Below are 72,089 nucleotides of genomic sequence, written 5' to 3' on the forward strand. Positions count from 1 at the left end.
GCTCATGAAAACCATCCACTGTATGGTGTAACACCATTAAGAAAGAATTTCAGGGGCGGTGGTCAAGATTTTCATACACACCGGTCCCTCTAATACCCAGTAGCACGTTCTTTTGCTTTGATGCATGCCTGCATTCGTCGTGGCATACTATCTACAAGTTCATCAAGGGACTGTTGATCCACATTGTCCCACATCTCAACGGCGATTCGGCGTAGGTCAATCACTGTGGATGGTGGCTTACGCGGTCCATAAAAAGCCCTTTTCAATCTATCTGAGGCATATTCTATAGGATTCATGTCTGGAGAACATGCTGGCCACCATAGTCGAGCGATGTCGTTACTCTGAAGGAAGCCATTCACAAGATGTGCACGATAGCGGCGCGAAGTGTCATCCATGAAGACGAATGCCTCGCCGATATCCTGTCGATATGGTTACACTATCGGTCGGAGGATGGCATTCACATGTCGTACAGCCATTCAGGCGCATCCCATATCCACCAGCTCTGTACGTCGGACCCACATAATGCCACCTCAAAACTGCTGGGACCCTCCACCTTGCTGCACTCGCTCGACGCTGAGTGCAGCCTGACTGAGTTGCCCCCTAACACGTTACCGACGATTGTCTGGCTGAACGCATATGCGACACTCATCGCTGAAGAGAACGTCATGCCAATCCTGAACGGTCCATTCGGCATGTTGTTTGGCCCATCTGTACTGAGCTGCATGCTGTCATGTTTGCAAAGATGAACCTGACCATTGATGACGGGAGTGAAGTTACACATCATGCAAGCTATTGCGCACAGTTTGAGTCGTAACACGACGTCCTGTGGCTGCACGAAAGGCTTTATTCAACACGGTACCGTTGCTGTCAGTGTTCCTCCGAGCTATAATCCGTAGGTAGCGGTCATCCACTTCAGTAGTAGCCCTTGCGCGGCCTGAGCAAGGAAAGTCATCGACAGTTAGTGTCTCTCTATGTCTCCATGTCCGAACATGAACATTGGTTCACTCCGAGACGCCTGGACACTTTCATTGTTGAGATCCCTTCCTAGCACAACGTAACAATGTGGACGCCTTCGAACTGCGGTGTTGACCGACTATGCATGGTTCAACTACAGACAACACGACCCGTGTACCTCCTTCCTGGTGGAATGACGGGAACTAATCGGCTGTCGGACCCCTCCATTTAATAGGCGCTGCTGATGCATGGTTGTGTACATCTCTGGGCGGGTTTAGTGACATCTCTGAAGAGTCAAACGGACTTTGTCTGTGACACAATATTCACAATCAACCTCTATCTTCAGGAGTTCTGGGAATCGGGATGATGCAAAACTCTTTTTATTGTGTGTAATATAGACCTGATCTCTGACAGTGTCTTTCAGTGTCTCTTGCAGCTTAGCTTCACATTTACAGGATGCACCACAAATGAAAGTATTCTCTCTGGTGTTATCTAGAATCGAGAACGGTCTGAGATTCTTGCGTCTTCGGTATTGTTGAAGCTCGTGAAACTTCTCGAGCAATTTCTGTTGTAGTAAACGTGCCCTACCTTTAGTTTCTTATAACTATTTGTTCAGGGCACAGACTTCGCTCGCGTTGGTCTCCGGTTTTCTGTACTTTGTCCATCACTGTTGCAGTGACAGAATCACTGATGGTCTGGGCAACAAGCCCGAACATGTCTCGTTCTTGTAGAGCGGTCTTAACCTCAGTCCTGACGAGTTCGGCGACGTCAACGATGCTGGACAATATGACCACAACTCCCTGTGTCGTTTCGCTCACACCGTTTCTTATGGCATGTGTGGATAAAAATACTACCTCAAGGTCGCAAATAATCTTAACTGAGTACCGGTTTCGGCTCATTGACGAACCATCTTCATATCAATCTAAAATGTTGTTCATTGTGTGACAGTCATTAAATATCGTAGTGTTCTTAGAGCTAAATCACCCTGAAACGAAAATCTTAGCTGGTTACGTAAAAGAATAAATTTTTATGGTATTTATCGTAGAGTTACTGATTTCTTAATTTTGTGCTATATCCGGCATGTAGTAATAATACGAAAGATTTTGATTCTGTTATAAACGCGAGAATTATGTTATTTAATCTCACCAGTGAATTCGTCTAGCATTTGAAAAAAACGGTATTCGACAGGAAAAGGCGGAATAAGTCACTCAGTGTCTGTGAGGGGAGCACGCTAACTGAAAATGTGTTACGAAGCTTAGGGAATTCGCCAATTCTAGCACGAAGACAGTATTCGGTAGCCAGCATTGGATGAGGCAACAACTGGTGTTAGAGACGAGGCAAAATTGCATTTGAAGTGTTCCAGAAGAGCCTCGGATGCAATTGGCTAGCGTTTGATGTAACATGGGATGTATTTACATCCTCTAATTTATTAGTCTGTCGCTAACAAGAGGATTATAGAGCACATAACATGAAGAGCCACTGTTGCTCGTTCATGTCCAGAGGCGTCGCCACAGCTCCTCGGGTATCCGAATGTCTCCAGGCGATGAAAGGAAATAGAACTGTCTTACTAGTATGAACTAGAAATTAGGGACTTTTGTATAATACTGTATATGTGTGGATTTCAGCTCATTGCATATGAATCACGTCATTTGCCTGTATCATATTACATACGTCTGATTTCTATCCCTACTCCTTTTACAGTTCCGTAAAGTCATGAAAGCACAACATTAAACATTGAATTAATTTTCTTCAATTAAGTCTATTGATTATTCAGTGCCCTTTGTTTTCAAAATCGAGGAAGTTCGTTAGTTTCAAGTGCCCCAAGCATTCCAAAAGTAGGTTGCTTCATTCATTACACTAAGAGCTTTTCCTTAATCTTATTTGTAGAATCACTACTACATCATTTTATTTGGTACTTAAAATTGCACTAGAAAATAGATAAAACATAGTAACAGTTTAAGGGCCCAAACATATCCAAAAGTCAGTTAACTGTCCCGACAGTGAACTTTCATTGTGAGTATAGTGTGCATTTTCTCTGGTTTGTCTCAGATTTGAAGTGTTTGCAAATGAGTATATAACCTTCGTATATAAATAAAAATGTAAAAGTTCGATTGTACATAATTTTAAGTCTCTTAAAGTTCTTAACCGATTGCTTAGAAATTGTGACACAGCATTATGGCCGCGCGGAGTGCCCACGCGGTTTGAGGTGCCCTGTCACGGACTGCTCGGCCGCTCTCGCCAGAGGTTCGAGTCCTACCTCGGGCATGGCTGTGTGTGTTGTTATTAGCATAAGTTAGTCTATGTAGTGTGCAAATCTATAGACCAATGACATCAGCAATTTGAGCAGTTTGAAATTAACACACATTTGAACATTTGAACAACATTACATTCTACTACACACGTTATTTTACATTATATATATTTTATATATTGTTATATATTATTTTATTTTTTATTTATATCTATAATTATATTTAATATATATATATATATATATATATATATATATATATATATATATATATATATATACATATGTGTGTGTGTGTGTGTGTGTGTGTGTGTGTGTGTGTGTGTGTGTTTTCATAGTGGAAACACTGTTACAAAAAATTTAATTAACTTTTGTTCAGAATCTTAAATTGCTGTTGTTCCTTACCAACTGCTTTGAAACTATGACCCAATGTTGCATTCAAATATGCAGGTGGGATTATATTACAATTTTTAATATATGTAATATATACATAATATGTACTGTTAGCGGAAGTGCATAATGGCTGAGCAGGGATGACTAGAGGACACATTTAAGGTTGTAGAGGCGTATATCGCTAGGGGTAAGATAGATACTGACTACAGAATATTAAAGAGTCCTTCGGAGAAAAGAGAACCTCTTGCATGAATATCAAGAGCTCAGATGGAAATCTAGTTCTAAGGAAAGAAGGGAATGCAGAAAGGTGGAAGAAGTATATAGAGGGTCTACACAAGGGCGATGTTCTTGAGGACAATATTCTGGAAATGGAATAGGATGTAGATGAAGACGAAATTGGAGGTATAATACTGCGTGAAGAGTTTAACAGACCACTGAAAGACCTTAGTCGAAACAAGGACCTGGGAGTAGACAACATTCCATTAGGCAATAGTACTGACAAAGATCCTGGGTACAATACAGAGTGTGACCTGGCAAAGGTTGCATCAGCAACGAGACATACCAGTGTTGAGTTTGTGTCTGTGTCTGTTCTTAGTCGTCATGACCGACCTCATTTAAACTCTTCTGTCAGGAGAGTTAATTTCGAGTTGGAAAGGCTGCTTGAATCTCATTTAGAGTCACATATTGGTTTTGTTCCTGTTGAATCTTTCAGTAGCTACGATTATACTAGACATAGCCTACACCTCAACAGCAAAGGGAAGGATAAACTGGCTGGGCTAATAGCAGGAAATGTAAGGGGGTGGAGGGGGGGGGCACTGCCATGAGTGGTAATATACCAGTGACCACTGGTGTTGGAGCAGCACATTTCTTAGGGAAGGTAGTCAAGTTTTGAGAGGAGTAAAGATTGATAAAGAAATCAAACTGCTTAATGCTGGGACATTGGACAGGAAACACTGCTGTTGATTAAAAATTTACAGCAATCAACAGAAATTTTATTTCAACCTTTTTTCATCTCGGTAAATGTGGAATGCCAACTATCTTCAGTGCATTAAAATATTCGAGGGCTTAGAAGTAAAAGTAACAAACAACTCATGTGCATTGATGAATTAGAGTCATCAAACACAGTTGATATTATTTCCCTCTCTGAAAATCATGTGACCACTGGCATAGATATGATAAAACCTTACATAATTTAAGTTAGCCTCCTACTTCTGTAGACAAAAGATGGAGGAAAGAGGAGTTGCCACATTTGTTAACAACAGTTTTAAATTTAAGAATACTGACATCATTAATTTTGCTTACAGCAGCACTTAGAAGCATGTGCAACAGAGATAGAATTTTATAATAGATCCTTTATAATACTAGTCATATAAAGAGCACCTTCAGGAAATTTTCACCTGTTTACAAACAGTCTTGAAGATTAATTATCTCATCAAAAATTTAAAAAACAAAGAACTAGAGATTGCTGGTGATTTTAATATAGATGTCCTGAAGAACACTGCCAGTGAACAGTTACTGCAATCAGTTACATTGTCATTCAACTTAATTTCTACTGTAAATTTCCCAACTAGGGTATACAAATGTTCTAAGACAGCCATTGATAATATATTTATAGACAATTCTAGGCAACTAAGCCACATTACAAAACCGGTAGTAAATGGGCCATCTGACCATGACATGCAACACCTAACATTTAATTTTGTAAACTGTCAGGGTAAAACATCTATCAGAACTCAGTACAGAAGGCCAATAGAACAGTCAAAACCTGAGAAATTCAGGAGATTGCTCAAAGAAATTAATTGGATGGATGTTCACAGTATCCAAGACACGAATGGAAAATACGAAAAATTCATTAATAAAGTTAGCACCTTATTTGAAAATTGTTTTCCCCTGAAGGTAACTCAGATTAAGCAGAAGTCTAATAAGAAACCATGGATCACACAAGGGATAAACATATCACGTGAGACAAAGAGGAAACTCTACCTGATACGTAGGAACACCTTTGATACTAGCATTATACCTCATTACAAAAATTGCTGCGAAATATTGAAGAAGGTCATCCAGAAATATAAACACCCGCATTATGGGAAGAATATAAATACATCCAGCAATAAAATAAAAACAGTATGGGATATAATTAAATCAGAGACAGATAGGACCAGAGATGAGGAGGAAAAAAAATTCGAAAAATTAGTGAAACCCTGGTAAAAAATGCATGTTGTGTTGCAAACCATTTAAACAACTATTTTGTCTCTGTCACTGATAGCGTGGGGCTCTCAGGTTCAGTAAATATTGCAATGGAATATCTGAGACCAGTGCACATAAGCAATCTCAGTAAAATAGAATTGACACTTACTTCACACAAAGAAATAGGATCCATCACAAAGTGCTTGAAATCAACGGACTCTAGTGGTTCTGATAACATATCAACAAAGTCAATAAAAGAGTGTTGATGTGAGCTTAGTCTTATCTTATTTGTGTAACCAATCACTTGTCGCAGGAACATTCCCAGACTGGCTGAAATGAGCTGAAGTTATACCCCTCCACAAGAAAGGGGACAAAGAAATGCCGTCAAATTACCGACTGATCTCACTTTTGCTAACTTTTTCAAATATCTTTGAAAATGTTATGTTCAATCGTCTGCTTACGCACCTTAGTAAAAATAACACGCTGTCAAAGTCACAGTTTGGGTTTCTTAAGTGTTCTGATATTGAGGAAGTAATTCACACTTACAACAAAAATGTCGTTAATTCATTGGACAACAAATTAGAGGCTACTGGCATATTCTATGACCAGTACACTGAATGATGACAGCCATCCGATTTTAAAGACCACTACATTCAAGGTAATATTTCCTTTTCAAATTATCCACGAGGTGTAATTTTCGAATCCTTTTCTTCTCCAATAGGTGCTACCGCTACACTTCGCTTGCACAATGTCCAATATTTTTTCCACTTTTAAATAGGTGCAATGACTGAAGTATATTAGCACACTAACATAAAAGGGAGGGTGTATTTACGATTACTTAACGACACACTTTCCTCATACTTACGCAGTCCTAATAACACTTCTTCCTCGCTTTCTGTCATAAATTTCGTACCTCTACAAAGCTAATGCGCAGAAGGTGTTTACGATTAAATTGCATCTAGTAGCACTGGATAGCCGAAAAAAATGTACCTGAAGGAATTGTACATTTGAGGTAATGTTATTCATTGGGATTTTTTCTAGAGTTGTTACAAAAAGAAAGATATAAAATCTCAATTACGAGTATTTTATCGATATGCACACTACATTAGAGTGCTTCTTGCTAGTAATTAGAAGCAATTAAAGCAAATTAATCAAGCTTAGACTCTACATTGACTTTGATATAGATTTTGACGTCCTCTGTCCAGTAAAAGGACGTGTGAAGTACAGTCAATAATTCTTTCCTACTAACAGTCTGCTTATGGTAATCAACTAATGGCGAATAACTCTATCGATCGAGCGGTTAAATATAGTACCCATGCTGTAGAAAGCTGCCTGCGAACGGCAGTCCACGTTAGTAGCGAAAGAGTTCACGTTGAATATTGAAGTCGCTGAATGTAACTTGCAGCGTACTAGGCATTTCTTGGCAAAAGTAAGTAGTATTTGCTACTGCATTGTTTTTTAACACTTTTCTGAATGTAAAGTGAGCTGAGAAACTATCTGTTGTGACAGAATAACATCAATAAGAAAAATAAATTGCAATGATCTTAGATGAAATCACTCTTATACGTAAATATGAACTGCTTACTAAGAATCCAGCTAAAATACAGTAAAAAGATTTACCCTAGCCTACTTGTGAACTCAACGAGGAATTATTTCTGAAAATTTTTACTTGTGTAGAATTATTGCCCGAAACAATCTAATCATAGACGATATCGATGACAGAGTAACTCAGACGATGACACGTTTTACAGGTAAACAGAACATCCTCCAGCCAAGGGAATATACAATAAACCTGTGTCGTTAGATCATCCAATTGTGGCTCAAAAATGACTCTGTGTGTATCTGAACTGTGTATTTGTGGTATTTTATTGAAAATTAAATGTGGTGGTTTGGAATGTAAGAGTCATTTCATAGATGGAAGGACAGCATATTAAGGTTAAATGCAGACGGGAAAATTCTATGGTATGACGGGGATTTGATACCGTGAATACAAACAAGGTATAAAACCTACACATGCTGCTGACATGTACATTAAAAGAAGTATGTAAAACAGAAATATTGAAAATTTCTGCCCAGTATCGAGCTCCGTAGCATGTGACGAGGGATGCGCTGTACGTTTCACTTCACCGTAACGAAACACATTTCTGCAATCAGTTCAGTGGAACCACAATCCAATTAGTCTTCTGTAGCTCTACCCACTCTCGATGTGATAAGCCTCCACGTGTTTCATTTGTCCTTCAGTCACCTCTCATAGCTTTCCTTGTAACACAATCAGTGCCAGGAAGCCATCAAACTGAACAGTACGTTGCTTATTTCTGAAGCAACAAAGATTCACTTTCACAACTCTCAAAACACCTTCCGGATTAAACCGCTACTTTGTTGATTGTTTACTATAAAGCGACTGGTTTGTAATGTAGGAATGCTTGCGCTTATTTTAGATTCCCTGTGACATTCTTCGGCTATTTTACTTCATTTAATTTTTGAGCCATCAGTCTTATGACTGGTTTCATGCAGGCAGCCACGAATTCCACTGCAATGCCAAATTTAAAACTCAGAGTTGTCCTTGCAGCCTACGACCCTATTATTAGATGGATGTATTCCAATTTCTGTCATCACCTACAGTTTTACGCTCTCCAGAACCCTCTTGTACCATGGAAGTTATTCTCTAATGTCATAACAGATGTCCTATCGTCTTGTCCCTTCTTCTTCTTTTCAGTGTTTACCATACATTCATTTCGTGGCCGATATCGAGGAGAACCTCCTTATGTAACGCATTATCCGTCCACCTAATTTCAACATTCTTCTTTAGCACAAAGTGATTACATTTCCTGCCGTTTCAGTTTTCCCACAGTTCCAACTTTACTACCATAAGATGCCGTTCTTTCAACGTACCTTCTCAAAAATTTCTTCTTCAAATTAAGGCCTACATCTACGTGTGGCAATAGTACACTTGTTTTGGACAGGAAAGACTCTTTTTGCCAGTGTTATTCTCCTTTGTATGTTGTTCTTGCTCCGTCCGTCATTGTAGCCGAATTCTTTAACTTCATCTACTTCGTGATCACCAGTTCGTATGTATCGTTCCTCGCTATTCTCACTTGTGCTTCTTCTCATTACTTTCTTCTTTCTTCGATTTATTCTCAGTCCATATTATGTAATTCTTCATCAGTTTCATTTCGGATACCAATTTCATTAAAGACTCTTATCATTGAAATCCTTTCACATCAAAATTTAATTACACTCTTCAACATTTTTTTATATCCATCATTGTTTGTTCGATGTATCGAATGAACAGTAGGGGTGAAAGACTACAGCGCTGTTTTGCGTCCTTCTAAATCGGAGCACTTCGTTCTTGGTCTTCCGCTCTCATTGTTCCTTCTTGGTTCTTGCACATATTGTAGATTATCCGTCTTTCTACATAGCTTACGCCAGTTTTTCTCAAAATTTCAAACAAATAGCACCTTTTTACCTTCTCAAACTCATTTTCCAGGGCTACAAACTATATGCACGTTTCTTGATGTTTGTTCTGTTTTCTTTCAATTATCAACCACAACATCAGTACTTCATCCTTGCTAAAGCTAAATTGATTTCATCTAACAGACGTTAAGTTTTCTTTTTCTTTCTTCTGTATATTATTCTTGACAGTAGGTGTGATGCATGTACTGTTAACCTGATTGTGCGATATGTTACGCACTTGTGGGCACTTGCGAGCTTCGAATTGTGAGGATGATGTTTTTCCGAAAGTCTGATGGTATACCGCCAGTCTCATCCATTCAACACACCAAAGTGAATAGTCATTTTCTTGCCACTTCACCCCACGATTTCAGTCGTTCTGATGTAATGTTATCTATCCCTTCTGCCTTATACGATCATAAGTCTTCGAGAACTCTTTTTTAAAAATTTGATTCTAATGCTGGATTTCCTTTCTCTTCTACATCGACTCATGTTTCTTCTCCTGTCATGTCATCAAATAATTCCTTCCTCTCACACAGTTCTTGAATGTACTCTTGCCTCCCATTTGCATTTAAGAGTAGAATTACCAGTCAGCTCTTAATGTTACCGTTTCACCTAAGTCTGTACTGACTTCTCTATCTATGTAGAGTGTGTAATTCCGACAATCATTTATTTCTCTGTTTCTTCACATTCGTTATGCAGTAACTTCTCTGCAGCTTCCCCGCATGTTCCACTTATTTCATCCCTATGCGACATGCCTTTCTGTATTCCTCAGTGTCCCAGAACATTTTTATAGTGGCTCCTTTTGTCGATTAACTGAATTATTTCTTCTCTAACCCACGGTTTGTTCGCAGTTATCTCGATTCAACCTATTTTTTGCTTTCCAACTTCCATGATTGCCGTTTTTAGAGATGATCAATCCTTTTCAAGTGTTCAGGGTGCTGAGCTATTCATTTCGTAGTATCTATGGACTTAGAGAACTTCAGGCGTATCTCTTCATTCCTCAGTATTTCCGTACCCTACTTTGTTGCTCATTGATTACTCCTGACTAGATTTTTAAACTTCTTCCTACTCTCCATTATCACTAAATTGTGATCAGAGCTTAGATCAGCTCCTGGGTATGCCTACAGATCCTACATTTATATCTGAATTGGGAATCTCTGCTTCAACACAATGTAATCCAACTGAAACCTTTCCTTATCCCCCGACTTCTTCCAAGCAGAACTCCTCTTCCAGTGATTGTAGAACAGAGTATTTGCTATTAGTAGCTGAAATTTATTGTACAACTTAATTAACTTTCCTCCTATCTCATAACTACTATGAAGCCCATATCCTGCTCCTTCCTGTATAAACTCATCCAGCGGTGAACTTTGCTCCTTTGGATTGTGTTGGAAACTCATTTCCGCCGAGGCTGTGCGTCAGCGTACTAATCTGACGTTTTCGGCCAGTTGCGACACTGAAATACTGTGTCGAAATGACTACGTCATCCAGCTGTAGATCCGTGAGAAGTATCATTACAACAGATCACTGTTTCATTAAAATGAGGAGCCAGAGTGCAGAATGCCTTTATAAATTTATCCATCTTAATTTCTGCGCTGAGCTTCTCATAATCGTCAAAGTACACTATTATTTTGAAAACACTTGAGGTAGCGTTGCCGCTGCTCGTATCACATCTACCACTACCAGCTTCTTTTGTTACTTTCAAAAGCCGCTTTTAACGTCGTCTATACATTTTCAGTAAAAGCCTTTAGCTCCATGTGCACACTTCTTAAAGTTTATGTGTGATTAGTCGTTTTCCTCTAAAAGGATCAAAGAACAGATATTGCTTGCACCGTCAGCCGAAAAGTAGGCATTTATCTGAAAACTCAGTTGCAGTTAAAAACATGGAAGGTCGAAACAAATACATTACTGTCAGCAAAGTAAAAAAATGACGGGAAGCTACAGGTTCCTAGAGCAAATAGTTTTAAAAGTAAGGGGTGATCTAATGATTAAATGTAATGTCTAAGGGGGGTAAACAGACGCAGCAGGTTTATAAGGAAAACGTTAAACATTTTCCTCTCAATATACATCATACATCAATGTTTGAAGGGGGACGTAAAGGTATACGTAAACATTTATTTAAAAATACATTACAGCCTTATTTATTAATGTAAAAATCTAGAATTTTGCATGTGTAGAGCAGAAAGAGCTGCGTTTGAACGAAAAATATAACATAATATGCAGGATTAATATTTTGCCATAAATTTGAATTCTTAACTTTTTATTGTCTTTTTCATTAAAGGCCATAACTCAAATTCTAACTTGCAATTAATCTGAAACTTTTATTGTAGTGTCCTGAGACGGTTTTAAGACCATTGAACTACAGTTATTAATTTATGATATAAATTGTATAATTAACAGAGTCCTTAATTTTTAAGTTCGTAAATTAACATTTTCTATATACAATCATCTAAAAATCAGAATGTAATTTGTAGGATCTCGTATATTTTAGTTCCAGCCAGACAAACGCACGTTGCGAACAGTTGCAGGAAATTTCGCAGCATTTAATTTTTGAGAAAAGGGTTCTAATAACGTAAAAAACGTAAAACAGGGAATATGAGCTTCAAAGACTTTATTCACATAGCTCTATATGTAATAAGCTTAACTTAGTTTTAAAATCCTCCATACTAATACTCCTCGACTTCCAGGTTTCTCTTTTCTCCTTTTCGAATCTGCTTGGCCTACATTTGCAGGTCAGACACGGATCTGTTAGCTTTCTTGACCCTGCTGCCGTCGATGGTGTAAAATGCTTTTGTTGTAAACACACCAGGATCTATAACAACTATCGTCAGCACTTCAATTTTGCCATTATTTCCGTTATTATAACATAAAACTGCATTATAGACACCTAATTTGAGTACTTAAAGTCAACAGAATGTCCTTCAGCATCTAATCCCAATTAAATTATTGAGGCTTTCATCTGCGTCTTGTGTCTTTCGGCTATTACACTTCCTCATTAAATCAGGGTTTGCAAGAAACCTGAAAGTGGGCTTAATTGTATTCCTTATATTTTCTGGTAATGAGTGTTTATGTGAATACGTCTCCTTTATGTTGTTGAACTTACACCAATCGTCTTTCGAACACAGACTTTGCATTCGTGTTTGGTCAGTGGATAGTTTGTGGGAAAAAAAATTGGCCACACAGCACGCCACATTGCCTCTAAATTATGTGTTTTTCCTGATAGCTCTCCCATAAAATAACTGAAGACAATCTATTTCTGTCAAAATAGGCCTGTCTTTGCCTCCTAGTGGTTTTCCATCCTCAAGTACCTCACCTTTCTCCTCTTTCACCAGGTGACGAAGCCTACCACATTTCAAATTCTCTATTGTTGTACTGCACGGATTTTTATCTGTTAGAGCTTTGAGAAAGGAGAAGGCCCGATCCCCAAGGTATTAAGTATATCAAACACCATACAGGTCCTCAGATTTGGAGAACATCCTCACAACTGCAGCAGCCTCAATGCCCTCACTTGAGCAACTATAATTTCTTCATTTCGAGCTGCTTCTTTTTCTTGTTGGTAAACTGAATTCCATGAAACCTCCTTTTCCTAAACACAGTTTTTCCACCACCCATTATGCATAAATCTTGACTTCTACGTAAATGTTTGCGAATTCAACCCTCTACCTATTAATATCTGTTAGTATTGTCAGAACGTAAATAACCCACATGCAAGAAAGTTTTCCTTCAAAGATAGAGATGTAGGCCAAACATAGATGTCAGCCAAAGATATCGAAAGGAAATAGAGTTCACACTGACAAAACTTCCGCTGAAGCAAGCAGTTTCCCAAATGTGGGAAAAGATGGGAGTGCCCGCCAGTGCAGACTTCATTAGTTTGACAATTTAAAGGCGTTTTTAAATTTGCTATCACATCGACTTTTTGGAAAAAATCCGTTACATTCCCCTTTAAAAGGTTATCTTTAATTACATTGACAAAAGTATATTTTGATTTTTTATTTCTGCTCGAGAGCTCACATTGAAATCCTCAGGAAGGGGAGGTGCCCAACCCAGCACACGTTGACTGCAGCTGGAAAGTGGGCTGATTTGGTGTCAGCATCGAGATCCCCACGAGTAGCATTCTTTCCGATCCTGCTATCGATATTACTGCCAGATACAAAAACTGCCACACTCCACCCCCACCCACCACGTCTCCCGTCCCCACCTACGTGAGGTATATATTGCCATAGGCTTCAGACTCATAGTTACGATGGAAGTCCAGAGTATCATCAAATGACTGGTTAGTCGTGCTACTGCTCTGGATTCTATATTTGAACACCGACTCATCAGAACCACACATAGCTACCGCACGTCTTAGAATAATCCAGCTGCAGATGTTGCATAAGTTTCGGAGAGATTGTATTTCAAACCGAGCTGTCATTACTGTACCAGCCAAAGGAGCTTCCTGGAAATGTGACGGCCGAACATGTTACTTTAAACTACAGGCGCTTATTATGAAACAAGAAAAAGTCCGTTCACTGCTATGAACTCTCGGAAGTCAGATTATGAGGTATACACACACATGAATAGCGCTAATATTAATGTTGCCGAAATTTTTAGTTCTACACATGCCAATACGTTTAGACGTACAATTTTCCTTTCTTTACCAGTTCTGAAACAGAAACTCGTCCATGGAATAGACGGAGTTGCCCAAAAAAGTTATTTTCAATACATTTAAAACTTGATCTGCTACCTGCCAGATACTTTATTTTATTGGGAAAATGATCAAAGATTTTTCTTGCTAAATAATGTAATCCTTTTGAGCAACTGACGGCTTCAACAACGGGTAGGACAAGTAGCTTTTTCCTCTAGTGTTGTACGTATGAACATCACTGGTCTTTGCGAATTGAGATGGATTATTTATAACGAATTTCATTAGCTTACATACATTCTCTGATGGTGTACTTAAAATACCTAACTCATTGAATAGGTGCCTACATGACTTCCTTAGGTGAACACCACTAATTATTCTCACTGCTCTCTTTTGTCTTCTGTATTTATGTCTAAGTGGTTAGTAACTCCAGGAAACTGTGCCACATTATTGAGTGGAAATAAGCAAAGTACGTTATGAGGCTGATCTGTTTATTACCAAGACTAGCAATTATACGAAGAGCGAAAGAAACTGAACTTAATTATTTGAGAAGCTCAGTAATATGCTTCTTCCAGTTCAAGTTGTCATCAATGTGAACACCCAGAAATTTGGAGCCCTCTTCCTATGATACATCAATTGTCGGTATGACTCTACTCGGTGTACAGAACCTGATATAGTGAGTTTTCCTCAAAATTTAGGGAGAGTCCCTTTTCTGAGAACAACTGAATAATTCTTTGAAAGACATCCTTAACAAAATCTTCAGCTGCTTTCTCTGGAATGGGATTTATTATAACACTCACGTCATCTGTAAAAAATACTAGCTCGTCTTCCTGAGTGTTAAGTGATAGGTCATTCACATGAATAAGGAACAGCAGAGGGCCCAAAATTGAACCCTATGAACTCCCTCTGTAATAACTCCCCTTTCACTAGAATTTACCACCCTCCCAACATTATTTGTATTATTCAACACAACTTTTTTATTTCTGTTCGTTGAGGATGATTCAAACCAGCTGTGCGTATAGCCTTCAATTCCATAAAATCTGAGTTTTCCTAAGAGTGTCACATGATCCACACAGTAAAATACCTTGCAAAGATCACAAAAAATGCCAACTGGCGATAAATTGTTATTTAGGGCTTGTACAATTTGATGGGTATATGTGTTGACAGCATTCTCAGTTGAATAACGCTTCCAGAATCCGAACTCAGATATGCTGAGTAAATTATTTTCACTTAAATGTGGGACTACTCTTGAATACATAACTTTTTGGAATATTTTAGAAAATGAAGTCAGCAATGAGATTGGTCTATGATTATTTAAGTCACTCTTGTCCTCTTTCTAAAGAAGAGGTTTGAATATTACGTATTTCAGTTTGTCTGGTTCCACCTCATAAACAAGCGCACAATACTAAGACATTTTACGCACTATAATTTTAATTTTGGTTAGTGTTTTCAGTTAAATCAATAAAGTTTCAACATGTGAAGAAAACAATTACGTTAAGAAAATTCACCAATATGTTTGTCGCGAAACTGTTCGGAAGGAATAGGCTCTTAATGGTATTGAGCTTTTATATAGTCTGAAGATTTAGTTTACTTATCTCAAAAGTGAAGTACAGTGAAATAGGCTCATAAAGCGGCAAAGTGCAATAGCTGTAATTCCTATTTTCTTAGGTGTTTCGGGCTAACTTCAGTACAGATAATTGTACCGCCACATTTCGGCAGTGACACGTCACGTAAGCTGTACAGCCGTGTTTGTTACAATTTGAGCGCTTTATTGGGATTTCTGCGTCACAACTTGTATAAAGAATTTCGATCTGGGGCGTTTGGAGTTTTGATTTCCGTCACTGGAGCTTGGTGTCGAAGAATTTCCTGTTTGTATTCTTCTAACAGCGGCTGTTGATTGGTCATTCCATGATAGTTAAATCCATGATAGCTACAATTATTCCAACATTATCATGATGTCCTTGATACAGATCAGAGGCTGTCAAGATATTCTCATATATGACGTGCGCTTTTAGTTCCGTGTCATATCCACGATAAACTGCGTGGCTTGATTTCTCCTCGATTTTGACCATGTAACTTTCCTATATACATTTGTATTTTCAAAACAAAAGAACTAACACTACCGTATAATACCCACATTTTATTATATATTTTGATGTTTTACTCGGTATACATAGTTTTTATGGACAAAGTCCGCAGAACGCAACCAATAGTAAGGTTGTGGCTATGTTTGTGCTCAAATTGTATTGTTAAGTATTTCCACCTAATTTTCACACACAACGCTTGTATGTGGCAATCTACCGTTTGAGACCGTTATCTGTACTACAGGTCTTGAAACTTTAAACATCCGTGTCATTTAGAAAATCAAAGTCATTAAGTTTCCAGCGCTACCATTTAAATATGAAAAAAGGTGAACAACAAACACATTTACTGTACATGCTAACTCAAAGAAAACATCGTGGGTCCTAACAGAACTTGTACGACTCCTGTCAGTTTTGGCAACATTTCCTTGATCATTAGGCTGTAATTATGGTTCCACTATTGACTCTGCATTAATAGTTTCTTAAAAGTTCCCTACTTCGCTCAGTTCGGGAAACCTCATTTATAATTCAAAAGTTGCTTTATAATGCAACACGAGCACAAAGAAGAACAAGTGCATATTTAAAACCCAATCAGTACGAGATGAGGGAGGGGGAGACCCTGTGAGTTTATATTAGAAAAATAATGGCCATTTTCGAATCCCCTATCTTGTATTCAAGTCATAACTTGCAAACAGAAACGGAGTCAAGTGACGTACCAAACAAATAGAGAAATCAACGAGTGGTAACTATAGCTTGAGCAGTGTAGTGTGGTGGGCGTTCAATTTTGGTGTGGGGGACAGGGGAGGGGGGGGGCACTGATCTCTACAGCCAAAAGAGGAAGTAACTCGTATTCTCGAATTTTCAATTTTCATTTAGAGCTAATAGACTGTTCCATAGGAGCTCGGTTTAGATATTCGTATTTATCATTTAATTAAAAGTTAAAAATCCGAACGTTCAGTGGTGTTTATCTCGGTGGATTGTTTTTGGCTTCGGTGGCCTATATTAGACAATAATAAGTTTGCGTTGCCTCGTAAGTTGGAAGCTGTTTGCTAAGGCAAAAAAATTTCAAATACGCAGATATTATACAAACGCTTTACACAATATTATGCTTCCGCAGTTCTGAACACAACTGAAAGCTGACCCTAGCGTATATCCAAGATAATCTTACTCACCTCATAGCAAGGGCTATTGTATACACCAGAAACTGTGGCTTTCATCTGATATGGACATTTCACAGAATACGACTATTCTATTCAACTTTTTGCTTTAGATTTAGCTTTGCTCAGACCTAATTGGCGTTTATATTGTGCGGATGCCACATGACGAACAGTGTGAGTCCAGTGTTAGCTCCCGGAATCTGTTTCTTTCGTCCCACCGGCCAGAACGTTACATTTTAGGGTCCGGTTGATTATTAGGCCCTGCACTTTTTCCTGTTTCTACTAAGGTGCTGTGGTTCAGAGGTCTTCCGCTGACTGGCTTGATAGCATGTTATGGGTTAGAAAATATAATAAATAGGTCGCTTTGTTATTATTTTCCAGCTTTTACAGATGTTATAAGAGCGTAGGCTTCCGCGGCCGGTGTCTTAGTGCTTAAAATTCTCCTGGGTATTATGCCGTGTCATTGCTAAAAACTAACAACAATAATAAACTAAAATCAACGTTTCGGCCGAATTGCAACGGCCTTCCTTAGGGCGCGACTGGTTTTGGATGGGGATAGCTGCTTCTATTTATTACAGGCTATCGATCTCTGGCGTCCCGGTTGTAAAACTTTTAATTGGCCCTCTATTATGATTGGTTAGTCATGAAGTAAGGGAAGTTGGGTTGGAAGGAAAGAGGCTATTCGTGGATGTCCATGTCGTCAACGATTGGTAGCTGTCCGCCAATCAGCGATCGGCTTCTGGTCGGCAAGTTTTCCTCCTGGTGTGCGCGGAAGTGGACTGACAGTTACTCTGCAGCTGTTTGTGCAGATACGCCCGTGTCTCTTGTAGCTTCTGCCCCGATACCGCTCGCGGCCCTTACGTTATGACTAGACAATCATATTAGAGGGCCAATTAAAAGTTTTACAACAGTGACGTCAGAGATCGATTGTCTGTAATGAATAGAAGCACCTATCCCAATGCAAATCCAGTCGTTCCCAGAGGAAGGCCGTTGCAATTCGGCCAAAACGCCGGTTTTAGTTTATTACTGTTGTTATTTTTAGCAATGACGCAGCATAATACCCAGAAGAATTTTAATCACTATTTTACCGATATGTGGCATTATATCTCTTTTCTGCTGTCCTTTCACGTAATGTCTGAAGATGGGATTTTAAAATCCCGTAAACGGCCGCCGTGACCTGAATAAATACGAGGACTGTTCGAAAAGTAATATCCGATTGGTCAAGAAATGAAAACCACAGTAATGCCAAAACCTATTTTATTCGCAACAGTTAGTTACACCTTCCAGCTACGTCCCTAAATAGCCGCCGCTCCGACTTAGATATTTCTCGTGGCGTTGTACGAACTTTCCAGTACACTCGACACACAAAGCAGCCGCCTCTGCTTTCCGCCTATTCTTCATACTGGTCTGCATTTCGTTATCTGTGCAAAAATGTTGTCATCGTAGCCAGCGGTTTATGTTAGCAGAGATGAACAACGAAGGGAGCCAATTAAGAGACGTATTCTGGGTGATCAAAGACTTCTCACAGAAATCGCTGCAGGAGCGTCTTCATTGTCCCTGCAGAATCTGACTGAAAATTGCGTTGAAGAAAGAAATGCATGGCATTTACGTTATGTGGATCCGTATCACTCGGCGCTCTCTCAGAATAACTAGTGTACCGCAAGTACACTGCATATACCACAGAGCATTTTTGGCAGCTGTCGGTATACCTAAGAACACTAAATAACAGATGCAGTGATTACTAACGGAGCAGGAACACAAAAAGGGCTATAATTCTGTCTCATGCCATTCTGAGGAATCATCTCCCACTTCTCTATATGTACTGCTACACCCTCATAAAACCAAACACAAGACAAGAAGAGAAATGTTTCCCCCAAAGAAAGTATTATAAAATTTCACAGTCCATGGACCAGAAGTCAGAAACTATTAGATGGAGCATCACACCAAAACAACAATTTTAAAGAAACGATACAGTACATAGTTACCTAGCATAGACACTGGTGAAAGAAAATTTAAACGTGTTCCTTTAGCAACCACCGCTTATTGTCGTTGATGATAAAAAATGGTTCAAATGGCTCTGAGCACTATGGGACTTAACTTCTAAGGTCATCAGTCACCTAGAACTTAGAACTACTTAAACCCAACTAACCTAAGGACATCACACACATCCATTCCCGAGGCACTATTCGAACCTGCTACCGTAGCGGTCGCGTGGTTCCACACTGTAGCGCCTAGAACCGCTCGTCGACCCCGGCCGGCGTTGATGGTAACCGGAGTTCACTCTAGAACGTTTGAAACTACATGAATCTCACGGATGTCAGGATTACAGTTTGTATACACTTCATCGTGACACATATTTACGTGGAACTTACGAGCACACCCTTTCCAGTGTTAACCTCGTTTCGATTTTTCACTGTACAGCTTTCCCTCCAGTGCTGATGTCTGTCATAAGGGAATCCCGTTGAGAAAGTTACACACGTACAGTTGAAGGCAGATGCCGCTTTACTTCAAAGAATTTCATAATTTTCGCGGTTTCCTAGAGAATATTTCAATGTCTTGTGACAGATAACACTTTCGCGACAACCTCTCCACTATAACTGTCTCTGTAATGGCCAAAATTCGGCATGCTGTCTCTAAACACCCATACTCAGGATTTAATGAGTAGGTTTCCACCTGCGGTATAGGTGAAGAACTTTATCAGTGAAACCAAAGTGCTTATCATCGAAGTCCCACCCATTGATGGAAGAAGATCTCGATGACTGATATGATTCTCTAGAAATAACCCTAACTGGTGTCGCTCAAGGCAACAACCCTTAATTCGCACGAATGTGCCTCTCGTTATTGATTCGTATTCCACTCTCTCCTAGAGCCATTAGTGGCTCCACGACTTGCGGCAAATCTGTGTGTTTTCTTATGTTACCCACACTTCGTTTAAGTGACATAAAGTCCTCAGTTTGCTGAATTGCTGCAGTTTTGTGCCCTCGCACTCATTTTGTTCCTCCAAAATCTGAATACACTTAAAGAGGGAGGTGTCTTCCTTTGTTTTTAAGTTTGTTTCAGCTGGAATTTCTTGTCATTTTACTTATTACTGTCTTTTATACTTCAACAACCTTTTCGTCTATCGGTTAATTACGACCATGGAATTCCACTCGTAACACTGCCATGTCTTTCCTAAACTGACTCCCTCGTTTTTTTTCCCATCCGTTTCAGGTAAACGCATCCCAGCTTCTGCCTATGCATCTCTCAACCGCGATTTTTCTGTCTGCTTCAGATTATCTCCAGTCTGCTTCTGCTTGTTTCCTGGCCGTGCGGTTAAAGGCGCTTCAGTCTGGAACCGCGTGACCGCTACGGTCGCAGGTTCGAATCCTGCCTCGGGCATGGATGTGTGTGATGTCCTTAGCTTAGCTAGGTTTAATTAGTTCTAAGTTCTAGGCGACTGATGACCTCAGAAGTCACATAGTGCTCAGAGCCATTTAAGCCTGGCTGCTCGCGCTGTCCCATTTCACTCTTACACCTTCTTCCTGCCTGTTTACACATTCTCTCTTTCTGCTTCTGCCTTTCTAGAATTTGAATTCCCCATAGTCGAATATCTTCCATGTTTTAAAATTACCATTGCTCTGTGCCATGGATGAATTTGTCTCACAAGTGTAGCTAGTTTCGATAGTTCCGTTTTCGCTTCCGGTGTCTTCGATTTCAGACAACTCCTACCCTTGAGAAAATTTCGACTCCAGTTCATCATGCACTGTTGAAAACTGTCGCCTTGTAATTTTCCTTGCTACTCTTGGCCTCGTTCAACTAGCCCTGAAGATGTTTATGAATGAAATCAAAATGTGTACCATAAAGCGGATACTCACAACACTAATTTAGCCGTGAGTGAATGACTGACTATAAACATATAAATATCTTTACACATAACGGAACAGACCTTTACACGCAGTGAATTTGGCCTTTCACATACAACAAATTGTTTGTACAAAACACAAAATACAAATGTCTGAGGCTGATGGCTACAGCTCATTCACAAAATGGGACAAATGGTCTCTACAGCTATTTATACCCCAAGAAGGGGGTTTCGCCGTGCCGTCCTAACTGCAAGAATCTAAGGGAGACTAAAGGCAGGGTCTTGGATCAGGGACGACACCTTAAGTAAGGGTCCTAGAAATGTTGTGTAGACTGCCATACTCGTTGCAGTTACAAAATGAAATAATCAGGAACCTACGATCTAACTACGCCAGTGCAAAAACTAGACAACGCCGATACAGGAAAGCATAACTTGGTAATATATCAGGCCACATTTTAATGGGTTGCCTGATCAGGAAAGTTGTAGAAAATCTCCCCCTAAGAAACTTTTATTTACTGTAAATTTTCATAAAGTTTAATGAAGAGCCATCAAAGAAGAAGCATAGAGGAACTGAGATATGCAATGACGTTAACAAAAGAGATGCCAGCACTGTGAGAGGAACAAAACTAAAGAAAAACAGGGTAGAAACATAGTAGCAGAAGTGCCTTATCTGTGAAGCTCATAAATGTAAACTAAGGGATAAACATTTAAATTGGAATTAAGTCAGCGATTCAGTTTGCCTACCCAAAACGCATGAGAGACTAACTGCTCGGATTATGGATCGTACTACTGTGGGGGGGAAGTGTTACATTCCCTAAGATGAGGAAAGTATGATAAACAATCCCGACTCCCCCGACACTTCATCTCCAAATGCCCAAGATACTTTCCTACTGTCCAACTTCAAATCTTTAAAAAATGTAATATTGGTGGGGACGACTTCAGGCTATTAATAACAAAACACACGACAAATGTAACTAAATTTACGAAAACTCGGGGAAAGGACGGCTAACGTTCCGCATTTTGCGTAAAATATGCACATCGTACCATCACGAGGTGGATATGTGGCTGAAGCAGTGTTACTGTGATTGGTCGGGCTGTGAGTGCCATGTGCTAGGCGACGAGGTGCAATTTCACTGGATGAATCGAAGTTTGGTAGCGAAATCTAACCAACCTGCTCACTCTAGACGAGTGGCACCACAGTGTCTGGACCTTTGAAGATCAAAAAAGCGGAACCACAGTTTTCAAGTCATCTTGAGGGGATGGCAAGGTGGACGCGGCGTCCACGGTCCAGCATTTGTGCAGGTGCCGACTTGGACCACAATAAAGCATCGGGGCAGGCCAGAGCATGTCTTCTGCGAATGTTGCTCAACAGTGCAAGGGCGGAGTGCTTGACCAAATGAGCTTCAAAGACTGCCGTCTGCCGACAAAGGAGACCGAATATCGTACTGTGGCCACGAAAATTTCGGTCCAAGTACACACATTTATCGCCCATAATCTGAAACGCAAAACAGTGGACAAAAAAAGAGTTTATATCACGGCGCAATGTGTGACCGCTATGTTATTTCATCATTGCGAGTTTTACAAATTAATGTAGTACCAGAGCCTGAGTCCAACCACTGCAATGGCATCCATCTGAAGGCTCAAAATATCCCACACTTCGGCGCGGCCAGTATTTTTACAAGGTCTTTCGGTACACAATTCCTTGTGAGGAAGATGTAAATATCACAAAAACTGCATCAACCAAAAACAGCCAAGTTGCTCCTCTTTAAATTATGTCTTTCTAAAGTTGCTCATCAACACTGACTCTCAATTTATATTATGTAAAACATATGTCTATCTCTCATAAAATAATTAGTGCTCTAATCGAAACAGGTCGTTCATAAAAATTTTAATTCCTATTAGGTGCAAATATTTTCACTATACTGTGGCGACACATATTTCGTAGGTCACAAATTTATTAATGAAGACGCTCTAGCGCATCCCATCCTAGAGGGACAGCTCTGACGCGCATTACTGTCACTTGAAAAAGACTTCTACAGTAACGTTCCGACCGTATCCTTACCTGCAGCTTCCTTGAGGTATTTATCCTGTGAAAACGCTCCTCTCTTGCAGCTCTGTGAAGGAAACGGTTTTAGTCGTATAGTAACTGCCAAAGTACCAGGAAACGCCCGTTATAGAATAGTGGGATATTTTCCGAAGGAATTCTTCAGTTTAGGATCAGTTTATTCCTTTTATTTGATAGCCAATGTTACAATAACATAAAAATTATCTCACTCTGCAAAGGAATTTAGTACGTCAGAAGTACATAATGTCCACTTCCCAACAACTTTCCTTCGCGTCAGTGTACAAATTAGTGGATAAAAATTCATTTCCACTCTTTTTGTTTCATGATCTCTAGCTGGTAGAAGAATAGCAGTAACTGCAACAGTGATTACATTCTACAGTTAGAACTTCCGACAGTTAACTCAATCATTCGTCGCTGACGTGAGCGGCTAAGGGAATAGAGTTCCAAATAATTACCGTAAATATAATTGTTTTTTCACTTAAAACATACTCAAATTCTTTGAAAGGCGTCGCTTCTAAAGAAGTCCCCTGATTTTACAGATTAAAGAAAATAAAATATATAATTTTAGAAAATAATGCTCCTTTTCTTAATAAATCAGTACATGATTTTCCATTAATATATAACTCGATGTTAATATTCACCACCAACTCCCGAAAAACTTCCGCTTTTATTCTCTTCGCAATTAAGATGACCAAGTGTAAACAACATCACATCAATCACTGAATGCTGTACGCACAGCAGACACCGCATGGTGGCACGGTCTGCCGACTGTGATCAGCCGTTACATGAAAAACGACATACAATCTCTGTCGCCGCATGATACGTCTACACCTATTTCCGACACATTTGTGATACTACGAGTTCCATAAATAAACGGGAATAAAGTGTGATACAGAAAGTATATATTCTCACTCATTTCCTTGCCGATCATCATCTGAACTCGTTCTCGATAGGGTTATTTATCGATGAATAAGTTACATCCACAGTTATGTCAGCTGCATCTATGCTAAACACTCGACTTTAGTTAGATTCTTTCAAAACAAAGTAGTCAAATTAGGTTCTTTAATCTTGGAACCATAAAAGGGCCGTTTGAACCGTGAAATCATTCATCTGAGGAATAAGTGTCCTAAAAGAAGTTTATCTGAATTTATATTCTTTGTAATCTTTGTAAACACAGTTGACTTCCTTTAGAGAAAAGAGTATAGGGAGTAAGCCAAGTTAGTTATCTCTTTCTTAATTTTGTAATCTTACATGTCTAATTATGGATGACAGGGCTTCTTTTAGACCTCTTACCGAACATTCCATATTTCAGAAGGTCTACTTATGTTATGTGGGCAACAATTTGCAGTTCGGCACACATACACCCATTGCTGAAAAATCCTATGTGCGGTACTGCAAAATCTAAACTGGGTATTCTTTGGAATGGTAAACGTGCTGTCTTACGCTACAATTGTGTCAGCCGCGCATGAACAGCATAAGTATGCAACATACTTCTATCCTTAATGCATAGCATAGATTTTATATTACCTGTTAAGATTTCAAATTAAACCTTCTTGAATAGACTGTGGATGAAGTTGTTTTTGATCAGGCTTTCTAATCGAAGAGGAACAACAAAAGTGGAAATGAACTTACTGATAGTAACGCAAGTCAATGGAGTAAAACGTCTCCACCATGTAGCAGAATCGAAATGAACAATATCACGAAAATCCCATCTGATCCATATGGAACTGTCTCTCTGAAGTCGGATGGGACTATTTTATCTTGTAAAGATTGTCAAAAGAGATTGTCATTGTATTTATCTAGGAGGTAGTATCAAGACATAAACTGTAAGATCAATACGCAAGAGTAAATGAATATATTTTTGGATCCCTGATGAGACAAAAAAGACGATTTTTATTCTACTACATTAGAGACATAAGCAAACACATTTAAAAGAACATCAACAAATATTCCATTAGATAGTATTTTTATAAGATATTGCAGGGAACGGTTACAGTAATGGGAACTTTGAGCTAAACCAACATTGAAATTTCACCAGAAATGACGGCTTCCAAGATCGATTAAGTTCTACCCTCATCAAATGCTTTTGAAGACTGTTGGAAAACTAAAGGTTATGTACCCAAAAAGAACAAAGTTATCATGGTCCACCAGCTCTCGGTATTACAGTGCCGCAATAGATAGTTTTATTCAGTAACAAAACTAAATGAAGAGGTGATTCCCTCGACCATAGGATCCGTACATAAAAAAGCAAGAAACCATCGATAGGATAGCCTTTTGAGCTAAGAAATCTATATCTCATAAACAGAGAGTTCCCGTCAACGAATTAAGGTAACATACGATACATCCTTGTATCGAGAAGAGTGTCAGCAATCCATTCCCCAAGAACAGTGTTTTGCAAGCCTTGGCACGTTCTGGAGTTACTCGCCAACAGCCAAAGATTGCATAAGCTGGAAAGTCATAAAAGAGATCTTAAATGTATCCACATCGATTACACAGAAAAAAGTTCATACAAGCAGTAACTGCATAAAATATATGTTCAAGAACCTATTGTAATTATTAGTGAAGCACTTTTTCATGAGCTGGAATTCTGATATGACCTCTTTAAATTTGTTGTCTAATCTCAGAAAAATTATTACATAATTTTTGGTATTGTATTTGTTATATTAAAACGAAGGTCACAAAATTTTCTTATTCGTCCTGTGTCACAGCTCCATCATACAGAGCCACTCAAGTATCCAGGACCACAATACAGAAAATAATCCATTCATATCGCGCCAACATTACCTCGAGTAACAGGCTAAAATTGTTGAAGAGTTTCAGGTACTTAAAGAACTTTGAAGTCCAGACTGACGACTACTCTACCAAAGTAACGTGACCAATTAACTGAGTTCGCATAAGAACACGATTTGCGGAGCAGACCCCAGAGTGGTGCAAAGACGACAGCTCTAGGTAGTGGCTGCACTGAAACTGGGAAAATACGGTCCATCTAACCAAAGCCTTACCATTTGCTTCTCGGCAAGGCCTTGATGATTTTTTTTACTACTCTGGAATCTCTCCCCTAGAGAATCACAGCTCAGTCTACCACCCTAATAGATACAATGATGCCACAAGGTCACCTGTGGACACTGAAAGAACTCATAGCGAACAGATCAGGTAGACCATTATGACCATCACCTTACTATCAATATAAACCCGTCCAGGGGACAGCAGGGTCACTTGGCGAGGGATGACTGCTAGTCAGACACACATAAAAGCAGGTACTATCAGCGAGCATGATGTCCGTGCGCAGGAAGGGGTAGGTGTGTGGTCTACCTGAGTTTGACCGAGGGATGACTGCAATGGCCCAGAGGCTTGGCATGAGCATTCTGGAACTGCACGTCTTGTACTGGGCTCGAGAACTGATGTGGTGACTGTCTTCAATACGTGGCGAAACCAACATGAAACCACATCCAGACGTCGTGGCGTTGATCGGTCACTCCTCATCACAAAAGTCGCACGTCTTAGGCTGGGCATACTGCTAAGACGGGACAGGCGGTGTAGTGGTGAAAGTAACATCAGACTTTAATGGTGGGCAGAGTACAAGTGTGTCAGGACACACATTGCACCGAACACTCCTAACGATGGGCCTCTCCAGCCGACGACCCATGCTCTTTTCAATGTTAGCATGAGCATTCTGGAACTGCTCGTCTTGTACTGGGCAACTATGACTGAAATGGACACGTGACCATCACCCTTGGGCGATGGCGCAGGGGCAGAGCGTTACATGACCTGATGAATCCTAACTCCTTCTTCATCATGCCGATGGGAGGGCGGCGAATCCGTCGTGACCCAGGGGAATAGGCACTTAACAGAGACAAACCGGTAGCGGCTCCAGGATAATCTGGGTACATTCACATGAGCATTCATGAGTCCAGTGGAGATCTTGCAAGGCACCATGACGGACGAGGAGTAACGTATACTGGTTGTAGACCACGTTCATCCCTTCATTTCAACCGTTATTCCCAGTGACATTGAGGTTTTACAGCAACATTAAGCACCGTGTCACAAGGCCAGGTGTGTAATGCAGTGGTACAGCACAATGGCGAGATCCAGTTGATGTGCTGGCCCACCAACCGTCCACATCTCAAACCGATCGAACACATCCGGGATGTTATTGAACGTGGTGTAAGATCTCGTTGTCGCCATCCTCTGAATTTAAGGAAATTAGGTGACTGGTGGGCGCAGATGTGGTGCCAACTCCGTCCAGCAACCTACCGAACCCTCAATGCTTCCATGTCTCGATGCGTCGCTGCTGTTAACTGTGCCAAGGGTGTACATATCGGCTATTATGTAGGTGGTCATATAGTTCTATCGGATCAGGTTATAGCACTGTAAGCCCCTGCCAAACCCAGATCACTACAAAATGCTGCACTGTGCCACATATAAGAAGATCAAACTCGATGGCTTGACACGAGAGTACTTGGTTTAAGAACATTTTTAAAATGTTTAGTGAAAATAAGAAGTTGATATAAAAATAAATAGAGCGAAATTTATCTCGAAATTTATACGCATACTGGATGCATAATTTTCATTCATAACAAAATATTTAATATAAACGCCTTCACTGTGACTTTCAAATGATTGCACGGCGACCTTTAATGTTCCTGTGAAGTACAGAACATGGTCAGTTGATGCAGCTGTTACCTGCGCATTTCAAACAGGTGTATGCTGGGAGAGGGCTTTATGTGCTTTCGAGCACTAACCCATATGGACTGAGACCCGATCGTGTCTCATCCCTGTATTTGTGGACTGATCGTTATGACAGGCCATGTTTGCATATGGAGATAAGTCAAGGAAGTCTATTATTTACCCTTCATTTACCGCTTGTGAGGTTATCTGGTAGCTTTGTTTAGGTTTCATATATAGCCTGACATAAATGCTAAGTGCTTACAGTCGAGTAGGCATTTCATGGACTTTCCAAATCTGTCTGTAGTTTTCAATCATAATTGTAATATGTTCAGCATTTACTTCTTGCCTACCACTGGTGATTCTTTTATGGTCCCTTAACGAGTATTCCAATAAAATCTGTGTTGATTCAATTTTTCATAACTGATTTATTGTTAGGTTCTCACATTGGCTACCACACAGCCGCAGAAACGTGGATACTAATCTGTAAAATGTAATTAAGTGATCTTTCTGAGCGTTATGCTTCAATGTACATTGGGCACTTTTAGCTGAGAATTAGCTGCCTAGGAAAGTTTAAATTTGAACTATAGATATTTAAACTCTCTTACTTTCAAATTCTAAAGGTGGCAGGGGTAAAATACAGGGAGCGAAAGGCTATTTACAATTTGTACAGAAACCAGATGGCAGTTATAAGAGTCGAGGGACATGAAAGGGAAGCAGTGGTTGGGAAGGGAGTAAGACAGGGTTGTAGCCTCTCCCCGATGTTGTTCAATCTGTATATTGAGCAAGCAGTAAAGGAAACAAAAGAAAAATTCGGAGTAGGTATTAAAATTCATGGAGAAGAAATAAAAACTTTGAGGTTCGCCGATGACATTGTAATTCTGTCAGAGACAGCAAAGGACTTGGAAGAGCAGTTGAATGGAATGGACAGTCTCTTGAAAGGAGGATATAAGATGAACATCAACAAAAGCAAAACAAGGATAATGGAATGTAGTCTAATTAAGTCGGGTGATGCTGAGGGAATTAGATTAGGAAATGTGGCACTTAAAGTAGTAAAGGAGTTTTGCTATTTGGGGAGCAAAATAACTGATGATGGTCGAAGTAGAGAGGATATAAAATGTAGGCTGGCAATGGCAAGGAAAGCGTTTCTGAAGAAGAGAAATTTGTTAACATCCAGTATTGATTTAAGTGTCAGGAAGTCATTTCTGAAAGTATTCGTATGGAGTGTAGCCATGTATGGAAGTGAAACATGGACGATAAATAGTTTGGACAAGAAGAGAATAGAAGCTTTCGAAATGTGGTGCTACAGAAGAATGCTGAAGATTAGATGGGTAGATCACGTAACTAATGAGGAAGCATTGAATAGGATTGGGGAGAAGAGAAGTTTGTGGCACAACTTGACCAGAAGAAGGGATCGGTTGGTAGGACATGTTCTGAGGCATCAAGGGATCACCAATTTAGTATTGGAGGGCAGCGTGGAGGGTAAAAGTCGTAGAGGGAGACCAAGAGATAAATACACTAAGCAGATTCAGAAGGATGTAGGTTGCAGTAGGTACTGGGAGATGAAAAAGCTTGCACAGGATAGAGTAGCATGGAGAGCTGCATCAAACCAGTCTCAGGACTGAAGACCACAACAACAACAATATCTGTTCAGTTAATTACCCATTTATAAAAACTTTTGGCTGTTAAGGATTCCAGTCCTAGAAACGACGTCACTTTTGGTTTGTCTGTTGCTTTTGTCGTTTGGTATGTAGCGCCCATTTGACTCAATTTATGTATTGCAGTTTGAACCATTCCGTCACGTTTTTCTATTATAAGCTGATAAACAGCTAACACCTGTGTTTATATTCTAAAACTATCACTAATTATTGCGTCTTTTAATAAAATCGGCAATAGATGACGTTAATATGAATATTGGAAATTGTGAGAGACAGTGTTCAACTTTGCATGGCTTCTCTATTAGTATCAACAGCTTCTCCCTATAGTACAGATACTTATTTTATTACTTTTGTATAACGACTTAATTGCTATAATAAGATGTGCTGAGACACCTACAGCCCTTAGTATCCTCATTGCATTTTCCGTTTCACCCCATCAAACACCTTTTCATACAGTAAGAACACGAGCTACATTTTCCACAACCACATTTCGCTTCCAACACACCTACTTCATCTATTGGTATTAATAGATAATTAACAGTCTTAGAGTAGAGTTTGGACAGATATTTAGCAAACTTAATCCTTGGTAGTTTGTACATTGCAGTTTACCTCCTTTTTATGTAAGTGATGCATATCAAAGCATCATTCCATTCGTCTGGAACGTTTCGACCCAGCCAGAAATAATTCATGAAATTGAAAATTCTATGTTCTACCGGATCAGAAAAATATTTAGTTTAAGTTTATGTTGTCAGTACCGACCAGCATTTTGTTTCTTGTGACTTGGAAAACTTTTTTCAGTTTTTTTCATTCTTATCAAATCTACAGAGCAAAATATGAGCCTGTAAAAATTTAAGATACTTTGACCATTCACTTTTGGATACTACATTCAGTTTTAAAGTACCTCTTTCTTGTTATTCACGTTTTTCATAATTTTGTATGCATTGTTTTCTCCTCTGTGTATATCACATTCTATCTAACTCAAACATCAGTACATATTTCCTGTTAAACCTTACATATTTCTTACTTTAATAAAGCAGATTTACTTTTACGATCATCCCTGTTATTTATATTCTCAGGTGATGACCAAGCATTTAGACATGTCTCCTTGTCAACATCTCATTAGTTTCCTGACGTATTTGCTCCAAATAGATAATCTGTTTTCAGACTATTTATTTTCCCTTGTTCCTGATACTTCAGCACCTGCTCACATTGCAGTTTCTTCTTTTACTTGTTGCATTCTGATTACATCTGAAATTCCTCATCAAGTCTTTATTGAGACAACAGTTTGATACTACATTCTTGGAGTAGATGCATCTTACATTTGTTATATTGGACTGACATGGTATGTTTTTGAATAAATTTACATCACTTCATAGTAAATAAAGTAATCTGATCATACATCTAAGCTTCTGTAGACTTCTGTATCTTTTATTTTTACCAGTTCTTTCTTATTTGGAAAAATGTTATTGATAATTCGATGTGCGTGTGTGTGTGTGTGTGTGTGTGTGTGTGTGCGTGTGTGAAAAATCTCCCTTAGTTTGTTTCCATTATTATTTAACTTATTTTTATCTCCTATACCTAATACATCATTAATAGGTCTTCAACCAACTAAGCTATTTAAGTCTATGAAGAGAAGGCTATAATTATTTAGCTGTTTTCCTAATACAGTGTTCTCTAACAGGTCATAAATCTCATCAGTATTTTGAGCTCTTCTGATGAAGACAAACACAAGATAGAGACATATATTCTCTCAAATTTACGATGTGCAATTACTGATGTTTCATTTATAGAAGTGTATGGTATTTTGTCCTTTAATATGTACAACACTCAGATGGAGACTCCAGCAAGAGCTCATTGTTCTTGTAATAGATCATCACATAACTACGAAACTCGATCGTCCCCCATCACTTCCTTGATGTTTGAGTCATGTTAATAATGTTAGCTTTGCCTAAATTCTTTTTCTCTGTTTCTGCTTCTTTATTGGTACATACCTTTCATTCCATGTTGCTTTTTTAATGGTTTATAATGTAAGTAATTTGTTCTTATTCGTAACCCTATTTCTTTTAGGGGTTACCATATAATGATCAGTGCAGTATCAAAGATTTCTTGATTTTAAGCAAATTCGGTTTCCCATGGATGCATCACAAACGCTGTGCACCGTAAGGCCAGTAGTGTAGTAGTACACCTTTAAACATTCAGTCCAGCTTCTCTGCGGCTTCGAGGACTGTCGGCTTGTTGTGCCAGTTTTTATTCGCCATGTGTATTTTATTTCCCCGATATCTCCAATATCTATGACCATTCACTAACATGCGAACTTGGGAAGCATCCAGTGGGCACCAGCCAACTCCAACCAACTAATAATGTGATTACGCAACCCTCTTTATGAACATGTGGGTGAAGCAAAACATTTGCCGTGATCACAAAATTATGGAGCCTGGCAAATATGAATCAGCAATGGCCTTGGTTGGCTCAGTCTGTATGTCTCACTAAATCACAAACCCTCGTCCTGACGAATACTCTGATTGACGACTGTTGAGCATTTTATGCTTTTATATACAAAGTAATTTATGTAGCTTGTAGTTGGCTACGCAGTAGCATAGATGTTGTTTATATGTATAATTACTGCCTATAACTAAATGTTACGTTTTCCTTTGTATGTTACGTTTTTCAGATGAATAGTGTTCACATAGAGTGCTATACATTTATGCTATTTTTTTTATTTCTTTGGCACTGAATTAACGTAAATAGTAATAATTGTTATGTGAATTTCAGATGATGGATTCTACTAATGTCTGTAGCACCAGACCGCTACCTGCCACCGTGCGTCTTCTGTTGGATATCAAAGTTTTCCTGTTCATGTGTAAGATATGTGGTCTAATGCCATTCTCAGTCGATGCAATAAGTGGCTCTATCAAACGAACAGGATGGGATGTAAGGAACAGTATCATGTTTGGAAGTATGCAAATCGTTACCAGTGGCACTTCTGCGTGTTTTCTTATTTTGTTTCTACCTAGACAATCTGCAGTACAGACTGTTCTGGTTGCCGTTACTGTAAGTTATAACATCTTGTCAGTATTCTTAGTATTACATGACACTTTTTGTAGCAAAAAAGAATTTGAGAAAATTATACGTATCCTGTCTTTTATCGACGGTAAATTTAACATCCTTGCTGTTCCAGTTACCACATCAAAAGCAAAGTTTCTGTGGGTGCAGTTAACCATACTTTTGTTAGTTTTCTTAGCGTATTTCATTTTCCTGCTTTATGCAAGGTCAGGCACAGGGCATTTCCTAGTAATCTTTTGCTACATAAGAAATAAAACAGTTAACGTCATAACACTACTACGATTTGGAAACATGCAGTTGCTTGTGAGAGAGAGACTAAAGGTTATTAATGATTGTCTGTTACACTGGTGCAGTCATTCACAAAGGAAAAGTCGCAGAAGTACTAGCTTTTATCAACATAGTTTACCCAACAATAAAATTCATAGAGACAGTCAGGGCAATCAGTGCACATCATATAAGATTCGCTCTTTGAGAAAAGGCTACGAGGCACTCTGCAGATTTTCCAAAGTAACCACTAAGATTCACGAAACATTTCTGGCACTCGTTTTGGTTGTGTTACTCCTGATGACAGCCATAACCGTTTGTCTTATGGTATTAAGGGAAACTTACTTCAGAATAAATGTCTCTGTAACAGCAGTGACGACCTTCACATTATCGCTGCAAATTGTTCCAGTGCTCTTGGTGTTGTTGCCGGCTCACTTAGTGACGTCAGAGGCGCGCCGCACGGCCCGCCTAGCGTCCATGCTGCAGTTACGCTACAGCCGTGGCGAGAGGGGTGTCCATCGTGAGCTATCGCTGCTGGCGCATCACACTCTCTCCATGAGGCCAACTGCAAAACTACTGGGCGCCCTTACACTAGATATGCAGTTCTTCTTCGTGTATATCTCCTTCGTGACGACTTATTCAACTCTTCTGCTGACTTTTGGACGGTGATATCGACGGAACTGTTGTAGGTCCAGTCAGAACATCTACTTTTCAGAAGATAATTTCACGTACAATAGCTACCGAAACAGGTGACTCAACCTGACTTCACTGGCTGTAGAAACTAAGAGACTAATGTAAACAGGTAGAGGAAGAGGTAGAAATGTGAAACTGCTGTAGTAATATGGAATACTGAGGTTTTTCGCGACGTAAATGCTATACTCTGCTGAGCTGCTTCAAAACTACGTTCAGCAACAGCAAACTGCTTTAGGGTGCGTTCATACTGCATCTGCAGCCATTACGAATTAGTGAAGCTGTTTTAACGAACTCACTATAAAGAACAATTGCTGCGGGTTGGTGGTTTCCAGTTTCATTCTTGTCATAATACATAAATTATTAATATATTTTCCAAACAGACTCAAAACAACGTTACTTAAATTTAATTTAGATCTAACTTATGTTTTTGGATTTCACAAGGTCTGTGTCACTAATAAGGAATAGTAGTATTCCATATTTGTTTACTAGTGTTCCGTATTTTTACCTTATTTTCACAACATCAAATGACTTCTCAAAATCAGAAGCAGTGGGATGAGTCTGATATGCAAACAGCAATCAAAAATCTTAGAGAAAAGGAGATATTGTTCTTGAAGGTGGCAAAAACTTACCAAGTTCCAAGGGTCACTCTATTCAGGCTAATAAAATCACAATTAACAGTAAATTCAGCCTCAAAGGCCAGACTAGGGAGAGAAACTGTTCCATCCCTGAAACATGAACAACACCTCATTGCAATTTCCCAATGGGCAGCTAACATCTAGGGCCCAATTTTTTGGTGGTGGGTTTGGGAGACAGTGGTTAACTTTTCCCTATAACAACACGAAAGTAATATTTTGATTCAAAAAGCCACAAAAACCTCATTTAATAGATCTCTGGGTTTTCACAAGAGAAAATGTGGCAATATTTTTCACTCTGCTTTCGGATGAGATGGAGGAAAACTGCTTTCCTTTGGACAGTACATACAATGTCCACGAAACTGATCTAAGCATTGCACAGAAGACAATTCCCCATGTCGTTGCAAGAAATGGAAAGCGACATGTAGTAGTCATTCCCCTGCAGACCGTGGATCGCTTGTGTCCGTTGTCACCTGCATGAGTGCTACAGAAAATTTGGTTCCACCCACGATGATATTCCCTTGTACAAACCACAGCAGTCAGCTCATGTCAGGTGCTCCTTCTGGGACGATCTTGCTTATAATTCCTGTGGAGGTATTCAAAGCCAGCTGTTCACCTACTGGTTTCAATATTTCCTGAGAAACGTGAAACCAACAGCATAATCACTGGTAATCACGATGCTGGATGGGCATAATATCCAGTCGAAAAATATCCATGCTATAAACGTCAGCATTATCTGTCTGCATCTTCATGCCTAACACAAGATGCAACTCCTGGACAGAACTTTCATGACTCCTTTGAAGGTCTGTTACTCTGAGCAGGAATGTGTATGGATGAGAGCAAATGCATGCACAGTAACAAACATTGACATCACTAAACTGTTTGGGAAGACCTACCTCAAGTTTGAGATAGGAGAGGTAGCAGTAATTGTGTTTAGGGTGACAAGAATGTACCTGTTAAAACATAGTTTCACTGATGCAGATTTCATTAGCAGCAACACAGAAATAATTGAGGATTTAGCTACATTCCAGTAAATGAATCGTCTCAAGGAGCTGTGGCTTCGAAAAATGGATAGGCTAATGTCGAAGTCAAGGCAGGAACATCTTCCGCCACATCTGAAATTACACCTTGGCAAATCTCACTCGTTTCACAAAGAAAGAAACGTCCAGGCACCAGCGGAGGAAAAGTAGGTACTTCAGCAGTCCTAACCTCGTCTCCATACAAGAGACCTCTTGAATTATCGACGACAGCAAAAAATAAACAGAAAATAAAGAAGCAGAGGCAACCAAATCCTAGGCACCAAGAATCATTTGATTCTGAGGATGATATCTTTGGTGTGAGCGATGATTTCACCACCATCTGAAGTGTTCTGGCCAACAGCATACCCACTAATGAAAATCCTGATTGTTCCTTATGCTTAGGTAAATTTTTGCAGGATCAGGCATGGGAAGAAAGGGTAACGCATATAACGTGAGAGATGTGGGTGCACACTGTATGTAAAGGTTACGATAAAGGACGGTATGTTTGTGACTTATGTAACTAAAATTACTTAGTATGACGAATTTAATAACTGAAAAGATGTGTTTAGTGTGTTTTTCTATTGTGTTACTATGTTTTATAGTGTTTTCCCTGACAATGAATTTTCTGTTATTTCTTTTAGATGTATCATACATGAAATGAATGGTCTATTCCAGAATTGTAACCCAAAATCTGAAGAGCCACAAATGTCAAATTTTGTGTAAAGCTTAATTTAAAAATGTTCCTAACGTATTATGTATTCGAGAATACGGAAATCATTAAAGTACATCACACATTACGTGCTACAGATATTTTATTTGCTTTGTGTGAAAAACTGAGAAATTTATGAACGAAATACAAAACGGTATTCCATATTGGTACACTTTCTCTGTAAGTATTCGGATGACTGATATTTAACTTTTGGCATAATGATGATCAGTAACTGAGGCAATGTAATTTTACTTCATTTAACAATATTTCAAAACATGACATGTATTTCAATTAGTGTGTACTGCAAGGTATGGACGTATGACAAGACAGCAGGAAATGTGGCAGATGCATACATAATAAGAAATTCCTTCTTATCCACAGACAACCAGCCAGCAAAACTCCGAAGATAGAATAAAGGAAGATAAGGGTTTAATTATCCTTTTTAGCAAGGTCATTAAAGACTGAGCTGAAGCTCAGATTGGAAAGGATAGGAAAAGGTACCGGTCGTGTTCTTCCGGAGGAATCATCTTAATACATATATTTCCTAAGCGTTAGAGGAGAATCTACCGGGTGTTACAAAAAATCAGTCACAAAATTCGAGAGGTTGTAGGAGGACCGGAAACCGTGTCCAGAAACGTCGTCCAAAGACGGTACAGAGCGTTGGAGTGACAGTCGCAGGCGCCTGCCGTTAGGCTGCCCCTCCGGCACCAATAGCAGGCCCACCGTCTCGACATAGCCCTGTGTTCTTTGGTAAACAGTAAACGCGACTAACTGCCACGATTGCCAGTGGAGAAGTTGGAGGTAGCTGCCGCGTCAACAGGTTTAATCTCCGATGAATACGTTGCTCTATTATCATGGCGGCTGATGGTTTCGGTTGCAGGTTTCCATCTGTAATTCCTTTTTCTCCCGGAACTTTCTAAAATCTTCATCATCTTTCGGTATACAGGACGTAACAAAAAGAGACCAACAGCGTAAATATTACAAGGTCTAACAACAGCCTATGCAGAGGCTATAGCCGTCTAATCGGCTGGAGTGAGCGGCAATCTGTCTCAATCAATAACGGATAACATAGATCAGTTGTGGGAGGTACCATCTGTGGTCCATCAGCGTGTACATTGATGTTTACTGCAGAAAGAGATCTAGCGGCAGGGGCTGGCGCCTGTAACATCAACGCTCTGTAGCGTCATTGGATGACGTTTCTAGACAAGTGCTCATATCCTCAATTTGTTCCTCAAGACACACTCTACAAACGCTAGAGATTGTGAACGTAATGAATGGAGATTACTAATAAGGGGAAAACTTGCTACAAAAGTGTAACAACAATTTCTGCAAAGAAAAGTTTATGCACACAAAATAGAAACAACATATGAGAAACAAAACCTTGGGAACATGTAATTCAAAATTTTAGTAGGTGACATCAATCACTCGCAATGTTGTTCCATAACAATGGTTTGCGTTGATGGATGAAAAGTACCAATCAGTTAATCACATTTAGGTGCACACTCGGTGAATATGGTGGACACTAATGCAAATAAACCTTTACTTACGATCGGGAATTGACGACATTTGCTAAAATAGTCAGCGAGGCATTCATATCTGACCATTCTCAATTAGAAATGGTCGTATAGAGTCTCTCCTACGAATTTTTCTATGATTGAGGCTGTACCTGTGTAAGGACCGCCTATTTTTAACACAAGGTTTTCTGGAGCTTTCTGTCACATCAGTGGTCACCAATGTTTGACACACTTTAATTGTGTCAGCACATTTGGATATACCAGACTCACCTACGAGCGTTATATTCAAAGGAAGGTTCATTTTGAATGCAATTTAATTTAACGTACGATCTTGTTAACAGTTCTCTCATCTTGAATTACGTTTTATAAATTAATGTATGTATTACATACAGTCATAATATTCTCTGTACCTATGTGATGGGTTTCAGTAACTTATCCCAAATTTTATGCAACCTACGCACCTTAGGCTCATTCATCATACATTTGAGATAGTGCACTATATTAACGATTGTGCTTGATGATGCCAACTCAGCACACATCATTTAACGGTAGCATGTTTCATGTGTCTTGAGCTGTAGCGTTCTTTTATCACTTTCATGTTTTACGGCCGAAGTGTGAAACCGCCCAAAGTGGGAAGTGGCTGGCCAAGACAGGAAATGGCCATTGTCACTGTAAGTTGACCAGTGAATTTGCACGTCTTTATTGTTTTCGGTATTTCACCAGCTATTTCGTGAGATAGCGTGTAGCCATCGGCCTGTGTCGGAAGAAAAGAAACGAGCCGATTTGAAGAGTCTGCATGGTTCCAAAGTTTTGCGAGGTATTCATGTTATCAATTCACTTACTATAATCTGTAATCACTTAAACTACAACATGAACTTTCGTGATATTTCTTCCAGTCCATATGTGGCAAACCAGCAAACCAGTGCTTAACAGTATTGGTTAAAGAGAGACTTGGTTGCAATTTTAGTTTTTTTTTACTTTTCAACGACGCATTTCGCCTTATTTAGGCATCTTACTGTTACTCACTCCTGTGAACGTGAACGCGTTTTGCAGATCTTGGTGCTTCGCGTCCATCTAGAAAAGATAACCACAAGATGCTTAAATAAGGCGAAACGCGTCGATGAAAAATTAAAAAAAAAATTGCAACCAAGACTGTATTTAACCAATACAATTTCATGACATTTGGATCTCCACAACAGTTTCGATATTTGATGACTGTATACGATATCAAAATTTTAAGAATTCATTCATTTTATCAGTCTCATTTATTATAATTAATCTTCATATGTTACAACAAGAAAAACTTTTATGACCTTTGGAACTGCACAACAGTTTCTTATTTCTAAATTTTCAGCGCTTTGTTGGTCATTCAGTAGCGCAATTGTGTCGAGTGTATCCCTGGCTGGCGGTCACTGATTGAGCATTAGGACAACATTCTCAGTTCGTACTTGTAGAAAGCATCCTCAACGTTTGCGACAATTGCAAGAATACTTCTGCTACTACCACGACGGCTGTCAACATGAGGTGACCCGATGCGAACAATGCTTCCCACATATGCTGGTGTGAATTTTGCACCTGAATTTTTAAGCACTTTCGCACCTTTTTTTTTCAAATTTACATCAGCGCCTGTCCTCTTGTCGATGATTTATTGTCTATTTTTCTATAGTCAGCAAGTAATTGTGTCTCCATATCGTCCGTTCGCTTCATTACGTATTCCACAAACTGCGTGGACGTCTTTGCCGCAGAACACAAAAGTGGGCCCCACTGCACTTTGACACTACACACACACGTTTTCGCATTGTTATTATCGGTCAATTGCTGTATAGATGCCGATGGTTCGACCACCACGGTGACAGTGGCATTATCGATGGATGACCTAAATTTATAGCATCCTCAAATTCTTGTTGAACATTCACAAACTCCTCATCTGTTATTGTTATCCATACCCTCTCTGGGAAGATCTGAGGTTCTCAGACAAACATGATCACTACGTCGTGTGGAAGAAAGGGTAGAAGAGAGAGAGAGAGAGAGAGAGAGAGAGAGAGAGAGATAGCGAAAGGGATTTTCGTGCGTATGATAAAACCCTACCCTCGAAAAGTTCCCTCCTTCATACCATCTCGTTCTTAACAAAGACGACGTGTCACTGAGCTCCTTTGAACTAAGATTACAGAAAACAACACGCATGTCGAGAAACCGTTATCTTGAGACTCTAATAGAGCGTTGGCGACGACATATTACCTTATAAATAATTAAATTTTCAACAGGTTTGTTTAAACGGGATGACACTCGCTTTTAATTAGCAGAGCACGAGCAAATACAAAGAATTATATCCCCTTTACGAATCGCAAATAATTTCTATTCTTCGCACTTTCACAGAACATAAGCAAAATAAGGATCTGCTTGTTTGAGTAATTACTATTGCACTAGATCACAGTTACATGCCCAAAAATCTGGCACCTACATTCTTAACCAGTACTGACTTCGGCAGACAACGCGTCTGTTCTCCGGGGCTATGAAACCAGGCCTGATCTTACAGTCGAAACACTGACCGCACCATTCAAGTTAGGCGCGATCCGAATATCTCAAAAGTTCTTAGGCTGCATTTTCGTTTAGCAGTTGTGTATTAATCCGCTTGTAATTAACACTTTTTGGAATCAATGTGACGGTAGCCTGTTATTGAGGTATGCTTTTTATATTAAATGTTAGTAAATTCACTGTTCAGTTTCTCTAATACTAACAACAAATATTTATCATTCTAGGAGCTGCTTCCGAACGCAGCGGGGGAAGACCACAATTTAGACGGTATTTCTCATGACACTCGTATCCAACAAACCATTTGTCATCGGTACCTAACTAGATATTACGTCATCATCCTACTGTTACCTCCAAACTGTTCGAATATGAGCTTCTTGTAGCTAAATATGATGGCTGGAAAGCCAGAATTACTGAACCTCACATGGCGACTACTGAATATGTTGTTGAAACGAACACTTTTTTGAACTGATTAAAATTAGAACTCTCAGTCCAATCTATTCATTCCTTTGATTGCATCTACATCAATCACAGAAAGCCTACGGTCAGTAGTAAGTAAATATTCAGATTATACGATACTAGCTGAAGGCGACTTTAGTCTACTCAGTATAGGTAGGGATTTCTATTGTTTCATTATGGTTGATTCAGACAGAATCTTGCGAAGTACTTTTGAACACGTTTTCTGAAAGCTGTTTTGAGCAGTAGGTTCGACAGCCCACACGCTATGGAAACATTTCAGACACGTCGGACCTTCTCGACAGGGTCTGTATAGAGACAGGGATTAGTGATCATGATATCATTATAGCAATTGTGGTTACAAAAGTCAGTCCAATGAAACCTCTCTAGAAGACAACCCACGTAAGCAGACCCCACTTCTAAACGACCTTATATTTAAGGAACGGAAATAATCTTCCACAACACAAATGCATCTTTATCTCTTTCTAGATGACCACCCATTTTCCAGGCAAGAGACCACTCTTCAGCTGACAGTGTCCTCCCTGTAAGACAACCACAAACAATCGTAGATGAGGGAACTACCATAACGCAGTATAAGACGGAACTGCCATACTGCATTACTGTTAAGTTCCTCGTCGACTATGTGGCACAATAATCTATATCTAACAGCAACCAGTTCGGTCTTTTATTCTGTAGTGAACACTCATGGATACTTCAAGTAAGAGCTGCAGTACTTTCAATAAGACAAAGAATTTCTTTTATTGGAGAGAGCGAAGCAGGAAAATGTCAGCGTCAGTTAGCGAGTCAGTTTAATTGCGGAAAAAGGCAAATACGGAATACAATTGCTAATAGTGGCCGGTATGTTAAGCAATGGGAAGAAGCGGCAACACAATTAAGAAAAAAGACTTTGGGACATATTTGAAGACATTGCTATTTTAGTGTGTTTTAAGAGAATACGTGCCGAAGGACAGCCTAGTAGTGGACCGATGCTACAAGGAAACCCTCTTCAATTCGCTTCTGATTTAGGTATTCCTAACTTCAATGCAAGCAACGGTTGGATGGAGCGATTTAGTGTTCGACAAGTACTGTTTTCTGAGCAGTCTGTGCGGAAATTGCAGAAGATAATAAAGATGATGCATTCGACTTGAAGTCGAGACTTAGTGCAATTACAAGTGGGTATTAAGATAACGACATTTACATAAAGGCTGAAACTGTTCTATATTTTAAAGCCATTCCCGACAAAACACTAACTGTAAGGGGTGATCAGTGCAAAGGCGGCAAATTGCGAAACCAAGATTAACGATAGGTCTATGTGCTAATCTCAACTGTCAAAACACAAAAAAACGAATCATTAGCGATACATAAAACAAATCGTCCACAGTGCCTGAAAAAAAAACCGTATCCTTCCCTAGTGTCTCTTGGCACGGAAATAAAAATAAATCGTAGACGTGTGACAATTTTCGTTCTTGGCTGCACAACTTACATTCAAAAATGAGCGTTCAGAAACGTAAGATCCCATTTTTCGTAGCTACTGCTCCATGTCATGCAGCGAGAAGCTGCCAAATGTGGAAATTAAAATTTTTCTTCTCAACACAACATCATTTTTTATCGTGATGACCAAGGAGTGATCCGGTCTCTTAAATTAAATTACCGAAGGGAACTTCAGTGTTCCCTTGTTGCGAAAATGGACAATGACACATCCGCGTATGACCTATTTCAGTCTGTGATCATACGTGATGCTAACAGCCGGATTAATAGTGCGTCGAATGAAATGAAAAACTAAACAATTAGGAAATGTTCCGTTAATTCTGGTTTTCAGCATTCACAAAATGAGTGTGCTGGAGAAGAAGTTAGCGATGAATCAGTAAATATCCTCAGTCTTCTGTGCGATGCTGCCAATACTCAACTGGACATTTCTGCTGTGTTCGAAGAAACTGAATAACTTAATAACGGGGATGATGCCATGGCAGAAATGAACCCAGACCTTCAGTGCAGCTACTACCAAAAAAGTGTCAGTGAAGATGACGCAGTTTCTGTAGAGGCAGTCCCATTAAGCGATGCCTTGCATTGTATTACAACACACAACTCCACTACTTCTGAGTGTTCCTACCAGATACTGATGTATTTGTTATAAAATATGAGAATCTGATTGTGAACAAAAGTATAAAAAAGTGTGTGCAGATTCCAATTTTTGCGTATTTTACTACGTAAGCGATTAGGTACCTCCTGTATTATTATTAAGTTATTAATACATTATAAGACCTTCTTTTTAGTTATACCAGTGGTTGCCATTACTTGTGTTGAAAAGATTGTATTCAGCATCACATTTTACCTTGACCACCATCTAAGAAGAACATCCTACCTGACAACAACCTTCTCAAAATGTTGAAGTCGTCGGCATAACGAGGCTTCACTATTAATCAGTCAAGAAGGCTAGGAGAGTGTTTCTGCTATACGAACGGATAAACAACTGTTAGCATCTGACTTAGTGAACTGACATCACACATTTCCAATAACATCCATGTAGAGGAAGTATGAGCAAAGATTATAAAATTTGTAGATCCTGGTCGGGAGAACTATGTAGGTAAGAGGATTAAGGACGGTAAAAACCCACCTTGGTATAACAACGAAATTCGGAAAATGCTGAGGAAGCAAAGGCTACTGCAGTGTGTTGGAGAGAGAACGCGTAAATGACAACAGGCAACGCTTAATCGACGTGCGTGCATCTGTGAAAAGATACACGCGCGAAGCAAACAACTGCCACCGCCATACTTAAGGAAAAGATCTGCCCGAGGACTAGAGGAAATTATGGTCCAATCTAAGAATGCTAAGCCCGTCGCTCGTTGTCCAGCAGTTGATGATAGTTAAACGAAAGCCGAATTTATAAATTTCACATTCAAGAAATTGTTTACCCTAGAGAATAGTACAGATATAACTTAGACTGTTGAACATAGACCCGTATGAACGATATAGTAATAAGCATCCCAGGTGTAGAGAAACAACTGAAACAGTTGAAAACAAATAAGTCTACAGGTCCGAATTGATTCCCAATTCGGTTTTACAAAGAGTACTCTAAAGCACTAGTCTCTTACTTAGCCGAATCTCCCACACAACCGAGCGAGGTGGCGCAGTGGTTAAACACTGGACTCGCATTCGGGAGGACGACGGTTCAATCCCGCGTCCGGTCGTCCTGATTTAGGCTTTCCGTGATTTCCCTAAATCGCTCCAGGCAAATGCCGGGATGGTTCCTTTCAAAGGGCACGGCCGACTTCCTTCCCCGTCGTTCCCTAATCCGATGAGACCGATGACCTCGCTGTCTGGTCTCCTTCCCCAAAACAATCCAATACAATCCAATCTCCCACACAACGCCAAGTACCACGCGACTGGAGCAAAGGTGGTGGCTCCAGTATATAAGAAGCGTATTAAAACCACCCACAAAATTTCAAACCAATATTCCTAGCATCTGTCTGCCGTAGAATCCTTGAACGTATCCCCAATTTGAATAAAATATATATTCTTGAGACTGAGAAGCTTATGTCCACAAATCAGTAGGGTTTTAGGAAACATCGCTAGTGCGAAATTCAGCTTGCCCTTTTCTCACACGATATACTGAGAACAATAGATGACAGGACACAGACACATAACGAATGTCTAGATAGCATTTGACGTGGTGCCTCGCTACAGAGTGTTAACGATGGTACGAGTATGTAGAATAAATTCCCATGTATGTGAGTGATTCCAAGACTTCTTAAGGAATAGAACAGTGTATGTTGACTCGGATGGCGAGTGCTTATCACAGCCAAGGCTGTAGTGAGGAGCGTCCCGGGGAACTGTGATACGACCGCTATTGCTTTTTATATACATAACTGATCTGTAACAATGTTGAGGACATATTAGATTATGTTCAGTTTGACTTTAGGACAGGTAAAGGAACCCAAGAGGCATTTATGAAGTTGCCATTGATATGGGAAGCAAGACTAAAGAAAAATCAATGCATTTTCACAGCATTTCTCGACCTGGAAGAAGTCTTCGACAGTTTAAAATGGTGCAACATGATGAATTTCTGATAAAAATACTAGAAAGGTATAGGTAGAGACGGGTAATATACAATATGTACAAGAGCGAAGGGGGAATAATAAGAGAACGAGGTACTCAGATTATAAAGAGTGTAAGACAGGGATGTAATCTTTCACCACTATTGTTCAAGCTGTACATCGAAGAAGTAAACATGGAAATAATAGAAAGATTTAGGACTGCAATTAAATTTATGATAAAAAGATAACAGTGTTACTATTCGCAGAAGACATTGCTATCCAGAATGGAAGTTAAGAAGTATTACATGATCCACTGAATGAAATGAACTCTCCAATGAGCACAGAACGTGGACTGAGACTAAACTGAAGAAAGACGACTGTAAAGAGAAGCACCAAGAATGAGAACAGCGAGAAATTTAACATCAGTATTGATGGTCCCGGAGTAGACTAAGTTAAGGAATTCTACTACCTACGCAGCGGAATAACCTGTGACAGACGGAGCAAAGAGGTCATCAGAGACAGGCTAGCAATGGCAGAAAGGGCACTCGTGGACATGAGATGTCTGTTAGTATCAAACATACGCCTGAATTTGGGGAAGAAATTTGTGAAAATTTACGTTTGGTGGATAGCATTGTACGGTACTGGAATACGGTTGGGAGAACAGGAACAGAGGTGAATCTAACCATTTGAGATGTGGTGCTATAGACGAATATCGAAAATTAGGTTCATTGACAAGCGGAGAAATGGGGAGTTCTTGCACGGAATTTTAGAGGAATGAAATATGTGGAAAACACTGACGGGGATAAGCGACAGGATAACAGGACTCTTGTTTCATTTCAGGGAATGGTTTCCAGGGTACTACAGGGAGCTGTAGAAAGCACAAACAGTAGAGGAGGTCAGAGTTTGGAATACATCGAACAAATAACTAAAGACGTATGTTGCACGTGTCATTCTGAGATGAAGAGGTTGGCACAGGAGAGGAATTCGTGGCCGGTCGCATCAAATCAGTCCGAAGACCAATGACTTAAAAAAAAAGTGATCGAGGGACAGAGTGCTCAATAATGTGAGGTTATTTGCCAATAACACTGTGGTGTAAGCGAAGATGTAGAAGTTGAACGACAGTTGGAGGAGACAAAATGACTTAGAAAACATTTATAGTTTGAGTGATGAATGGTAGCTAGCATTAAACGTACAAAAATATCGATTAATGTGGATGAGTGGGGAAAAAAAGCATAAGCAGTGTTTTGCTTAACACAGTCAGCTCGTTAAATATATGGACGTGGCACTGAAAAACGTGATGAAACGGAACAAGGGTGTGAGGATTGTGGTAGATAAGGCGAATGGTCTACTTAGGGTTATTCGGAGAAATTTGAGAAACTGTGTTTCATCAGTAAAGGAAGCCATACATTGGACGCTAGTGCGACCCATTCTTGAGTACTGCTCCGATGTTTGGGATCAGTATCATATCAGATTAAAGAAAGATATCGAAGAAATTCAGAGTCAGGCTGCTACATCTTTTACCAATTGGTTCTAACAACACACAAGTGTTACGGAGATGCTTCGAGAACTCATTTGATAGGGAAGGCGACTCTCTTTTTTAGCAACGCTGTTGAGAAACTTTACAGAACCGGCATTGGAAACTGACTGCAGAACGGTTCAATTGCCTCCAAGATACAAATCGCGAAACGACAACGAGGATAAGATACGAGCTATTGTGGATCTTTCGGAGACATATAGACAATCATTTTCCCCTAGTTCTATTGGCGAATTGAACGGGAAAGAAAATGGCTAGCGGTGGTACAGATTACCCGCCACCACGCGGCGTGTGCGGTCTGCGGAGTGGGTATGTAGGTGCAGATATTCTGAACATCCACTTCGGCACGTTCGCCTTGGCATTGGCTAAGTCTAGGTTTTCCGTGTACTACATTCAGTTAAGGCCAGATGTCCTTTTGTTCACTGATAACTTGGTTTAAAATACTCTCTCATTAGCTGACCTAAGCACACATGGAGCACCCACAGCGGTAACATATGAATCTACTTGTAAGCAACTTCTTCTGATCTTCTGCTGTTTAGGGGTCACAGTAAAATGAACTTGCTTAAACGATCGCTATATAATGTACCTGGTGTATTGGGTTAAATTCTTTAAACATCAGACAGTTGGAAACTAAATCTTTCTTTGGATTAGTAGTTGTGCTGGGATAGTCCCTGAGCTTCAAGCGCTACTAGAAAGCACAGAAGCTGAAATCGTTACAGGTACAGAAATCTGGCTAAAGCCTGAAATATGTTCTGGAGAAATTTTTACGAAGTCTCAGACGGTGTTCAGGAAAGATAGATTAGGCAGAATTGGTGGTGGAGTGTTTGTGTCTGTCAGTAGTGGTTTATCTTGTAGTGAAGTCGAAGTAGATACTCCGTGCGAATTGGTATTGGTGGAGGTTATACTTAACAGCCGAACTAAGTTAATAATTGGCTCCGTCTACCGACTCCCAGACTCTGATGGTATAGTTGCTGAACAGTTCAGAGAAAATTTGAGTCTCGTAACAAAATAATACCCCACTCATACGGTTATAGTTGGTGGGGACTTCAACCTTCCCTCGACATGTTGGCAAAAATACTTGTTCAGAACCGGTGGTAAGCAGAAAACATCTTCCGAGATTGTCCTAAATGATTTCTCCGAAAATTATTTCGAGCAGTTAGTCCACGAACACACGCGAATCGTAAATGGTTGCAACAACACATGTGACCTCTTAGCCGCAAACAATCCAGAGCTAAGAGAAAGCATCATGACTGATACAAGGATTAGTGATCACAAGGTCGTTGTAGCTAGGCCCAGTACCATTTCTTCCAAATCCACCAGAAACAAACCCAAAAGAATTTTATTTAAAAAAGCGGATAAAGTGTCACTAGAAGCCTTCCTAAGAGACAATCTCAATTCCTTCCGAACTGACTATGCAAATGTAGACGAGATGTGGCTCAAATTCAAAGATATAGTAGCAACAGCAATTGAGAGATTCATACCTCATAAATTCGTAAGAGATGAAACTGATCCCCCATGGTACGCAAAACAGGTCCGAACGCTGTTGCAGAGGCAACGGAAAAAGCATGCGAAGTTCAGAAGAAAGCGAAACCCGGAAGATCGGTTAAAATTTACAGACGAGCGAAATTTGGCACGGACTTCAATGCGATATGCCTTTAATAGGTTCAACAACGAAACATTGTCTCGAAATTTGGTAGAAAATCGGAAGAAATTCTGGTCGTATGTACAGTACACAAGCGGCAAGCGCAGTCAATACCTTCGCTGCACAGTGCCGATAGTACTGTTACCGACGACTGTGCCGCTAGAGCGGAGTTATTGAAAGCAGTTTTCCGAAATTCCTTCACAACGGAGGACGAATGGAATATTCCAGAATTTGAAACACGAACAGCTACTAGCATGAATTTTTTGGAGGTAGATACCTTAGGGGTTGCGAAGCAACTCAAATCGCTTGATACGGGCAAGTCTTCAGATCCAGATTGTATACCGATTAGGTTCCTTTCAGATTACGCTGATACAATAGCTCCCTCCTTATCAATCATATACAACCGCTCGCTCACCGATAGATCTGTACCTACAGATTGGAAAATTGCGCAGTTCGCAACAATGTTTAAGAAGGGTAGTAGGAGTAATCCATCGAACTACAGGCCTATATCATTGACGTCGGTTTGCAGTAGGGTTTCGGAGCATATACTGTATTCAAATATTATGAATCACTTCGAAGGGAACGATCTATTGATACGTAATCAGCACGGTTTCAGAAAACATCGACAGGGGATCTCCTGTTGATTCCGTATTTCTAGATTTCCGGAAAGCTTTTGACGCCGTTCCTCACAAGCGACTTCTAATCAAGCTGCGGGACTATGGGGTATCGTCTCAGTTGTGCGACTGGATTCGTGATTTCCGGTCAGGAATGTCGCAGTTGGTAGTAATAGACGGCAAATCATCGAGTAAAACTGAAGTGATAACAGGTGTTCCCCAGGGAAGCGTCCTGAGACCTCTGCTTTTCCTGATCTATATAAATGACCTGGGCGACAATCTGAGCAGTTCTCTTAGGTTGTTCGCAGATGATGCTGTAATTTACCGTCTAGTAAGGTCATCCAAAGACCAGTATCAGTTGCAAAGTGATTTAGAAAATATAGCTGTATGGTGTGGCAGGTGGCAGCTGACGCTAAATAACGAAAAGTGTGAGGTGATCCACATGAGTTCCAAAAGAAATTCGTTGGAATTCGATTATTCGATAAATAGTACAATTCTCAAGGCTGTCAATTCAAGTAAGTACCTGGGTGTTAAAATTACGAACAACTTCAGTTGGAAAGACCACATAGATAATATTGTGGGGAAGACGAGCCAAAGGTTGCGTTTCATTGGTAGGACACTTAGAAGATGCAACAAGTCCACTAAAGAGACAGCTTACACTACACTCGTTCGTCCTCTGTTAGAATATTGCTGCGTGGTGTGGGATCCTTACCAGGTGGGATTGACGGAGGACACCGAAAGGGTGCAAAAAAAGGGCAGCTCGTTTTGTATTATTACGTAATAGGTGAGAGAGTGTGGCAGATATGATACGCGAGCTTGGATGGAAGTCATTAAACCAAAGACGTTTTTCGTCGCGGCGAGATCTATTTCAGTCACCAACTTTCTCTTCCGAATCTGAAAATATTTTGTTGAGCCCAACCGACATAGGCAGGAATGATCAAGAAAATAAAGTAAGAGAAATCAGAGCTCGAACAGAAAGGTTTAGGTGTTCGTTTTTCCCGCGCGCTGTTCGGGAGTGGAATGGTAGAGAGATAGTATGATTGTGGTTCGATGGGCCCTCTGCCAAGCACTTAAATATGAATTGCAGAGTAATCATGTAGATGTAGATGTACATTAGACAACTTAGTCTTACAAGCCTATCGTAAGCGGAGAACCAGTATAATGGCTTCTTTGGTGAAATTTTTCATTAAGTTTATAGTTCTTTTTCCATATTTGTGCTACCTCCATGAGTAATTTTCCACTGAGTATCGTGCAACATGTCGAAGAATTCTTGTGTGTGCATGAAGCACATAATAATGCTGGTGTATCCTGTTTCAGGCCAATAAATGTTTCTTTCCCGTCGATTTCTTCATATTCTCGTAGCCGACGATAGTCAACATTCGCTTTTCTCTGCTTTGGTTTGGCTTGTTTAAAATCCTTTTTAAAACAACAGTATCTGTTTCTCATGAGAATTCCGTGATTGAGTGCTTTTCCCTTACAACAGAGAAATCAAAGCGTTCGAGGACCTATTTCTCTTGTCGACATTTGGTTCTGCAATTGCAAGTATGCTATCTTCGCCCTGCTGATTACTCCCGTGTGCAGTAGGCATGGGACAGCCTACGTAAGACTAATACGAATAACTGAAATCGACGTACCGTTCTAGGGGACAGGCCTGCGGCCCTAATTATAGTGTTCGGTTGCTGATCTAGCATATTTGTAGGAAAACGTCATAAAACATGTAATTACCACAATAAAAACACAGCAGAGTCCCGGTCATCCCTCTTTCTCTAATCCAACTTTCCACGTAATCCTAACCGGTCGGCAGCAAAGAGGAGACTGTACAAATCATAAACTTGATGTATTTAGTCAGGTGTAAAGAGCGTGACTGTTACTTTCCGCCTCGTCAGACATCCTACTGATACGACCAGGCCACGGTCAGTTCCACCACAGTACTCGCAAAGAAGCCGAACTGTGAGGAAAGAACAAGTTACAGGTGTTTGAGGTGAGACCTTCTCCGAAAAGCAGCATGTACCATCTTACGGCAGACGAATTACTGTAAGTGAAAGAAGTGCTGCCCAGCCCACGTTGTAGCGTCATCACATCGTACTTGCGCCAGAGATATTTAGCCAATGCGCCGGTCAAATTAGCATATGCACTGCTAATTTTGAGTAATCTGACCTTGGCCACACCTCTCAGCCAAAATGTGAAATGTCCTACCTGTTCGGGAACTGGCCACATTAAGGACTTTGGCTACAACTTACTTACTGTGGACTGTCTGCGTGCTGTCACAACTTACTCTGACGTTTATATCTTTCTGATTATATATCATTAATAGGAAAAAAAGACTGCAGGCTCACGTCATTTGAGGAACAGACATCTGAGAAAGGAAAAGTGATTTCCTTCTAACCTTTGTCAGAAACAGTTATAACACAGTTGTTGACATGGTATATTGATCAGACATCCAACTATATTACTCAGTCTAGACATCAGCAAAGATAATTATGTCAGTTAGTAGTTTTCTGCACTATGACTTAAATATGAAATTAAAAGTTTCCCACGTAAGGTGACATAATTTTACAATTACTCTTGAGTAAGTGGAATAAAGTATCTTCCATCAGAGTGTAATTAACAGCTCACGTATTCCTTAGAAACACAAATTACAGTTTTGCAAGTGTATACAGTGGAAAATTTTAGCACAAGGATATCATTTTTCACTTTGTGTACTTTGTACAGTTAAATAATTCATTCTATATAAGTAGCAATTTGGTCGAAATATTCAGATAAATCCATTTCAGAACAATATAACTGTAGATACATCAAGTGAAATAAGCAACTCTTTGATTATTTTATTGCCTCCACAACAATTTCAGAGAAGTTTATTTGCCATGAGATATTTCAGTATTGTACTAAATGTTCAAAATTTTAACTCATACATCGAAATAAAGCTTGACTCAGTGATAGCCAGAAGGAGACTGTTTATAACGTTTACAGAATTCAATACATATCTAATGACTCATTTAGTTTCGTTGTACAGCCACAGTCACCACAGGAAATGTGATACAGCATCAGTCTTCTAGTTGTGGTGGACGGCCATCGGTCACGTGAGCACTAAATCCAGAGAGATGACAATCCTGTAACAATATACGGTCAAAAGCTTTCGGTGCTCACCAGTATTTATCATTTATGGGCTATTGGTAGAAAATGACAGCGACACATGGAAATAGGTGTGTGAAGGGTGTGAGAATGAAATTTTAAAACATCAAGTACTAGAGGATAGAAATTACGCTCAAGTTATGACAATTTGTGCTAGAGGTACACAAGATTTAAAAATTACTTTACCAAGAAGGGGGTGAGGGTACTGTATGCACATCTTTTTTAAATATTATTATTTAGTTTGGTATTTCATATTTAAAAATTCCAAAAAATGTTATGGTTTTCTACTATTTTCTCTACCAGATTTTATAAATACATGAATTTTTTTTAGCTAAATGTAATCATTTCAGTAGTAAAGTCTATCTCCTTAGTAATAAACGTGACTTGACAATGAATGTCTTACTCCATAAATTATAGCATTTCGGCAGTGTAAATCCTCTGGGCATTGAATTTCTATCTGTGAGTAACAACAATTATCCCAATAATGACTCAATTCTCTCACGTTTCTGATTTTTTTCTGTTCCTTCTTACTCAGTGCCGTTTTTTCCAGTGTGAGAGGCAAGTGTGATTGAATTTAAAGAGTACTGACACTTTCTTACACAGAGAAAATTTTCTTATAGTGATGAAGTGGTGAGTGAAACGGAAAAGGAACGTCTTGTGTGTGAGGATGTGGACAGCGACGGTGTACAAAGAGAAGACGAACTCTGGGCACGTGCCGTGGATGATGATGATGATGCTGAGGTCAGTGAGAAGCATCTTAAACCACTGGAAAAATTTTTGCGTCCAAATCTCCTCATATCGCAAGGCGAATACCACATAGTGAAAAGACGAGAACGCATCAGGAATGATGGTAAAGGAGGCATAGTAAGAGAATCATTTGGAAAAACCTTATCTCCAGAAATTACTCGTATTTACATCATAATAAGGCATCCAATGAAGAAGCTCTGACACAGAATTTACCCATAAAAAATAGACTTGAATTCATAGGGTGTAGGGTTATTATGGGGAAGGAGGACGATGGTAAATCACCTACTGCCCATTTATGGTTGCAAACATCAGGGCGGATCCTTTAAACTGTTACTATGAGTAGAGCTAAATTCCTCTAGCTTCTTAAAATAGTAAGATTTGATGAAAGAGAGACGGTCATGACAAGTTTGCTTCAGTACGAGGAGTATTCTATAAAGTGAATGAATTACGGCCAAGATATTACTCTGCTTGGATGCGCACTGTTACTGATAAAATGTTGTCATTGTGCTGTGGCAGCTGTCCCTTCATGGTCTTCATGAAGGAAAAACCTGCAAAGTATCGTATGCTTATACATATGCTCGCAGACTCTAGAACCAGATATGTTCTCATTAAGGAGCCGTTTGCAAGGAAGAAAAGTAATAGTCCGCAACACTCAAATTCAGATGCAAATGTGGTGAAACGCCTGGGTATTCCTATACGTAATTCAGGGAGCAACTTACTGACACAAAGAAGAAAACAGGCATAAACTTATAATCAAAGGAAAGGAGGCGTTGACGCAATCGATCAAGTGGTGAAAAAATTTTCAACTAAGAGGGCAAAAGATGACGGCCGCTATCTATGTCGTACATTCATTTGGACATAGCAGCGCTACGTGGTTAAAAGTCGTTTCTGCTCAACACCCCAGAGTGGTACGGGACAAAATATAGTAGGCGACGCATTTTTTTCTCTTCGATAATTGGGCCTGCAGCTAACAAAACCATAAATTGTAGAAAGGTCTATGAATATTACTAGACTTCTGAAGTGTGTGGTTTCAGCCAAGTAAGGCGTTCTTGTACGGAATATCAAGCAGAAATTAGGTGTATGGGAAGCTGTAGAAGGAATGGGAAGATGTCGTTAGTTTTATCGTAAAAGCCAGTCAAAAACATTGAAGTGCAGTGAAGTGAACGAAACGACATTAGTCTGTAACAACTGTAAGAGAGGCACATGCAGTAAACTCAGCAAGAAAACTGTTACATGTTCCAATCGTGAAGACGTTTCCGAAGAAAGTGATGAATAAATGAGCCCATAAAATATGTGATGTAAACTTGTGTATTTAAATTAAAATATGTGTAATATTTTTTTAATGATAATGAAGCGTTCTTCACAATGTAACGACTTTCAGAACAATGTAAAGAGATACTGCACAAGGAAATCAGACTAAATCAACATAAATTATGAAGAAAGTAGAAAATACTAAACACCTTTTTGTAGAGAGATCTAAAAGAAATTTACATTTTCTGGACCATTTTATACATCTGGTCTTTATACAATTTTAGTTAGCAAAGGCCAACGAAAATGACAGAAATCAGAATTGTAACAATTTGTTCTGGTGGGGACAGTATCCCATTATCCCCGCCCCCTCCCGCCCCCCCCCCCCACCCCACCCAGTACCGCGCATTATGAAAAATACTTCTGTATTGTAAGGGTCCATTAAAGAATAGAAAAGTAAATGTTATAATGAATTTGAGGTTAGATGAAGGAGGGAGTATATAAAGTGGTTCTGGGTATTCTGTAAACTTAACGAAAAAAGTACCATGTCGGACACTAAGATGGGGTAATTGGTCAAACAATCCCCATTGGCACTAATTTAGTTTAGTCTCACATTCATCAAGTTAAACACAGGTAAGTAGCGACGAAAGGGTAGAGAATGACGCTGATGCCAGAAATCATTTATGACCGATTAACAGTAATATTGATTCTGAGTGTTTATGATCTCTAACCGAAGTGTGGATTTAGCAAAATGGAATTTAAATAATATTGAGTAGAGTAAGATACAGCGTTCAGATTTCTGATAAGTGAAAGTTCTCTATTGAATAGGCCAGAGTTACAGCAAATGACTTAACTCATACGAATCCCACCTGTGTAGTAACGAAAGTAATTTGGTGGCTAAGTGGAGAAACCAGGCTTAGTGTAGACATTTACTGATATGACGGTAGGTTGCAAATAGCTACTTTCCCGACCTCTTTCATTCTGAATCAAGGTATTTCCGGAAAATTAGGCTCCGTGTTGTGAAACAATAAAGCAGCCCAGAGGGTTAAATTATTAGAAGGTAAGTCTATTTTGAAAAGGTAACAGTTGTAAATAAATCAATCTACATAGACTGTAACCCCTGTATGCATCATTATCTAAGACCACTGCATGAGAAGTAGTCTATGAGAAGCATGCTGTGAAGTTACTACAGGGGATCCGATAGAGGACTAGTATGCATAGGTAGTCATGACACTTTTTCAATTGAAGGCCACATGTCCTGTGGGTGCACATTATGCGTCAGCAGTGCAGTGGTTTCCATTGGCTTCTCCATCCTCATGTCATGGATCACTGTTGGTTCTTCCTCCGTTCAGGGGCAGTTTACCACCCTAAAGACAAGAGACTGCCCTGAAACTCTGATCACACCTCCATTCCAAGGCTCTTTGCAGAACAAGTGTGTTTTCTTATGCCTGAAGTCTTTGGCAGCCATTGGTGATGATTTTGATTCAACATTCAAGCGGCGGCAAGGTTAGAACATGGCGCCCATAATGTTTGACTACCTGTCAGAGACACAACCACTAGGCCACAGGTCCGTACAAGGCTAAAATAAATGTCATTAACCATTCCACTTAATTGCTGTAGTTTGTCCTTCATATTCCTCCTGCCTTGCAAAGCGTGTACCGTATATGACAGCTAGGCTGTATTCAAGGAAAGTAATGTTATGTCCCTTAATTTATTGTGAAGTGATTTCGCCATTTCTTATAGTTTCTTACCAGCTGTCCAGCAGTGCAGCTCGATTAATATCTTTCCTGTAAGAGCCTACTTTTCGTCCCCGAAATTTGGACACCACCCATAGGACCCCAAAGTCAACATACTTGTTAGAGCGTAAGAATGATGTTCATGGAATTTATATAGGATTTGTAATAAAGCTGATAATCTCCAGAAACACGTTCGCAGCATCTAGAGATCTTCATTCGAAGAAGACTGTGCCATCATAATGCTTCAACCATCGTATATTTTGATTAGGACCATGTCAATAAGATGACTGAAATTTGATTATGTGCAGAGGCACATTAACTTGTATTTTGTGTCGGATCAATGTGCGAACATAGAAGGACAATGAGTCACTAAAAGCGGCACGAAGTCTCCTTCGCCATCAATTATTTTGTGATAGCACCCACACGATGACATGCAGGATACTTTTCGAAATGTCTCTCCAAAATGAACATATTAGTGGAATGATTTCCCTTGAACTATTCATCAGTGGTATTCGTCGAGAGAACCTGAGTTCACATAAAATTAGCAGTTAGTTTCGTTCACTTCATGAGCAATACAAATTTCTCTTACATAGTTTGTTCCATATACCGAATAGTCACTGCTACCACAAACCAATATTTGATTTCCCTAATTTCTTTTTTCTTTTCTCTGCGTTAGAAACCTCGTCTCTCTGCAAAAACAATATGTTAAAAATTTTTTCAATCAATTTATTACCGTATTTAACAAAACAGAATAAAACGCTCAAAGGGATGTGTGTTTACAGACGTTAGTTATTCTATGTATAATCTGTTGTTATTCAATAATATTCATATAATGCCTCTTATTAATACATACCGCAGAGCAACGGATAGCAGTTAGACAGCTAGCATCATATATTAGAGAATATTACGAGCGTTTTTAGAAAACTCGTTGCACGTAAAAAATTTCAAAACTTCAATTAGACATGGTAATGACATAATGTTGAACTTTTTTGTCATGCCTGAACCAAGTTTCAGGAAAAACCGACTATTGTTGAACACTCCAACTCAGAAGTTTTAGCAATACATGATATACGCATTATCACAGCAACATAGAAGTCGACAAATGCTACATACTTACTCTCCAGTGCCTTGTCTCTCTTTCCACAGCCATCAGTTAACAATAATAGGATATACTACTTGCTTTAAGCCATGTTACCTTTATAACAACATTTATTGGCGGGAATAGTGTTGTAACCAGACTTCATTCCCGTCAGAGGACCTGAAACTTACTTTTAGACAAGTATTCACTTGACGCTCATGTGTACGTCTACAGAGAAGTACTGAAAGCAGAAGCAGAATAGATAATGACTCTTTAGATTATGAAAACGGCATGCAAGTCAAGAAATGTTCCGATGGAGGACATCCGGATGCAAGAAGAGCTTACTTCTACCAGAACCGTGAAGCAAAAAGCGTAAAACGTTACCTATAGTTAAATAGAAGCATACCCTTCAAAAGCTCAAGAAATGAAACATTGCGTAGCCTCTAAACTCTGCTCTGAAGGTATATGACTCTTTCATCATCATATGACATCATTAAACAAAACAATCAAATTACGTTTCTGTCGAAATTTGTTAATATTTCTTCACAGCGCAAAATAGTGGACACGCAGAATGCAAAAAGCAAGAAAATAATGACACAAGAGTATATGATTAGAAGAAGGAATGGTGAATTAAGTCTGTTTCAGGTGCCATCTTCCAAGGACTATCTGGGGTATTAAAGGATAGTTATCCTATCTAGCTAGCAGGTTTCATGAAGGAGAAAAGCTGCTGCAGGGAAGGAGAGGAAGTGATAGAACAGGAAAGGTTCATAAAGGTAACTACTGCCATTAAGAATGATAAAAGAAATATATAAACGCAGAGGGAGCCAGCATGGAAGGAGGAAGGGTAAGCAAGGTTATTTGCCTTCACGGTCACAGTCAATGAAATGATCATGAGATTTTGTCAAGAAAGAAATCATCCACCCTAACAAATTATAAGCACAGGATTCTCAAAGATTTCAATGTATCATTCAGAGCATGCCATACCGATAACTGCTCCACTCGTAAGGTTGCTTTATTGGAAATGAAAACAAAAACGTGTCTGCAGAAGACGAATCATCTACAAACTAGACAGCGATTACATAAAATTCGCGCAAAGCGGTTTTACGATACAGTGAAGGGAGATAATCCAGATATCTATAAGATTATGATATAATTAAGGAAGATACGCCAACAGTCATTAAGATTTGCTTTCACATACAGTGAAACCAAAACTATCAGTCAGTGAAGTTTTCTATGCTACACGAATATGGTGATTCAATATGAGCATCATGATCTACAGTAAGGAGCCAAAAAAGAAAGGATTGTTTTCTACACATAATTAAAGACAGAATCTTCAAGAGTATGTAATCAATTTGCTTCAGCTTCGCTGGATTTTGTTTCTGACTTAGATAAAAAATAAATATATAAATGATGGCACCTATACATCTATTCTCATATTGTTGCAGCAGCCAAAATAAAAGCAGTTTCTTGGAAAAGAGCACAATATTCAATAATATTCGTCGCTTCTTCCCTGTTTGTGGCCATAGCTACATAACCCCAGACCAAGTGATGGATGGAATTAACAGAAAATAGTCAGAATATTGTGTTCTAAAGAATATTATGGTACTTTAGAAGATAATGATACTCTCAGAATTTGAGAATGCTTCTCTCAGAGTTCGATACACAGATCGGACTGTTGAAAATAAAAAAAATTGAGCACGAAAAGTATTAAAATCCAAATTACTATTTATCGACATTTGAAACAAACTGCAACACTCACGCCTAAGTATACCGTTATAAAAATTCAATTTCAGTATATACCATTACAACACCTCATTAACATCAGCTAGGTCTAGTAGATAAGTAGAAATTCGAATGCTCTTACACATTCATCCAGGGAAAAACAGAAAAATTCATTGTATGAATAACTGTATCTGTTGCAATTTGTCGACTTTTGAAATAAGCCCTCTATTGTTTTATTGATGACCATATTAAAATTTAAAAAAAGAACTGCTGCATGTTACCATTACTGATAGGCACAAATAACTATTCATGTGGTCCCAATAAAGGAAAGTTCGTACGACAGATGGTCACGCATAGCAATATGCGTACGTTAATCAACTAATTGCGGATATGGTTATCGACTGACCTCTTTCGTCTAGCGTCTCGTAAATAATGGGCTGTCAGCGGCAGTCTGTCTACGATATCAACAGAAAAGGAGCTCAGACCGTCGCATTAAAGCCACAGGAATAACCTGTTTCGTACAAGGCAGATCTTCGGAAAGGTACGTATTAATTTTTACTTACCATTGTTGTTTAATGGGTGCATGGAATACACACAGAACTTAACGAATTTTTCCTGAGTCAGAATCAGTGAAACGATTTTTCCTGAATCAGATTGATGCACACGCTGCACTGGTATTGACAGTGGCAAATATAATTTAGGGGGTTCTCGTCCCCGCACCCGCACCCACAACCATAGTCTACAAACCATTGTGAAACGTGTGGCAAAGAATACTTCCTACTCCACAAGTTTTTAGGGCTTCCTCCCGTTCCAGTCACATATGGAGCGAGAAAGACCATCTGAACGCATTAGTGTTAATACTGTGCATCACAGTGCATAACTAAGGAACTGTGGTATTTTCCTAAGGCCCTAATTCAAAGTCGGTTCTGGAAACTGAGATTCTTTGAGTTTATCTGCATGTGTCTGCCAGTTCAGTTTATTCAGAATTTCAATGACACTCTCCCACTTGTCAGAGAAGGCTGTGACCATTCGTTCTGCGCTTCTCTGTATGTGTTTAATATCCGCTCACAGCTGTATCTTATACAGGTCCCACACACTTCAATGGTATTTTAGGGTGTGCCACACAAGTGATTTGTATACAATCTCCATTGTAGTCTGATGGCATTTCCATAGCAGTCTACTAATAAATAGAGGTCTATACCAGTTTATCTGTGACAGAGTCTGTTGGATCGTTCCATGTCGTTTCCCTTCAAAGCCTTGTACCCATGTGTGTGTGTGAGTTGATCAATACCGGCCGTGACTCGCTGATACCCTAACTACAGGATAGAGCGGTTTTCCGTTTTGTGGAATGCAGGATTTTCCATATGAGAGCTTTCAAAATATACGAAAAATGCTGCTGCACCTTCTCTAACAAAAAATCCACAATTTGATCACAACTTTCGCCTGATACACAATAGTATTGCGTTTTCGACAATGAGCGTCGATTTAGTAGTGAAAAATGCATGATTGAAAACGAGAAATAAAGCATGAAATAACAATAGGAATGTAATTCGGCAAAAGGATGGGAAGCATTTATGAGCATACAGCAGCCAACAATTTCTTTGTTACGATGGGTGTTGGTAGAAGAGCGAAAGTCGAGCTCCTGCAGATTTTAATGAGATACTCAGGTGTCTCTTTGTGAGTGAGTGTGCGCGACTCTGAGATCACCTGTATGTGTGGGTATACCTGAGTGTTTACGTGTGAATCTCTGTTTGCTTGTATGGGAATGCACGCGTGTGTATGTGTAGTCGTGTGTGTGTGTGAGAGAGAGAGGGAGAGAGAGAGAAACAGATAGAGAGAGAAACAGAGAGAGGTGCGTATTGGTATTCCCATAGCGAATAAAATTGAAATACAATGTCTGGAAAAAAATTGCAACACAAAAAAATTATTAATTTAGAGTAATGAAATTTCGTGAATACATTTGTCTAGGTACATGTGTAAGTGATCAACACTGCGAGATGGAAGGTTAATGTAAGGGTGAGATAAGCAACTGTAAATATGAAATGCTGGTACATTAATAACTACTTTAACAGCCAGAATCTTGAATACAAGTACGCGAATGTGCACATGTTTGGTTGTACAATTGCCTGATGTCAGTTTGTTGAATGGAGTTCTGTGCCCGTTACACATAGTCGGTCAATGCAGGAACGGTTAGTGCTGGTTATACACCACGTTGCAGTTGTCGTCAGATGATGTTCCGTATGTGCTCCACAGGAGACAGATCTGGTGATGGATCAGGCCAACGTAACATGTCGACATTCTGTAGAGCATGTTGGGTTACAACAGAGGTATGTGGACGAGCATTATCCTCTTAGAAAATACCCTCTGGAAAGTTTTTCATGAACGGCAGCTGAACAGGTCGAATCTCCAGACTGATGTACAAATTAGCCTGCAGGTGGCATGTCACAACCACACGAATGATCCTGCTGTCATACTGGCCTCCATCTAATAAAGACACAGCCACCACTGACGCCGAATTATTACCAGCTTTCATAAGGAAACACAACAAAACTCCATCCTGCCCTACAGTTAGCAACAACAGGTCATTGTGGGCCAGCAGTCATGTACAGTGCTACATTCCCGTCAGTTTTCTCTCCCGTGTAGCAGAAGGAACATCCAGCTTCTTCTAGATCTATTACACAACCTCGTTCAAATTTAGTGAGGTGTTGATAATGATGTCTTGACTAACATTAAACAAGTCAACACGTCCAGCATCAAAGTAACTGACGCTCACCACCGTTAGTGAGTGCATTTAACGCAAACCTCATTTCAATCCGCATAGTGACGCTACTAGCGACACTCTTACGCGACTAGTGCGAAATTTTAATAAAAGTCATCTCTCATGTGTAGAAGCACGTCTACCAACTTCCGTTTGTGTAGACAAATCCTTCTTGGTGTTGTCATCCTTCTTTTCCGATTGAGGTGCTGTGTAGGTACAGAAGTCGCCTGGAGGTCTTGCAATGACCCGCTTACGGAGACGGTATTAACTAACTTTACTTACTAAACCTTTGGTATAGTTGTCTGAGGATGTTGCTTAATGTGGAGACAGCAGAAATGACAAACACGTTCAATAATGGAGTAATTTCTATGGTGAAGTGACAAAGTAATGGAGTAGCATGAACATCTACACATGGCGGCAGTACAGCTTAAACAAGGAATAAAAGAGCTGTGCATTGGCGGAGCCGTCATTCCTGCACACATGATTCGTATCAAATGATTTCCGACGTGATGCAACAGAGTCTGAACGTGGAGTGGTAGTTTGGGCTGGATGCACAGGATATTCAGCTTCGAAAATCGTTAGGGAATTCAGTATTCTGAGATCCACAGTGTCAGGGGTGTGCCAAGAACACTAAATTTCAGGCATTACCTCTCACTACGGGCAACGCAGTAGCAGACGGCCTTCACTTAACGACCAAGAGCAGCGTCGTTTACGTGGAGTTATCATTGCCAACAGACAAGCAACACTGCTTAAAATAACCGCGTAAATGAGTGTGGGTTGTGAGATGAACGTGTCCGTTAGGCGTAATTTGTCATTCATGAGCCATTACAGGAGGCGACCGACGCAAGTGTATTTCCTGACACCACAACATCATTTACAGTGCCTCTCCTCTCTCGTGACCATACCGATTGGACCCTAGATGACTGGTAAACTGTGGCCTTGTTAGGCGAGTTGCTGTTTCAGTTGGTAACAGCTAATGGTAGGTTTGGAGTGGCACAGACCCTGCGAAGATGCGGACCCAAGTTGTCAATAAGACACTGTAGATCCTGGTGATGGCTCCATAATGGGGTAGGCTATGTTTGCACGGAATCGACCAGGTCCTCTGGTAAATCTCAACCATTCACTGATGGCAATTGGTTACCATTTTTTTGGAGACTATTTGGAGCCATTCATGAACTTCATCTTAGTAAGCAACGATTATGGATGACAGTGCTGTATGTGTCCAGGCAACAAATGTTCCCGGTGGTTTGAGGAACATTGTCGACAACTCGAGTGAATGGTATGGGGATCCATATTGCCCTACGTGAATCCCATCGAACATTTATGGCACATGATTGAGGGTTCAGTCTGAGCACAAAATCCTGCACCACCAAGATTTCACAATTACCGATGGCAGTAGAGAAGACTTGGTTCAATATGTGTGCCCCAACAACTTGATGTGGCCATGTCTCATCGAGTTGCAAAAGGGAAAAGGATGTTCGACACGATATTATGATCCATCCCATGATATCTGTCGCCTTTACGTTTGTGTGTCTGTGTAACAGTAGTAATTAAATGCTACAGAAAGAGCAATGTAAGTAAATCCTTGTTGCTGTACGAATCCTGACCGGTGTAATAGGTCACGAACAATGGTTAGCCTACTGAGTGTGAAGAAAATAAGGCAGACTCAATTCCCCAACTTTCCACTCACTCCACTCCAACTGAATCTGTCCATTAACCACTACTCGCAGATTTGTGATTCCCATAGGAGTTCGGATGTTTGTTGTGCATGCGCATAGGAACTGTTTAATCAAACAGCTGTCGCGCCCTTAGAATTACAGATATCAGTGCTGTCTGTTGTGTGACGGTTTACGTGTGCATGCACAGTAAACATCCGTGAACTGCTATGGGAATCATAAGTTTGTGACGATATAAACCGATACCTATTCAAGTGTGTCTCATGAATTTTGCATACCAAGTTCCTAATGATTTAAAATCATCCAGTATTCTCAATTTTTTTACGTAGTTGAACTCAGAGGGGTTTGCGAAACATGCAGTAGTGAAAATCAATATAACAAAACGGATATCTGAAGGAAAATTAACCTGGTTGGTTAGAATAGTTGTGCACTTTTCATATACAGTAGTATGAGATTCACTATACTGACAAATGCAGTGAAATGGTGTTATCCTTTGGGCAGTAGTACAGTATATAACTAGACATCAAAGATTCACATGATATCAAGGCTTTAGTGTCTTGGTATGTGCCTTTACTGCGGATAGTAACCAGACACTATTAGTGACAGGGCGTTGTCTACATAAACCACTATGGAAATGAGTGTCTCTATCGCAAATCACCGTGAAGCTAAACCGTTCAAATACACTGATAGTGTAGTTCTTTTCTGTGCACGATGTAGACAGAACCGAAAATACGCAAAAGTAGAAAATCATCTCAGGTATCGTAACAGTTACTTTTGCCCAAAGCAATGGCCTGAATCTGTAGTCGCTTTAGAGTTGCCAGTAACTGATAACTGTATACGACAATTTTCTTCACATGACAAGCATCTTGCATTCAAGAAACGACCGCAGGCTCCTACTGTAACATCCAAACATGGACAGGTTAGACTGGAATTTGCTGAGAAAACGTATGTTGTGGACTTCAGAATGGAATAGAATGAATTTCTGTGATGAGAAGAGGTTTAATTTAGACGGAGTAGATGGATTTCAGTATTAATAGCATGATCTGAGAACAGAGCAGCAGGTAAGAGTGAACTGGAACTTTAATAGTGAAAGTTTTATTCTTTGGGCAGCTTTTCGTGCTTAAAGTAAATCAGGCATTGCTTGTTTGAACACAAGAATGAACTCTACCACATACATTGAGATACTAAACACAGGACTAATTAGAATTTATGAGGAACTAGGGAATGGGAGTCTAGTGTTGGAACAAGATAATTCATTTTGAATGTTTCTGCTACAACCACAAATGGTTTGAAGGTAAAAGTATCGGTATGTAGGCCTGGCTTGCATATAACTCTGAGTCTAACAAGGTATCAAACATTTGGGGAACACTTGCATAGTGTGTTTATGGCCATGGAAGGTAATTTGAGGCCATGTGTGAACTGAAAAACGTGATACGAGAAGAACGGACGACAATTTCATTGCAAGATCTACAAACCCTAACAAAATCAACGCAAAAGAGAATTTTGAGGTAACTACGGAGATTGGAATAGGTACTAACAATGCAAAAATATACCGACACAGTGGGTGCATTTATCTCAATTTACATCACGAAATGCAAACGCCTTAGTTTGTTACTCATGTTATGAAAGAAACTATGTACCTCCACAATTATAATTTATATTTTATATGTATCAGCTACTTTATCAATAAATTCGATACATGCTTGCTTCAGATATTGTACTATTACTTTCGTAGGATCTCTGCTTCCAGACTAATTTTAAGAGGCCGTATGTGAAATGAAAAACGTGATACGAGAAGAACGGACGACAATTTCATTGCAAGATCTACAAACCCTAACAAAATCCATGCAAAAGAGAATATTGAGGTAACTACAGAGATTGGAATAGGTACTAACAAAGCAAAAATACAACAACACAGTGGGTGCATTTATGTCAATTTACATCCCGAAATGCAAACGCCTTAGTTTGTTACTCATGTTATGAAAGAAACTATGTAGCTCCATAATTATAATTTATGTTTTATATGTATATGCTACTTTAACAATAAATTCGATACATACACGCTTCCGATATTGTACTATTACTATCGTGGGAACTCTACTTCCATACTAATTTCCACTACTGTAGATGAGCTTTCACGTTTACAGAAGTTTGTAACATTTTAGCTATGTTTTTATGTGTTAATTGCAGTCTTAGGACGTAAGTATTTACGTTCCATGCTTGAAAAAATTCTAAATTTTATTTAGATGACAATATGTGCAACAACACTAACAGACAGTGTATTTGAATTTCAGATGCAGTCTACTAATGAACGCAGAACCTCTATCCCACATCCTAGCGTTCGTCTCATCTTGGATATCAAACCGTTCCTGTTTATTTGGAAGATATGTGGTCTACTGCCATTCTCTGTAGATGTAAGAAATGCCTCGCTCAGGCGAACAAGAAGGGATATGATGAACGTTATGATATATGGAAGTTTACAAGTTATCTCCAGCTGCACTGTCATATGTCATTTGATTTCATTTCTACCAAGACAGACACCTACACACATAACTTTTATTGTAAACTTAGTAAGCTATCACTTATTGTCAGCAATCACTGTAGTACACAACACTTTTTATAGCAGAGTGGAATTTGAGAAAATTCTTAGGTTAATGTTATTTATCAACAGTAAACTATTTAACATACCTGCTGCTCAAGTTACTACATCTAAAAAGAAGTTCATTTGGCTGCAGTTAGTGTTTGTGCTTTTACTGTCATTTTCATACTGCAGTTATATAACTCACAAGGTGACAAGTATATGGCGTGTGCTAGTGTTTGTTTGCTTCACTAAAAATGCAACAGTAAATGCCATAATACTTTTAAGATTTGCAAACATGCAGTTGTTCGTGAAAGACAGACTTAAGATTATGAACAGCTGTCTCGTCAGCTGGTGCCTTGCTGCACAGGGTGAATGTAGCAGGGGTGCATGCCTTAAGCATGATTTATCGCCCAATAGTATAAGAAACCTCCGCAGTCAGTATAAAATGTGCACATCATATGATGTTCGATCTTTGAGAAAAGTATATGAGGAGCTTTGCGAATTTTCTAAAGTTACCACGAGAATTCACGAGAAGTTCCTAATACTGTATTTGAGTGTGACATTTATAATGACAGCATTAATTGTTTGGCTTTTATTTTCAAAGGAAGATCTCTTTGGGCTGGAGGTTTCTGTAACAGGAGCGACAATCTTCTCCATGTGTATGCAGATACTCACTGTATGCCTGGTGTTGGTGTCCACTCACTGTGTGACGTCAGAGGCGCGCCGCACAGCCCGCCTGGCTTCTGAGCTGAAGCTGCGTGACAGCCCTAGGAACAGGGGTGTCCAACAGGAGCTGACGCTACTGGCGCGACACACGCTCTCCATCAGGCCAACTGCAACCCTTATCGATGCCATTACCCTAAACCTGCACCATGTCCTCACATACGTCTCTTTTGTGACAACTTACTCCACTATTCTGTTGACTTTCACGCATTGTTGTGTACAAAAATGAGCTGTTGGTTCAGTCTCAAAATCTATGTTTGTAATTATTCAGGGAAAAATATTAACAGGAGCAACCTTCTTAGTATAGGATTCCAGTTCGTGGAGGATGTGAAACTGTTTTAAAAAGTAGTACCTTTGTACTCACAGAGTGATATCAGGCACTAGTGGTGTATGAATCACTATATTTTATGATATTTTCAGTGATTTAGATGATTCATAACTGTTCTCTGCTGAGTGATAAATACGGTTAGAACAACCACATTTGTACCAGATATGTTATAAATGAGTTCATCATCTCCTTGGACAAAAAAATCCGGAAAACGCCAATGCTTGTGGTGGAGCAGCTATACAAAAGAAATACCCAACTGGGCACACACAGGAAAAAAAAATATTATTTTATGCATAATGTTGTGTACATTCACATAAGAGGAACACCCTTTTAAGTGGCTCCACTCCTCAAAATTTTGTAGTTTAAGAGATTATCCAATGCAGAAGCTTCATTCATCAGAAAATATCTCTGTTGGTGATTTTGAAAGAGCAGTTAGTTGGTCAGATTGTGATACTTAGGATTACGCTATTAGATGTTCAAGGAAACAGAAACTACTGCAGTGGTGGCCACAATAGTTTATATTCTGCATATCACCTCAATTCCCCAACCAGGAAATTTTAGATGAAGGAAATTTGTTAACGATTTCATTTCTTTAATTTCTGAAAACCACTTAATTTGTGGATGCGTATTCTGAAGTAGCGATCAGGAACTGGCTGGCCTGAATATTTACCAAAACATTGCGATAGTATCTTGATCGTACGAGGGCAGTTCAATAAGTAATGCAACACATTTTTTTTTCTCGGCCAATTTTGGTTGAAAAAACCGGAAATTTCTTGTGGAATATTTTCAAACATTCCCGCTTCGTCTCGTATAGTTTCATTGACTTCCGACGGGTGGCAGCGCTGTATGGAGCTGTTAAAATGGCGTCTGTAACGGATGTGCGTTGCAAACAACGGGCAGTGATCGAGTTTCTTTTGGCGGAAAACCAGGGCATCTCAGATATTCATAGGCGCTTGCAGAATGTCTACGGTGATCTGGCAGTGGACAAAATCACGGTGAGTCGTTGGGCAAAGCGTGTGTCATCATCGCCGCAAGGTCAAGCAAGACTGTCTGATCTCCCGCGTGCGGGCCGGCCGTGCACAGCTGTGACTCCTGCAATGGCGGAGCGTGCGAACACACTCGTTCGAGATGATCGACGGATCACCATCAAACAACTCAGTGCTCAACTTGACATCTCTGTTGGTAGTTCTGTCACAATTGTTCACCAGTTAAGATATTCAAAGGTTTGTTCCCACTGGGTCCCTCGTTGTCTAACCGAACACTATATAGAGCAAAGGAGAACCATCTGTGCAGAATTGCTTGCTCGTCATGTGGCTGAGGGTGACAATTTCTTGTCAAAGATTGTTACAGGCGATGAAACATGGGTTCATCACTTCGAACCTGAAACAAAACGGCAATCAATGGAGTGGCGCCACACCCACTCCCCTACCAAGAAAAAGTTTAAAGCCATACCCTCAGCCGTTAAAGTCACGGTTACAGTCTTCTGGGACGCTGAAGGGGTTATTCTGTTCGATGTCCTTCCCCATGGTTAAACGATCAACTCTGAAGTGTATTGTGCTACTCTTCAGAAATTGAAGAAACGACTTCAGCGTGTTCGTAGGCACAAAAATCTGAACGAACTTCTCCTTCTTCATGACAACGCAAGACCTCACACAAGTCTTCGCACCCGAGAGGAGCTCACAAAACTTCAGTGGACTGTTCTTCCTCAAGCACCCTACAGCCCCGATATCGCACCGTCGGATTTCCATATGTTTGGCCCAATGAAGGACGCAATCCGTGGGAGGCACTACGCGGATGATGAAGAAGTTATTGATGCAGTACGACGTTGGCTCCGACATCGACCAGTGGTATGGTACCGTGCATGCATACAGGCCCTCATTTCAAGGTGGCGTAAGGCCGTAGCATTGAATGGAGATTACGTTGAAAAATAGTGTTGTGTAGCTGAAAGATTGGGGAATAACCTGGTGTATTTCAATGCTGAATAAAACAACCCCTGTTTCAGAAAAAAAATGTGTTGCATTACTTATTGAACTGCCCTCGTATTAGCAGATATGGATAAGTCACACCCACATCTTCCAAAAGTATGTCTCAAACTTAGTATACAGTACCTGATATAAGTTTGGAGTTGCTACTTTACACTAAAATTATATGCTATTGAACTGTCTCGTTAGTATAATTCAACATAATGTATACGATGTCAAACTGGCCATTTTCAGACAGTCAATTCATACTGTCATTTCTAGTCTCTTGAGAAACGGACTACATGAACTCAGTAGTGGCTCTGGCGTTGCTGTATAAAACTGAAATTCTATCTTATTGCAGAATTTCGTAAGAAAAATTCAATGTGACTTACCTGAAAGGGACCAGATGGGCTATTTTCAGACAGTGAATTTATACTGCCACGTCTAATCCCTTGGGTTCAAATGGCTCTGAGCACTATGGGACTTAACATCTTAGGTCATCAGTCCCCTAGAACTTAGAACTACTTAAACCTAACTAACCTAAGGACATCACACACATCCATGCCCGAGGCAGGATACGAACCTGTGCCCATAGCACTCCCGCGGTGCCGGACTGCAGCGCCTAGAACCGCACGGCCACCGCGGCTGGTAATCCCTTGGGAAATGCACTAATACGAAAACAATAGTACTGTCCTCCTTTATTACGATAGCCATTCAGATGACTCCTTCTGTGATCACCCCCCTGGCACAATTAGGAAGGCAGAACATCATTACGGCTCACATAGTTATTAAAGCTGGTCATTCTCCTCCTTGCAACAACTGAGCTGCCCATTGATCTACATCTAAGTCTATACTCTGTAATAAACTTGTGGACTGGCGTCGGCATATTTTCTGTTTCCGCTCTGAAAATGTAAAGTACAATGCTGTGACGTACAACTCAAGCATGGCCGTTTTCCTATACACAGTTAGTAACATATCATGTTCATTCTCCACTACATAGAGTTTTGTTTTGCCAGCCATGCAACAAGGTCCATGTAGATCACTCGAATAGATTACCTGAAAATTGCCAAACATCTGTCTAGCTTTTAACATTTCAGCTCCTTTTACTGATTAACAGTGCCTGTGGTATGGTGACAAATATCAATGTATGCTTTTGTATACACTACTGGCCATTAAAATTCCTACACCAAGAAGAAATGCAGATGATAAACGGGTATTCATTGGACAAATATACTATACTAGAACTGACATGTGATTATATTTTCATTCAATTTGGGTGCATAGATGCTAAGAAATCAGTACCCAGAACAACCACCTCTGGCAGAAATATCGGCCATGATACGCCAGGGCATTGAGTCAGACAGAGCTTGGATGGAGTGTGTAGGTACAGCTGCCCATGCAGCTTCAACACGATCCTACAGTGCATCAAGAGCAGTGACTGGCGTATTGTGACGAGTCAGTTGCTCGGCCACCATTGACTAGACGTTTTCAATTGGTGAGAGATCTGGAGAATGTGCTGGCCTTGGCAGCAGTCGAACATTTTCTGTATCCAGAAAGGCCCGTACAGGACCTGCAATATGCGGTCGTGCAGTATCCTGCTGAGATGTAGAGTTCCGCAGGGATAGAATTAAGGGTAGAGTCACGTAATAGATCTGAAATTAAAAGTGCCGTCAATGCTAACAAGAAGTGACCGACACATGTAACCAATGGCACTACATACCATCACGCCAGGTGATACGACACTATGGCAATGACGAATACACGCTTCCAATGTGCGTTCAACGCGATGTCTCCAAACACGCATGCAACCATCATGATGCTGTAAACAGAATCTGGATTCATCTGAAAAAAATGATGTTTGGCCATTCGTGCACCCTGGTTCGTTGTTGAGTACACCATCGCAGGCGATCCTGTCTGTGATGCAGCGTCAAGGGTATCCGTAGCCATGGTCTCCGAGCTGATAGTCCATGCTGCTGCAAACGTCGTCGAACTGTTCCTGCAGATGGTTGTCGTCTTGCAAACATCCCCATCTGCTGACTGAGGGATCGAGGCGTTGATGCACGATCCGTGACAACCATGCGGATAAGATGCCTGTCATCTCGACTTCTGGTGATAGGAGGCCATTGGGATCCAGCACGGCGTTCCGTATTAGTCTGCTGAACTCACCGATTCCATATTCTGCTAACTGTCATTTGATCTCAACCAACAAGAGCAGGAATGTCGCGATACGATAAACCACAATCGCGATAGGCTACAATCCGACCTTTATCAAAGTCGGAAACGTGATGATACGCATTTCTCCTCCTTACGCGTGGCATCACAACAACGTTTCACCAGGCAACGCCGGTCAACTGCTGCTTGTGTATGAGAAATCGGTTGGGAACTTTCCTCATGTGAGCACGTTGTAGGTGTCACCACCGGCGGCTACCTTGTGTGAATGCTCTGAAAAGCTAGTCATTTGCATATCACAGCTTGTTCTTCGTGTCGGTTAATTTTCGCGTCTGTAGCACGCCATCCTCGTGGTGTAGCAATTTTAATGGCCAGTAGTGAATATAAGGTGAAACTGTATCTGGTAAAAGTGAAATATATTGAATATTAAAAGTTCACCTCGAAGTTAGTTAGGGGAATTTTGATATTTTGCAAATTTCCCACCTTTATCTTACCTATAGCCGATCTGCTCGAAAGTAAATATAGTTGCTATAAAGGTGGGAATTTACGGTACTCTGCAAGACACACGGTATTTTATGCAAGCAGTGAACAAAAGCTTCTTCCAATATTGATGAACGACTTTATAAGGCACTAGTTCGATTACATTAAAGTTACTCTAAGCAGTCAGCTGTTTCAACAATTGCAAGAAATCGGCACTTATCCTAACACAATACAACATTTAACAGATAATAAGTTCCAAATAACGTGTCTGAAACATCCTTAACGATAACGTCGCACATAATAGCCCGGACGTGCTCTGCAGAATGCTCAACACAGGTCTACCGCAAATAGTGCTCGTCATAGACAGTCTGCACAGCTCACACTGCATTATGCTTAGAGAGCCCCTACCGTAAAACAAAAATGTAACCACGTCTCTCAATTGTGAATCTGCATTAAAGTCAGATATTGCGGGAATAGGGGAAAGTTCAGTTGATATGATGAAGTTATTTTATTATTAGTAAGCAAGGTTCCAATTTTTCTTATTCGTTCTGTGTATCAAGTGAGTTGATTATATATATATATATATATATATATATATATATATATATATATATGTGTGTGTGTGTGTGTGTGTGTGTGTGTGTGTGTGTGTGTGTGTGTGTGTGTGTGAGGCGGAAAGCGAAATGGGACCTCTTGTTGGAAGAGTAAAATTTTCAGTACAAGCAAAAACATTCAATAATGTGTAAATTATTGATTTTGGTTTTTTTGTATATTATAATAGTTTACTTCGTTCTGTACATGCTCGTAGTGATTTGAAACTTGTTCGAATGCAACAAGAGTCAATTATATCATTAAAAGCAATCGATGTCAGTCTTCGGAAAAAGGAACTCCTGTCGTTGTAGGGAAATAACATTGGTTCGACAAGAGGTCCCTTTTCTAAATATCGCAGCTATACATGCAATACTTCACAAGATAGCATCTCTTAAATTTTAGAAGCATTTTACGGAGCTCAGAAAAATTTCGTATAAAAGAGAACAGTTTTGTGATTTCAATGATGCCAAAAAGCATACGTGTTCCAATTTTTGCGAATGCCTACAGATGTTGCCAATGTATAGTTGGCTGTACAGCAAAGTGAGCACAGGTAAAAGGCCACGAGGTGCCGCTCTGAAACGTTATAAGGATCAGTACAAGAAAAATCAGAAGAACTTGAACATCGATCCGAGTAACTGGTCCGCAATAGCAGAAGATCGAAGTCGCTTGCGCTCAGTTACCTCAAATGCTCTTCAAAACTTTGAGCTGGAACGTCGAAGAATGGAGAATGACAAACGCCGGAGACGTAAACTCCTCCAGGCTGAGCCACATTCTCCACCTTCCATCAGCTGTAATGTCTGTGGCCTCCTGTTCCATTGGATTGCTAAGCCATCAACGACACTTCCACGCCTGAACCGTGACAAAGGAAATATCAGGAGAGAAATGAAAACTGGCATACGAGTATCAGCCGACGACGATAGTTGGTAGCCCTTAAAGAACAGCTGACAGCTGACGTTACAAATTCGTGTTTACAGATTGCTCAGTTTAAAGTACACAATGTGTGAAGATAGTATTGTGAAAGCACTAAACGATATTCGTGTTGGTGGTGATTTATGTGATGAAGATTATGAAGCATTTCAAGATTATTTTTCTGAAAGAATGCCAAATAGCGACGAATCAAGTGATGA

The sequence above is a fragment of the Schistocerca americana genome, chromosome 4 (genome assembly GCF_021461395.2).
Source record: "Schistocerca americana isolate TAMUIC-IGC-003095 chromosome 4, iqSchAmer2.1, whole genome shotgun sequence".
NCBI classification, from domain to species: Eukaryota; Metazoa; Arthropoda; class Insecta; order Orthoptera; family Acrididae; genus Schistocerca; species Schistocerca americana.